The following is a 69,573-nucleotide window of genomic DNA, read 5'->3' as shown; positions in this document are numbered from 1 at the left end:
TATATGTATTTATGTGTTTAAAACATCAGAGAGAATAATCAAGAAACTTAACACTGAGGTTTGGAAAGAGAGAGACAATTTTCATTCTTGTCCTTCTTTTTGAACTTATTTACCCTATATATATATTACATGAAAACATTATATTATATATTTAGTGAGAAAAATAAATCAATTTTTAAATTTAAGTAAGCAAAAACCTCTTATTATTTTTACTTTTTTTAATTAAAGAAGGAATTGTCACAATAGTGTCATGTCCATATATAGGTGGATTAAATATACATGAATCTTTGAGTAATTTGCAAAGTTCACATGCTCTGACATTATTTGAAAATTTATCCAAGCAAAACCGCAATTCCAATATGTATTGTATTCTTATTCTAAGTACCAAATTTTATACTTCAGTTTCTGAATTATTTTTTATTTTTAAATAATAGGTTGGTGTTTGAACATATTTGCTTTCAAGGAAAGTGGTATGTCTTCCCTGAGAGATTTACATTCATATATTTACATTTTTATGTACTCATGCATCGACCTCTGGATATTACAACCGAGCATCCTTTTGCATTTGTGAAATAGTGCTCTCTTACATAAGATATGCTATTTGTTGATCAATTAATAAAAGCTTAAAAGTAAACTTTAAATTAATTAAATTTTTCAATGAAAATTCATTCTACAGTGATCAAGAAGTGAACATTACAATACCCTTCAGTACTCAGAGCCTCAGAGAGCTCTATCAGTCACACTAAAAGTCACTTGGGAGAATTCCTTAGTAGCTTAGAGAAAAAAATTAAGGCAAGAAAATACACACATACTAACAGTAAGGTACCCTTTCCAACAAATCCAAATGGTGTCTCCTTTTACCACCCAAATGGCTAGTGCTTCTAAAAATTAAAACAAAAATCCCCATTAATGTTCTTTTTAATGCCCCATCTCATACTCTTGGAATTTGCTTGACAAATCAGCATTGGCTTGTGGTAGGAGAAATTTGTAAACCCCTCCATAGGGCCTCTGTCCTTTCCATTGCTTGGTTGTATTCCCCCAAGATTCTCAAAGCCAATTTAGTATCCCTCAAAAATTCCCATCTTCTAAGCAGTGTATTCCTGCTATTCCCAAGGATGGCTGTTGACAGTGAGTCTCACTCTAGCCAGCTGTTACAAAAATCTTTCATTCAGAAGAAGGCAAGAGGCTTCAGTGATGATGCACGGCCCTCTCATTCACACACTTCATAAACAACAGGACTTTGCCCAAGCCTCCCCTCTAGGCAGGAATCCCGACTTTTTAGAAATCAATTTGCAACATCAGTATCATTCCCTTCCAAAAGACCTTGCAGAAAAATTAGGAATTTCACAGCATAGGAGAAGAGCTGGAAAGGACCAATGTCATCGCATGGACTCATGAATTCAGTCCACATTTCAAAACAGCAGCTAATGCTTTCTTAAAACACAGACCACAAAATCCCTTTAGGATTGAGAGCAATTAAAAGGGAAAACATAACACGGGTCGGTCCCCATAAGATTCTGACAGATCTGAAAAATCGAACTGAGTCGGAGATACAGAGGCTGGGCTGCTGGGGTAAGAAAATGGCTTGTCTCCTCCAGGCCCAATTCTCTCCTCCGAAACAGTTCCCGTTAAATTCAAGAAGCCATGCAGAGATGCCTTCCTGCGGGTTTTCATTTTTTTTTTAAAGGAAAGCCTGTCTGCCTTTCACTCGCCCCCATAATACTCACGGCAGCTGCCTTAGCTGGAATAAGTCCTCCTCCATGTCCGCGCTGCGCCAGGACGAGCCCTTTTCATGGCCCTTACATGGTGGTGGTGGAAGACGAGCTCTGGGGGTTTCAGCACCGGGGTGCTGGACAGCTCCCGCGCCGCGTCCTCCCTCCGGCGGCAGCTGCTCGGGGGAGGCAGCCGCCAGGGACCAGCCCACGAGACAAAGCCGCCGCCGCCAGGAGACCGCGGCGAGAGTGGGCGGAGAGGAGGAGGCGGAGGGCAGAGCAAGCTGCGCGGGAGAGGGGGCGGGGAGAGCCCTTCTGGTTAGAGGAACTCACAGGCTCTCTGTGGCTGGTGGTGTTTTACTGGGACGCCTGTAAGGGCACACCAGCCTGTGAAATGGCTGTCGAGGTACCAATGAGCGCTCTTGGCTTGAAGATGCCTCTCTAAATGCTTATCTGTAGGGACTCATTAATGTTGTTATGGGTATAATAGTCTTGAAACCCAGGCTGCTCTAACAAATGCAGGGAATGAAAAATTTAAGAATGTATTCATGCACTAAAGTACTGTTTACAGAGTACCTACTGTGTGCCAGGCACTGTCACAGGCATTGGGCATAGGACAGAGAACAAGTCAGACATGTCATTGTCATCACAGAGCTGAAGGTCTAGTGGAATGAATCAAGAAAAAATGTAAGTGTGAGAAAGCCAAAGATCAGTCAGTCATTCATTCAGCAAGCATTACTGACTGATTTCTACAGCTCCGATGCTGGGGAATCAAGGATTAGTAAAACCACATATCCCTGCCTTCAAAATCCTCCTCATCTAGTTCAACAGTTCCCCCATCCACCTCCCACTAGAATGTCTGCCCCCCTTACAACTTAAGCTCCACAAAGGTTTGTGGATGTGCCCTCAGGGCCTAGAACAATAAAACTTTGTTTACAGACACTGAAATTGGAGTCTAACGTCTCTCACTATACTCATCGCCAGGGCTTTGCATTGTGGGCACTCCATAAATGCTTGTTAGACTGAAAACAAACTGATCTTCCATTCACGTGAGGAGAGATTCGATATCTATTTTAAATGGAGAGCGGAGACAATGGTTTATATCAGAAGTGGCAGGTTGGAGGTCTGTTGGTAGGATGTCCAGCTCATCCTGATTTGCCCAGGACTTTGAGTTTTAGCACTGAAAGTTCCATGCCCTGGGAAGCCATGAGTCCCAAGCAAGACTTGACAGTTGATTACTCTACAACCATAAGCCAGACCCAACACAGAGATGTGTTTTGAGTAGCCTGAAGGGTTAAAAAGAATACTTTAAAGAGTAACATTTAAAACTATAAAACTCTTAGAACAAAGTGTAGGAGTAAATCTTCATGACAGCCTTGAGGCAATGGTTTCTTAGACATGACATCAAAAGCTCAAGTGACAAAAGAAAAAAATACATACATTGGACTGTATCAAAGTTAAAAGCTTCTATGTTGCAAATGATACTATCAAGAAAGCGAAAAGTCAAGGCCCACTGAATGGGAGAAAATATTTGCAAATCATATATCTAATAAGAGACTTACATTCAAAAAATATAAAGAGCTCTTACAACTCAATAATACAAAGACAACCCAATTTTAAAATAGTCAAAGGATATGAATAGACATTTCTTCAAAGAAGACATATAAATAGCCAATAAGTACTTGAAAAGATGCTCAACATCACTAGCTGTTAGGGAAATGCAAAGCAAAACTACAACGAGGTACCATTTCACACCCACCAGAAGGGCTAGAATCAAAAAGATGCAATAACTAGTGTTGGCGAGGATGTGGAGAAATTGGAACCCTCATGCAATGTTGGTGGGAATGTAAAATGGTGCAGCCACTGTGGGAAACTTTTTGGCAGTTCCTTAAAAATTTAAACAGAGTTACCACATGACCCAGCAATACTATTCCGAGATATCCACCCAAGAGAACTGAAAATATACATGCACACAAAAACTTGTGCATCAGTATTCATAGCAACGTTATTCGTAATAGCTCAAAAGTGGAAACAACCTGAAAGTCCATCAACTGATGAGTAGATAAGCAAAATGTGGTCTATCCATACGATGGAATAATATTCAGCAACAAAAAGAAATGAAGTGCTGATTCATATATAATATGAAAGAACTTTGAAAACTTATGCTGACTGAAACAATCCAGACACAAAAGGCCACATACTGTATAACTTCATTTATATGAAATATCCGGAATAGGTAAATCTATAGAGACAGAGAGGAGATCAGTGGTTGTCTAGGAGTAAGAGTGGGGAGCAAGGACTGGGGATTGACTACACGTGAGCTTTCTTTTAGGGAGGACAAAAATGTTCTAAAATTAGATGTGATAGTTACCCAACCCTGTGAATACACTAAAAAACATTGAATTGTATACTTTAAAAGGGCAAATTGTGTGGTATGTGAATTATATCTCAAAGTTCTTTTTTAAAAAATAATTACTTTAAAATTGGTTTCCAATTTTTTCCAACATTTAAATAGAGAGATTTCACATAATAGGATTATCAGCTTGGGAAGAGGAAGGGGCAGTGTGCCTCCATTAGGTCTAACTTTCTCTCCCGCCACCAGCAAGTGGGGTCACAAAGCAGTCTGCTTGGTGCTGTCCGGGACGCAGCCAGGCCATAGCATGCTTCACACATTTCTATTCCCTGGCTGCTTTCTTGAGACTTTTGAGGTGCACCCCCTAAAAACTAGGAGAACAGTACTTAGTACATAACAGGCATTGAAAAAAAATCTTAGAGAATTAATTAATTGCTCTCATGCTTTCTCTTCTTTCTTAGAAATATGGATATCTTTTTCTAAAGCAGTGGTTTTCACCTTTGTGTGATGGTCACCATCCCCCAGGAGGCTCTTTAACACACAGATGGCTGGGCCCCACCCCCAGTGTTTCTAATTCAGCAGATCTGGGGTGATGCTTGACCGTTTGCATTTCTAACAGGTTCCCAGGTGATGCTGATCCTGCTGGTATGGGGACCACACTGAGAATCCCTGTTATGAAGTTGTATCTGGATGAGATTATCAGCCAAGACAAATATGGCTCATATGTGTTTCTACCTCTGATCTTTGAGACATCCTTGGGCAGTTAGGAATATTATAAAGGCAGTTGCCTCCAGCTAACCACATTATCCATCTGTCTGGGAAATGGGGGCATGCCAAAAGCCACATGGGTTGTATTTCACATCACAGTAATACATCATGATTTCCTTCCACAGATTATTAAAACAAAAGTGCTTATTTTAAAATAGACGCTGTAATAGGGACTGACAAGCTGCCCGTTAGCCTGAATATAAAAGGAATGTGCTATATATGAGTGGTTCTCTAATCAACTGTGTTCTAAACTCTATTTTTATCAAGACGATATTCTACTAGTTATAAAAATGGCACTTAATTTAAAAAAGGAAGTCCATGGGTTTAAATTCACAAAGATATTTGTCTTTTTTTTTTTCTTGGAAACTGAAATTGGATAAAAAACTGAAAGAGGAAAATAAACCTTTGATGGTAGACCCCTGCTCTGCCTACCATGCCTGTGGGATGGCACCTTCACCTGGAGTCACTCCCAGGTCCCTGGCATCATGCTGGGAGGCACTAAGTACCTCCTGCCTTTGTCATAGGAGTCATCAGAAAGGGGAGGGTTGGCTAGGAAGTTAAGCCCTTGTTAAAAAATATAAAGGTTTGCAACTTCAAAGAGTTCCTTGGTCACATGTCCCATTCTGCCATGAAATACAAGGTAGTCTAATCTAGGATTAGAGAGGTCTGAAGAGCGCAGAGAGAACATCTGTGCAGCTGGCTCGAAACGCAAACTCTGAAACTCTCCTAATACAACCGGCAGTCCTCAGATGATGTGTTTCCAGAGGGATGTAAGATAAACTAGAGGGAGAGGTGAATCAGCAGCCAAAACACCGTCCACACCTAGGGCAGAGGTTATCAAGCAGAAGCAGTTCAAGGCGTCTGAGTAGTCACCGAAGAAATGGTGGTCTTCTCTCCAGAATATTATGACTCATGGCTGCGTTTTCACTTTCGTTCGTTCAAAGCCTTTCCCAATTTCCCTCCTTAATTTTCCTTTTACCCTTGACTCTTTCAGAATGTGTTAATTTCCACATATTTACGAATTCTGCAAAATTGCTTCTGTTATTGGTTTCTAATTTTATTCTATTGTGGTTGGAGAGCATACTTGATATGACTTCAATCTTTTAACATTTTCTGAGATTTGTTTGATGGCCTGACGTGTGGTCTATCTTGGAGAAGGTTCCATGTGCCCTTGAGAAGAAAGTGTGTTCCGCTGTCGTTGGGTAGAGCGCTCTGCGGACGTCTGTTACACCTAGTTGGTTTGCAGAGTCGCTCAAGTCTTCTCCATCTTTGCTGATCTTCTGTCTGGTTGTTCCATCCACTAATGAAAGTGGCGTATTGAAGTCTCCAACACTATTCTCGAATTGTCTATTTCTCTCTTCACTTCTGTCCTACTTTTCTTTATGTATTTTGGGGCTCTCTTGTTAAGTGCATGTGTGCTTACAATTGTTATGTCTTCTTGATGGCTCGACTCTTTGTCTTTATAAAATGCCCTTCCTTGTCTCTTGTAACAGTTTTTGTCTTAAAGTCTATTTTGTCTGATATTAGCATAGTTACTCTAGCTTTCTTTCAGTTACTGTTTGCCTGGCAGGGCTTTTTCCATCCTTTTACTTTCAACCTATTTGTGTCTTTGAATCTAAAATGAGACTCTTGTAGACAGCATATAGTTGGATAATGTTGTTTTTTCCATTTTGCCAATCTCTGACTTTTAATCAAAGAGTTTAATCCATTTAAATTTAGTATAATCACAGATCACGTAGAAAAAAAATTGCTATTTGTTTTCAATATATTTTATGTCTATTTTCTTCCTCAATTCCTCCATTACTGCCTTGTTTGGTGTTAAATATATATTTTCTAGTGTATCATTTTAATTCCCTTCACATTTCTTTTTTCTTATTTATTTTTTTAAGGAAGATTAGCCCTGAGCTAACATGTGCCACCAATCCTCCTCTCTTTTGCTGAGGAAGACTGGCCCTGAGCTAACATCCATGACTATCTTCCTCTATTTTATATGTAGGATGCTTACCAGAGCATGGCTTGACAAGTGGTGCCATGTCTGCACCCAGGATCGGAACTGGCAAACCCCGGGCCACCAAAGCAGAACATGCAAACTTAACCATTGCACTACTGGGGCTTCCCCCCACCACTGCCTTGTCATTTCTTTTACTATTTATTTTTTAGCTATTTTCCTAGTGGTTGCCCTGGAGATTACCATTAATATCTCATTTATAACAATCTAATTTGGATTAATACCAACTTAGTTTCAGTAGTAGACAAAAACTTTACTTCGGTATCTCTCTGTTTTTCCTCTGTTAAGCTGTTATTATCACAAATTACATCTTTATGCATTGTGTGCCCATCCCAACATAGATTTATAATTATTGCTTTATGCAGTTATCTTTTAAATCAGGCAGGAGGCAAAAAGGAGTTACAAACAAAATATGCATTTTTTTCCATCTTTTATATTTACCTATATACACACTTTTACTCATACTCTTCATTTCTTCATGTGGGTATGAGTTACTGTCTAGTGTGCTTTCATCATAATCTGAAGGATTCCCTTTAGTATTTATCGTAGGGCAAGGCTGCCAGGGACAAATCTCAGTTTTTGCTTATCTGGGAGTGGCTTAATTTCTCTTTCATTCTTGAAGGACAGTTTTGCCAGATATAGAATTCTTGGTTGACAGGTTTTTTTCATTTTAGAACTTTGAATATGTCATCCTATTTCCTCTGACCCCTGTGGTTTCTGCTGATGAATCAGCTGTTAGCCTTATTGAGATTTCTTTCCTGTGAGAGTCACCTCTCTCTCTCTGCTTTCAAAATTGTCTTTGTCTTTCAACTATTTAATTATGATGTGTTGGAGTGTGGATCTCTGAATTTATCCTCCTTAGAGTTCACCAAGCTTCTTGGATGTATAGATTATTGTTTCCCATCAAATTTTGGTAGTTTTTAGCCATTACTTTTTCAAATATTCTTTCTGCCTTTTCTTTCTCCTCTCTTCGGGGATTCCTATTATGCATATGTTGGTATGTTTGATGGCATCCCACTGATCTCTGAGGTTCTCCATTCATTCTTCTTTTCCTTTTTTTTTTTTTGACAATTGGTCTTGAGCTAACATCTGTTGCCAATCTTCTTCTTTTTTCTTCTTCTTGCCCCCAAAGTCCCCCAGTGCAAGGTTGTATATCCTAGTTGTGGGTCCTTCTAGTTCTTCTATGTGGGATGCCACCTCAGCGTGGCTTAATGAGTGGTGCTAGGTCCTCACCCAGGATCTGAACCAGCAAACCCTGGGCCACCGAAGCGGAACATGTGAACTTAACCACTTGGCCATGGGGCCAGCCTCTCCATTCATTTTTCTTCATTCCTTTTTCTTTCTGTTCCTTAGATGGATAATCTCAATTGATCTATTTTCACATTCATTGACTGTTTCTTCTGCCTGCTCAGATATGCTGTTGAGTCCCTCTAGTGGATTTTCATTTCAGTTATTCTTTTTAACTCTTGGATTTCTATTTGGCTTCTTTTTATAATTTTTATCTCCTTATTAGCATCCTCTATTTGATGAGATACTGTTCTCATTCTTTCCTTTAGTTCTTTATACTTGGGTATAGGAAAAACCTACCTAGTTTTCCTTATTAGGGAAAAACCCAGTTCTCCATCTGTGTTTCTCTTTTACTTTTACAATACTACCACACTCATAACACTTCCAACATCAGACTTGGGGGGGTTTCCCCCCAACCAAGCAATTCTCTGCAACACCAGCTGGGTGCTCTACAATTCACCTCAGTTCTGACACTATCTACCTGGAGACAGTGTCATGTTACACAGGTTAAAGGCTCACTCTCACAAGAGACTCTACCCCACTTCAGACACCAATCACAAATAATAGGTCTTCAGGTTACCTGCAACTTCTGTCCCATTTGGCTACAAAGTAGAGATCCCCATGACTTCCTCCTCAGGTTTAACTTGCTAGAGTGGCTCACAGAATTCAGGGAAATACTTCTGTACATTTACCAGTTTATTAAAGGATATGGTAAAAGATACAGATGAACAGTCAGATGAAGAGATATATAGGGTGAGGTCTGGGAGGGTCCTGAGCACAGGGGCTTCTGTCTCCACGGAGTTGGGGTGTGTCACCCTCCCACTGTGGATATGTTCACCCACCTGGAAGCAATCTAAACCCCCCACTATTGGGGTTTTATGAGGTTTCTTCACATAGGCATGATCAATTATTAACTCCATTTCCAGCCCTCGTTCCCGCTCTGGAGGATGGGGGTAAAGCTGAAGATTCCAAGCTTCTAATCACGGCTTGGTCTTTCTGGTGACCAGCCCCCACCCAGGAGCCATCCAGGAGCCCACCCAGAGTCACCTCATTAGAACAAAAGATGCTCCTAGTGCTCTTATCACTTAAGGGTTTCCAAGGATTTGAGGAGCCCTGTGTCAGGGACAGGGTCAAAGATTAATGTTAAAACAAGAGATGCTCCTAGTGCTCTCACACTCAGGAAATTACAAGGGTGTCAGGAGCTCTGTGCTGGGAACCTGGGGCAGATACATTTTGGAAAACTGTTTGGCAGTTTCCTGAAGCAACGTGCTAAATGCTTACAGTGCTTCTGTTTGAACAGGGGAAAATGGCTTTGAAGCTAATGCCATTTTTACAGGGCAAAACAAAGGAATCCAGGCACTGTTTGACAACCCATAAATTAGCATAAAAAAAAAAAGAGGAAACATGCACAATTAGCCACATCCAAGCTCTTGAAAGCTGGCATGGGCTTGCTGATTTAAGAAAGTGAATATGTGTGAAGTAGGAGCTGATCAATCAGACAAATTAGGTCATGATTACTGCAATGACATTGCAAATTAATTATTTTAATAAAAGATTTATATTGAAGAGCTACCTAGGAAGGCTTAAATATCGGTTTATTGCTGTAAGAATCTGAGGTAAGACGAGCTTAAAAGCTGGGTTTTAGGATCTCTGTGTCAATTGGAGATCAACCAGAAGAGGATTTGAGTTACAAAGGTTACAAGAGTTCAGAACTACTACATAGAGAAAAACATATAATCTTCTCCTAAAATTGTTTTTCTAATTATAAAAGAAATAAATGATCGTTGTAGAAATTCAGATAATACAGAAAAGCATTCAGAAGAAAATAAAAATTACTAATAATCTACCACTAACAGATAATCAGAGTTATCACTTCGGGCGTATATCCTTCCAACCATTTTTCGATGCAGGAACACTTAGATATCTTCTTACAAATTTGAGCTCACATTTGCCCTATTAGGTGGCCTGCTTTTTCACTTTTAATCAGCTACTAATGAGCATTTTTGACCAGAAGGAATGCCAATTTTGAGGCCGTGTTTCCTCTATGTTTTTCAAGTTTTAAATTTTTAATTATTTTTTGAATAAATAATGCATGCACATGCAACAAAATTCACAAAGGACAAAAGGATGTCTTGCCCTGTCCTCAGTCATGCAGTTCCTTTGCTGGCACTAAGAAGTGTTCTCAGTTTCTTGATTATCTCTACATTTACAGACACTTAATTTTCTACTCTCTCACACAAGTGACAGCATTCTATTCCACTGTCCTGCACTTTACTGTTTTCTCTTAATAATATACCTTAGAATCTTTCTTATCAGTACACAAGGAGATGGTTCATTATTTTTATAGCACATAGTTCTCTGCTGTGTGGGATTACCATAATTTTGCTGCGTATTTAGATTGCTTCCAATCTTTTCGTATTAGCAACAATGCTGCAACAGATGCCTTTATTCTTATGTGTGTATGATAAATTCTTAGGTCATAGAGGATGCAGATTTGTAATTTTTGTAAACAGTCCAATAGGACGTAGATGGTACCCATTTATCCTCCCAGAGGGATGCCCAAGAGTGCCTGTTTCCCCATACACTCACCATCACTGAGTGTTATCATATTTTCGTGCTTTGTCAGTCTGATGGGTGGGAAAATAATGTTTTCTCATTGGAGTTTTAATTTGCATTTCTTTCATTACCAAGCAAGGAGGAGCATCTTTTCAAAGGTGTAAGAGCCAGTTATGCTTCCTCTCCTACTGCCCTGTTAGCCTGCTCCCTGGTGTAAATGGAACCTCAGCTGGAAGCAGAGCCAGGTGGTCCTACACGCCCAGGTGGGTACTTGAAACCAACAGAAACGTGGAATGCCGATCACAGTCCGGGGGGCGGTGATAGTCCCATCCCGATGGGCTCAAGTCTGAGGCAGAGGTGTCTGGCTTAAGACAGATGCCTTAGAACCACAGAGACCTGCCTGACATCCTGTCTAATCGCAAACTCATTACGTCACTTTGGCCAAGGCATTTCACTTCTCTGGACTTTAGTTTCCTCTTCTATAAAATACAGATTTTAATAGAACCCACTTGGTGGGGTTGCTGGGAGGATGAAATAGGACAGTGTACACAGACACTTAGCACAGAGTCTAACTGCTGGCAAGTGTTTGGCAAATGGTTATGATTATTATGTTTGCAGGCAAGGATGTTCTAGTCAGGGTTCTCTAGAGAAACAGAATCATAATCATATTCTATGTGTATATGATGTATATATATAGAGAGAGAGACAGAGAGAGAGAGATTATTTTAAGGAATGGCTCACATGATTGTGGAGGCTAGCAAATCCAAAATATGTAGGGTGAGCCATCAAGCCAGAGACCCAGGGAAGAGTCAATGTTGTAGTCAAAGTCTGAAGGCCATTGGCTAGCAGAATTCCCTCTTTCTTGGGGGACATCAGTCTCTTTGCTCAACTCAGACCTTCAACTGATTGGATGAGGCCCACCCACATTAGGGAGAGCAATCTGCTTTACTCAAAGTCTACAGATTTAAATATTAGTCTCATCCAAAGAGACTTTTATGGAAACATCCGGAATAATGTTTGACCAAATATCTGGGCACCATGGCCCAGCCAAGTTGACACATAAAATTAACCATCACATCCAGGGAAAAAGATGAATTACCTGAGTTAGCAGTCAGTCAGCTGGAAATTTTGGTCTCAATCTAGAACGGAGGATTTCTTTATTTCAGCCCTGAGTCTAGGGTGATCACATATTTGAGGACAGTCTCAGTTCATACCTGTAGTCCCAGCAGAATATTAGTAACAACACATTTTTTTTTTTTGAGGAAGATTAGCCCTGAGCTAACTACTGCCAGTCTTCCTCTTTTCGCTGAGGAAGCCTGGCCTGAGCTAACATCCATGCCCATCTTCCTCTACTTTATATGTGGGATGCCTACCACAGCATGGCGTGCCAAGTGGTGCCATGTCCGCACCTGGGATCCGAACCAGCGAACCCCAGGCCGCCGAGAAGTGGAACATGTGAACTTAACCACTGCGCCACTGGGCTGGCCCCGTAACAACACATTTTACTCCCCAAAGGGTCTAGTTTGAGCAATGAAGGTGGTCACTTTTTTCCCCAAGGAAATCCTTCCCACCTCCACACAACATTGAGAAATCTAAGGGCCATCCCTTTCTGGCCCATGGGGTGAACCCACAAACTCATTTAGGAAGGAGGGAGAACCAGCCCCAAGAATGTGCTGCTGACATGATTATGGCCAACTGTGTGGTCAGAGGACCGATGGGAAAAGACAACAATAACAACAGCGGAGTCCAGGAGAGTTCTGGAGTGCTGTGAAAGGCAGAATTTGACCAATTTTTGAGCCATTGTATTGTTATTGTTGTTTTGGTCTCTAAAACAACCAAATAAGGAAAAAATAAACAGTAAAAATTTTGCTAGTGCTCGAATCCTCCTGTTTCTATTTTCTCTGCCTGGAAATAAAAGCAAGTATTTCATACACGTGAAAGGATCTTCTTCTTTATCCAGAACAGTCACTTAGGCCCAAAGCTGAGGACACAAGACACCAAGTGCTCCACAGTCAAAGTTGAGAGAGTTGCCAATCAGAGCCCATTACTGGGGCCAGCCCTCCCCTCAGGGCTTACAGGAAGGTGTTTGGTAAGTGTGGTATTTGAAGAGAGGGGTCCCCAGTTCTCCACTGACAAGACTGTCCCAAGACAAGGGAGAAAAATGTCTCTTGCTTCAAACTCTCCGTCAAGTGCTAAAGACTGTCCCACAGGATGGAATTTAATGTTCTTTTCAGAGTCTAGCTATCTGGCAGGACAAGAATGACTTTTTCAAATATTAAAAAAACATCCAACTGGATGCTAGATCTTTCCCGTGGCTTTGTCTGACAATGTGATCACAGTTGCCGAAGTCTATCTTCTGAGACACAAGAGAGCTGGCAGAGGGAGTGGAGAAGGTGTCCAGGGCTGGACTTCTCTCTCTCCAGGCTGCTCTTGCCTCTGGAGTCAGAGGAATCACGTTTGAGTTTTAAATTAAAAAATAAACAGGCAGTAATTTAAATACTGAAATGGGATGGATCTCTGAAAGTAGCTGCAAAGTTGTACTAAGGGAGCTATCAATGGTGTCTGACCATGAGGGGGAGGTGTGATTTCGTATAGGTCGGGGCAGTTGGAAAAATACCACTTCAGGTTTTTATCCCAAGGAGTTGGGGGTCCTGAGTAAACCATTTACCTGCAGAATAATCCCAGCAGCTGAAAGATCTCGAAGGATCTGACCAGTGACCCTGTGATCTCCCAACGTGCCACAAACCCTTGATCTGCCTGATGGATGTTAGAGCAGACCCTGCTGGTTGCTGGCTGCAGCATTATCATTATAAGTCAGTAATATCTCTTTATTTATAGGAACATCTATTAGTCAATGACAGCCACAGCCCTACTGGGTAGAGGAGTAGCAACAGCCAGGTTTCAGGAGACCTGGTTAACTTCTTGAAACGTGGAGTTCTGTTATTACTCACGTGGTCATTGCGAGAATTAAACGAGGTAAGGCATGTAAACTCCTCAGAAATATTTGTGAATCGATTGACTACGGACACTCTGTAAGTGCCAATTATTATCACTATTTTTTTCTTCTCCCCAAAGCCCCCCAGTACATAGTTGTATATTCTAGTTGTAGGTCCTTCTAGTTGTGGAATGTGGGACACTGCCTCAGCATGGCCTGATGAGTGGTGCCATGTCCACACCCAGGATCTGAAACTGCGAAAACCCGGGCCACCGAAGCAGAGCACATGATCTTAACCACTCGGCCATGGGGCCGGCCCCAGTGCCAATTATTCAAAATAGCCTGGAATGCAGAGTCCTGAGCGGATTTACCTATTGGGTGGCAGGATATGCACCTGGCAGGCTAAAATCTTGGTTCTCAAAGTGTATTTGCAGGACCCCTGGGCTCCTCAATCATCCCCTGGGTGATTGAGGTCAAAACTATTTTCATAATAACACTAAGACATTGTTTGCCTTCCCCACTCTCATTCACTCGTGAGAGTCCCCTGGAATTTTCCAGATGCAACACAACATGTCGTGAAGTCATGGTTCTGAGATCTAATGGAATGTGTGCTTTGGTATTCTTGGGTTTTAAAATTTTCTGTTTTGATCAGTGGTTTCCAGGGGTTGGGGGTGGGTGGAGGAGTTGATTACAAAGGGACAGGGGGTAATTTTTGGGGGGGGAGTGCTGATTCTGTCTTGATTGTGTGATAGTGGTTACATGACTATGCATTTGCAAAACTCATAGAACTGTACGCGAAAAATGGGTGAATTTTACTGTAGAAATTATATCTCAATTAAAAAAAAATTATTTCTCAATTTTAATTTCTAATAGCATAACTACAGTTTGATGTAGCTCACATAAATGAAATCTCTCAATAAACCAAAATCTAAAACTTTGAGAATCGCTGAGCAAAAGCATTGATTTCTTTACTAAAGCAGCTGCAATTCCTTGCTTTGGAGTTGGGGAAAGTGATTAAAAGGGAGGGCAAATTCTCTCTGGCTCTAATACTCTATCAGCTGTGCTGTCCAATATGGCAGCCCCAGGCCACATACGGCCATTGAGCACATGAAAGCAGCTGGTTCAAATTGAGATATAGTTAGTACGAAAAAAACCCTGTAAATTATCTAATAATTTTTGTGTAGCAATGACAATAGTCTGAATATATTGGATCAAGCAAAAGATTTTGTTAAAATTGCTTTCACCTGTTGTTTTTTACTTTCATGTGGCTGCTAGAGGATTTTAAATGTGTCTCTCCTTACATTTTTATTGGACAGCGCTATTCTGGAGACACAGACTTGACTGCCAATCTTGTTTCCACCGCTTGCAAGCTGTGTCAAAAGACTTCTTATTTCTCTCAACTTCTTGGGTTTCCCGGGATGTAAAAGGTGAGTAATGTCAGGGTTGGTGCGTAGACTGAATGGGAATAATGCATGTGACGTACTTACCAATGCACCTAAGGAAACTAAGTTTGGTGGCTATCACGAAAGGCCTCTGTTTCTCTATTGATGTCGTCGGAGATGGGCACATGCGCATTAAAGGCACTTTCTCTGCGACCTATCTCCACACTGACGACAATAATAACTAGTTGTGGCCCAGGCCTGATCCCGCGTCCGTGCGGAGGCTGCCCTCCTCCCACTGAAAAATTAAAATGACACAGGGTCCCTCGTGGAAGTGGGGTATCTGCATTTACGAACGCAGCCCTGGCAAAACCTGACAACAAAGCAGCCCCTGGCCGCAGGGCCTCCCTTAGCAACCGACGCCAGCGCCGGTTGCTAAGGTGAAAAAGGATAACAAGGATGTGGTCCGTCGGCTCTTGCTCTCCGGCAGCGGCAGCTTCCGGTCCCCTGGGGAGCCAGTCCTTCGGCCTACTTTCCCCCGAGGAGCTGGGGGTCTGGCTGCGCGTTCCACCGCCTCGGGAGCCTGCGGAGCCGTGGGTCCGGCCACGGCGGGGGCGGCCGGCCTTCCGCGGGGCCGCGATGCTGAGCTCCCGGGCCGAGGCGGCGGTGACCGCGGCCGACAGGGCCATCCAGCGCTTCCTGCGGACCGGGGCGGCCGTCAGGTGAGCTTGGGGGGCGGGGCGGCCGGGCCAGAGTCCCCCGCCGGGGCCTGTGGTGGCCGTGTCGCGCCCTGACCGGGTCCCCGGGTCCCCGGAGCGTTCTGGAGGCTTCTGCGTCCGGCAGGGCGGGCCTCTTGGGCCTCCGGTCCTCCGGCCGCGCCAGTTCCGTCCGCGCGCCCCATGTCTGCCGGCGCCCCCAATTCTCGCAGGGCCCCCACCCCGCGCGCCATAGGCTCCTCCGGCCCCGTCCTTGTCCTCGGAACCTCCAGGGAGGCCTGTCCAGGTCTCGGATTCTGTCAGCGCCCTTTGGACGTCTCCGTGCCTCGCAGGCCTTCCAGGACCCCCTCCTCCTTTCAGGGTGCCCCCGATCCCTGCAGGCTCCCCCGTCGTGTCAGTTCCCGGCCTGTCGCGCTGCCCCAGCCTTACCACGCTTCCCGTCCTGCCGTGGTTCTCACAATCCTGTAAAGTGCCTGGCATCTGACCCCCCCACCTCATTTTGTCAGGACCTCTGTTCCTGTCACCACCGCCCCCCTCCCGGGATGCCCTGTTCTGTGTGGGTCCCCCATCTTATTAGTGACTCCTTAGCTTACAAGGGTCCCTAAACCAATCAGGACTCCTTAACCTGTTAAGGCTTCCAGTCCTGTTAAGGTCGCTTATTCCTGGGAGGACCCCCAAGAGATGGGTCCCCCATCCTGTTAGGGCCCCTATGTCCCTCCTCTTGTCCATCCTCCTGTGGGCTCCAGGCTTCAGAGCTGAGCACTCACCCCCGTTACTGACCCTAAATGACTCAGACCTGTTGCTCAGGTCGGCTTCCTTCTCTGGAACTGGGGCAGGTGTAAAGAGCTTATTATCCCAGGGCTGGAAAAGCTCAGTTGCTATCCTGTCCAGTGCCCCTATTTTGTAGATGGGAAACAGGCCTTGGGACGGCCTTGTCTGTGGTCCTACAGCTGACCTGCCAGCAGAGCTGGGGGGGAGGCCAGATCTTTTCACTCCCAGGCCCCACTACTCTCCTTGTGTTGTCATTTTGCAGAGGAATGAGATTTCCACAGTCACCGCTTGCCCCTGGTCCTTTGTGCATGCCCTGCGAAGGACCTTTGCACGTCCTCTCTCCTGCTTGTAAAGTGCTTTAGAATTTCAGTAATGGTCCTTTTTAACCTTTCTGGCCGGGCACTTTTGTGCACACACCTATTGTGTAAAAGTCAGCACATGATGCAGTAAGAAACTTCAAGAATAACTTTCATGAATGAGACTGAGATGATAATACTTAATAATCATAGCAGCCAGCACTTAGGAAGCTCTTCCCATGCACCCTATGCCAGCGCTTATTTAATCCCCACAACTCTGGGACGTAGGTCTTGTGATCGTCCCCATTGCACAGACGGGGAAGCTCAGGCTTAGCAGGTGAAATGATGCCCTAGGGAATAGCAGAGGCAGAGTTGAGCCAGAGTAATGCAGTTGCACAGTCTGTTGACTCTGTCTCAAGAGAACAAGGACTTATTTGGAATTCAGTTATCAGTTATGAATCGTATCGGTTATGACATTAGGAAAATGTCGTTGGTCATTGTGGACAGAGTTACTGGTATTACCAGTGATTCTTCACTGAGTTAACGTTGACTGAGCCGAGATCAAAACAATATTCACGTGATCCACACGTTGGGATAGCAGTATATTACACACACATACACACATATATATACACACACGTGTCTAGCACATATATACAGGTATGTATTGCACATAGATATATACACACGTATTGTTTTCCTTATTTAGTGGAAATACATTGTATAAAAACAGTGTTTTAAATTGCTGGTGAAGTTTCTTCATTTGTAGTAAAAGAATAACTTCAGTATTCAAGTCAAGCCTAAAAGTAAGAAATCTTTAATAAATATTTAGAAGGTCTTTTATACTATTGTATACCCCCTCCCTGTTTACTAATCTGAAAGAGAAATCCATTTCTGTATCTTTGTGCCAGTACTCAATCTTCCGGTAAATATTATTGACAACATACTGGGTGCCAGGTGTGACATAGACACTTGGGATATGTCATGAGGAAAACCGACAAAGACCCCGCCCTCTGGACTTTGCATTGAGGGAGACAGACGACAAATGTAGTGAATACGCGGATGTTATGTTAGAAGGTGGTAGGTGCTCTGATAAAAACAAAGAGCAGAACTGGGTCAAAGGGACGAGGAGTGCAGGTTCTAATAGTCTGTTCAGGGGAGGCCTTGTTGAGAATGGAGGTGAGGGAGTGAGCCAAGCACTGATCTGGAGGAAGAGCATCCCAGGCAGAGGGAGCTGCGGTGCAAAGGCCCTGAGGTGGGAGCAGGGCTGGGATGGCGGCAGAGTGAGAAGCAGAGCAGGAGGAGAACCCTGGCTTCCCCTCTGAGTGTGACGGGACTTCTGGAAGGTTGTGCTCTGACTTGGGTTTTCAATCCTAACGTCTAAATGTGCTGATTTTCAAGATACAACCGTATACTGTATGTTACTTTAACTTGAAAAGTTAGCTCTGTGACAGGCCACTGGGTTATTTGACAAAATGTTATTTCCACGTCCCTGTATCTGTATATGGACGTATTGTGTTTGTGATGAGGGAAGACGGTAAATTTATTTTCTCTTTTAGATATAAAGTCATGAAGAACTGGGGTGTTATAGGTGGAATTGCAGCTGCTCTTGCAGCAGGAATATATGTTATTTGGGGTCCCATTACGGAAAGAAAGAAGCGTAGAAAAGGTAAGAAGGAGGCCATGGCTTTGGGGGCTGCAGACTTGACCCCAGCCCTTATGAAAGAGTGCGAAAGGGGAGGGCCTTGGTTCTTCTGTATCTTCAGTTTTTGAACAGTACTTTCTTTTAAGCAGGAGTCCATTTAAGGATTCATTATTTTATACCCTGCAGTAAAAAGACTTACATTTCACCCTCTGAAGTCTTGAGTTTGAGGCATGCTTTGTAATGAAAACTTTCAAGTGGCTTAATTGTCTGTGTTCTCATTAATATGGCTGTTGTGTTTTTCACTAGTACAACTGGCTAATTGTGTGATGATTTGTGGTTTCACTGACTAGCTGCTAGTCACCAGGAATAGTTCCAAGTTAGTTTCTTTAATACGAAATTCTATTTATTTTTTTTAAGTGCCCCATTTTGTAAATGTTACTCTTCTTATATTGACTTAAATTCAGCAAAAACAAACAAACAAAAAAGGGATAGATGTAGCAAAACGTTGATCATTTTTAAGTCTGGGGATGCTTATGATTGGGGTTCATTATATATCCTCTCTTCTTTTGTGCATGTTTGAGAACTTTTCATAGTAAAAAGAATTTTTAAAGAAATTTCAGCAGAAGAGGGAAATATGTCATATTTTGTTGATCTCTTTGCAGAAAGACTGATCAGAATTGCTACAGTAGTGTCTTCCCCGCTGATTTTAAGAACAAGATCATTGTCCTGGGGAGCAACAACAGAACAATTGTTTTTTTCTGTTCTGAGAAACATTGCTTTCTTATCAAAGGAGAGAGAGAGAAAGAGGGAGCAAAAGAGTGAGAGAGAGAGAGAGAGAGAGAGAGGGAGAGATGTCACTAAGTGTTTTTGTACCTTCAATATAAGCCAAGCTGTACCAGACACCATGGTGGGTTTCAAAAGTAACGCACGACGGGCCCTGTCCTTCTGTCGCTTACAGTCTCCTGAAAGAGCAGTGCTCAGACTGGGCCTCGGGTGTCTGCGGATAAGGCCTTTTTCAGATTGGGATTTCAAATGCAAGGCCACAGTGCAGAAACTCTGGGTCCTGAGTAGGAGAGAGAAAAAGAGCTGGGCCAATGTGACGTGCTGTTCTCCTCCCACCCCCCTTTCAGGGCTGGTGCCTGGCCTCGTCAACCTCGGGAACACCTGCTTCATGAACTCCCTGCTGCAGGGCCTGTCGGCCTGCCCCGCCTTCATCAGGTGGCTGGAGGAGTTCACCAGCCAGTACGCCAGGGATCAGATGGAGCCCCCGCCGCACCAGTATCTCTCGCTCACACTGCTGCACCTCCTGAAAGGTATCTGGCTGAGGGTCGTGTGCATTTTCATGGTGGCAGCCCAGAGCACAGGCACAGGGTTAATAGAGAGATCATACAGATCGTTAGGAAAAAAAACACCGAGAGCCCAATAGATACTTACAGGTATTTTTTTTTTAATCAAAGATGTAACCACTTATTTAAAAAATTGTCAGTTTAGTAATAGTTTTTTAGGGAAGAAAAAAATCCACTGCCACATAAGCGTTTTGATTTTAAGAAGTACTCTGGTTTCCAAAACATTAAAGTTAAAAAAAAAAAAAAGTGTCTTAGCCTAGGAAAGATGGTAATTTGCAAAAAGAAATAATACACATGGTATTTAGATAGATACAGAACGTACCTAACAAACTCGCAGATATTTAACTTGGCAGTCATCAGAGAGAGATAAATAACATAATAGTAAGGCGACATTTTTTTGCCTATCAGCAAAGATTGAAAAGCAAATCCACAATCCTGACCAGCTGTTGGACACCGTGTTCATGCACTGTGTGGTGGGATAACTCGGGGCAACCTCTCTGGAAAGCCGTTGGGAACTACACAGTAATAACTTGCAAGATGTCCAGCATCGTTTGACATATCGTTCTGTGGACCGTGATTCACATTAGCCTAAATTGGAGTTCTAAGAGCAAACCAGTCTGAGAATGGCTGAGCACTGGCCTCCGAGCCTGGAGAGTCACAGTATACGTGGGCTGGGAAAGGATTTAAGAAGTCACTCAGGGGCCGGCTCCGTGGCTGGGTGGTTAAGTTCGCGTTCCGCTGCGGCGGCCCAGGGTTCGGATCCTGGGCGCGGACATGACACTGCTCGTCAGGCCAGGTTGAGGCGGCGTCCCACATCCCACAACTAGAAGGACGTGCAACTAAGATATTCAACTGTGTACGGGGGCCGGTTTGGGGAGTTAAAAGCAGAAAAAAAAAAAGTCACTCATTTTTAAACTACCTTTTTTCACTGAAGAACTATTTTCTCCCCCCACAACATCTGTTAACCTCCCAAAGACATTCCACAGAACACAAAGATCTCCAACTAGTTATAATGTATAATGGGGAAAAAAGGAAAGAATTTGGTTGTCTGACAGTAGAATCATTAATCAATGGAATATTACACAGTTGTTAATAATCATCTTTATTAAGTGTTTTTTTTTTAGATTTGGGAGAGGTTGTAGGCTATAATATTAAGTTTAAGGGAGCAGGATATGAAATATGATATAATTTGACTTCAGCAAAGCAAAGACTTCCACAAATAAAGGCTGGACAGAAAAAGACCAAAATGTTAGCAGTGGCCATTTTGGTGTTGTGCAATTGATGGTTTAAAAACTTTTAAAAAACTCCAAAAAACAAAACTATACTTCTAAAACTTTCAACAAGAATCATTCTCACAGTTAGAAAAAAATTGGATTTAAAAAACACTCAGCTAATGATTGCTTCACGGAGGTATTTTCCCATGCAACCTCAGCTTGACACAGAAATCTTTATGAAGCACGTTCTGCTCTTCTGTGTTTAAGAGGCAATTTGAAACTAATTCTTTTACTACCCTATTAAAAAAAAAAACCGTCATTCCAGAGACCATGTAAGCTGACATGTCCCCACAGGTGTAACACAGGTTCTGGCATTGTCCTAACCGTGACCTCAGCACGCCCCTCTCTCTTGCCACACGTGTGACCCAGTGTTGGCGACCAGAGCCATCCTGGGCAGCTGCGCCTCGGCTCTTCGCTCGCTTCTCTGCTCCTGCTTTTCGATGTCTTTTATTTTGGTTTTTAGAAATAATTTTTAATTATACAAGTAATACATGAATAAATTCTCCTTGTAAAAAATTAAAGCATTACAGAAAAGGCTAGAGTCCCCTTTATCACTACCCCAATCCCGCTCCCCTCCTTCCTTCCCCAAGTAAAATAGAACTGTCTCCTTCCAGACCATCGTCTGTGCATTTAAACATATTTCTGAATGCCCAGAGAAGTGATATATTGCTTATGTTTCTTCATAACCACATTGAAAAAATATGCATTGGAGAAATGGCTCCACCTCACTTTTTTTTCCTTTTGTGAGTTTATTGGTTTTTTGGATTTTGTCATCTGTGAATTGCTTGCCCATATCCTTTGCTCATCTTTTAAATTGTGGTACAGATTCACAATATCAAATTTGCCATCATAACCATTTCTAAGCATACAGTTCTGTAGCTTTAGGTACATTCCCCTTGTTGTGTAACCGTCACCACCGTTTGTCTCCAGAACTTTTGCGTCATCCCGTATTAAACTCTGTCCCCAGTAAACAACCGCTCGCATTCTCCACGGCTGCCAGCCCCTGCCAGCCACCATTCCACTTTGTCTCCATGAAGTTGACTATGTGCTTCATTTAAGTGGAATCATACACTATGCGTCCTTTTGTGTCTGGCTTACTTCACTTTGCATAATGACCTCAAGGCTCATCCATGATGTAGCATTTGTCAGAATTTCATTCCTTTTTGAAGCTTAATATGAATATTCCATTGTACATATACACTACATTTTGTTTATCCATTCATAAGTCAGTGGACATTTGGGTTGTTTTTATCTTTTGGCTATTGTGAACAATGCTGCTATGAACATTGGTATACAGATAGCTATTCAAGGGTCTGCTTTTAACTGTTTTGGGCATATACACAGAAGTAGAATTGCTGGATCAAATGGTAATTCTGTTTAATTTTTTGAGGAGCTGCCATACTGTTTTCCATAATAGCTGCATCATTTTACATTCCCACCAGCAGTGCACAGAGTTCCCCCACGTCCTCACATACTTGTTATTGTCTTGATAATAGCCACCCTGATGGGTGTGAAGTGATTTGTGGTTTCAATTTGCATTTCCCTAATGATAAGTGATATTAAGCATCTTTCCATGTGTTTATTGGCCATTTGTATGTCTTTTTTTGAGAAATGTCTATTCAAATCCTGTGTCCATTTTTGAATTGGATTGTCTGTATTTTTGTTGTTGTGGAGTTGTAGCAGTTCTTTATATATTCTGGATAGCAGTCCCTTATCAGATATGTGATTTGCAAACTTCATTCCCTTTTACAGTTGCCCAGTATCTGTAGAATCAAGACACCCCAGTTTATCTAGCCATTTGCTTTCCGGGCCTTGGTGTTTCCCTAGGATAAATGCTGACAAAGTCAAATTGCTGGATTGTAGGATATGAAAATTAGTAGACATCACCAAATTGCCCCACAGTGTTTTAGGCAAAATTGAGCTAAAGGGGATATTCAAATTTTCCTGGGGAGGGAAAGCGCTAACAAAAGGGCTGTGCCCGAGGGGTGCAGGAGGACGAGGGAAGACACCCTGCCTTTCCTAATGGGCTACCTTTGTCCTGGAGGGTAGAGGTCTGACCTCAGGGTGTGTTTGCACTGGTGAGACCAGCCGCGGGACTTCACAGCACTGGCTGCCAGCCCTGCTGCTTCTCCACAGGTCACACTCAAGTCACTAACCACGTTCACACGGGGGTGGGGGTGGCAGTGTTCAGAACCTCCAGGGTCAGGGCCTGAACTATTCAAAGGAATCTCTCAAGTTCACTGACTGCAAATCAAAGGGAAGAGACAGGTTGGCTTAGTGTATTGAACTTGCAGAAACCGCGCTGAGATGGCAGGCCCCGGTATTTTTCTCTCCCACGCTCCAGCAGTGCTGGGCCAGTGTAATATACTGGTCCATCGTAATATACTGTGGGAACAGGGACGGTTGAGATCAGGAGTCAGCCAACTATGGCCCCTGGGCCAAATCGGGCCTTGGGGCCACAGGTTTTTGTAAAGTTTTATTGAAACATGACCATGCCCATTTGTTTATGTATTGTCTGTGGCTGTGTTTGTGCTACAGTGGCAGGGTTGAGTATTGCTTCAGAGACCCGCAAAGCCTAAAATACTTACCTTCTGACCTTTTACAGAGAAAGTTTGCCAACCTGTGATCTAGATATAATTACAATATAAATTCATAAGCCCATCAACCTTTTATTGTTATTTATTAGGCTCAATTCTACTTATGACTGAAAAGTAAGCCACTCAGCAGATCCGTTCAGGCTGCCACATATAGCTTGATGCTTTGCCATAATAATCAGAAATGCAAACGTAAGCAAATAGAAGCGAAGGCCTTATAGCCATGGGAGAGACTCCCTGGAGAGGAGTGAAGCACTGGGTGTGGACTTGGACTAGATGAGTGTTTAAGGGCCCTCCCACCCCTGAGCGTGTGAGTTAAAATCATTTTTGTTCAGGGACCAGCCCGGTGGCGCAGCCCTTAAGTTAGCACGTTCCGCTTCTCAGCGGCCCTGGATTCGCCGGTTCAGATCTGGGGTGCGGACATGGTGCTGCTTGGCAAAAAGCCATGCTGTGGTAGGCGTCCCACGTATAATGTAGAGGAAGATGGGCATGGGTCTTAGCTCAGGGCCAGTCTTCCTCAGCAAAAAGAGGAAGATTGGCAGCAGTTAGCTCAGGGCTAATCTTCCTCAAAAAAATAAATAAATAAAATCATTTTGTCCAGTAAGAATCTTGTAATAATAAATTTATTTTCATGGTGGTAATTCAGATACTTAAAAATCAATTACTTCATTTAAATGCTGCAGCCTCATGAAACATTACTTTCAATTAGTAAACATGACTTGCCTAATAGTGTACTCAGCATTGGGTACGGCTACAAGGAAGGATGATGAAAGATGTAATTCAAGGTAATTTTACAGTCCTTAAAGTTTTAGTTTGCTTTGATACGTTGCGCTGTGCAGATTTTCTGGCTGGTCGTTATACTGGCGAACGTAATATTTGTGTACCTTCTTTGTTTCCAGCTTTATCCTGCCAAGAAGTTACTGATGATGAGGTCTTGGATGCAAGCTGCTTGCTGGATGTCTTAAGAATGTACAGATGGCAGATCTCTTCATTTGAAGAGCAGGTGAACGCAACATTTAGAGCAGGTTTACTTTGAGAATCCTTCCCGCTAGTGGGCTGGGGCCTGAGTTTGCAGTGCTTGCTGAAGAACAGCTGTGTTGCTGCAGCGGGAAGAAGAAATGCCAGCATGAACCTTGCAGTGGCCTGGCCCGAGTGTACATTTCTGTGGCATTTTAGACAGCCGCAGTGTTCTGGGACCAGATCATGAACTTTATTCCTGCTCTCATGATCAGAGGAGTTGGGAGGTTAGGGTATAAACACACAGTTACCAAAAAGAGAAAATCTCTTCCATTCTTGAGTGACGTTGCATTTCAGTGGATGATAGCAACATCCGGGTCCTTTAGAGAGAGGCAGGTGGCTTCACCTTAGAGGCCCAGAGGTTTAGGTGAGACCCTATTTTGAACCACATCTTCATTTTTTTTTTAAAAAAATCAGTCTTCAGGGGCTGGCTTCAAGTGGCCCCAAATCTGGAGCATCTGTCATAGGCAACCCCAGGGCCTTATTCCAGCCACTCCCACCCCGCTTTGCACAGCTACAGCTTCACTGTCGTCTTTGGTCCTGGCCACGTCCTCCTCCCCAGATCGCTATTACTGATGTCAGGGCTGAGGCTGAGGCTGAGAGAGTGAAGCTCTAGGGACAAAAAATGTGCTTTCAGTGGTGTACGAGGACACCCTCGCTGGCCACATGTCCAGGAGGGCCCTGTCCAGCTTTGTGTTGGCTGTTTCTGCCTCCACTGTCCAGACACTGGATCAGAGAAATGGGACAGCCTTCAGGCTCCCAGAACTGTGGGGCTGAAGTGAGAGGCATTTGAAACTCTGCCAAGTGAGGTGGGAAGGCTTTCTCGCTCCTCTTCTCTGTAAAGATGGTCTCTTGTTTCCACTTGAAAGCCATGTTTGTGTTACTTTCTCAGCGTGATGTTGATGATATCTTTACTTCCTTAAAATGCATCCTGATTAATCTATTTATGTTTAAATGTTTTTCTGTTTAGAAAGTACTTTTTTAATCCTTCTCTGGTAGCTGGAATTATTTAGCTACATTTGACATTTCTCTAAACTGAGAGCGTGACTCAGATTTAGTCCTTAAGGACGTCAGGTGCCTTTTCTAAGTCCTGTCCTCCATTAAGGACCCACTTAAGTACCAGTTACTCCTTGGAAGTACTTCCGACATCTTCAGCCCACAGCAGTCACGGAGCCACGTAGTGCCATAGTGTGTGTGCCTGGAGAAGAGGAGCGTGTCTGTCTGTTGGTCTCCCTCTTTGAAGGCACGCAGAGCCCCTAGCATGAGGCATTGTCCATGTCTTCATTAACAGTGATCTAGTCAATCACCAGCAAACTTCTACTATCAGTTCCTAAAGCTAGAGCTCTCGGGGATGCACAGGGCTAAGTGCTTGCTTCGTGTACATTACCTGATGTAATCTTTACAACAACCCAGTGAGGAGTTACTGTTATTATCCCCACTTTACAGATGAGAACACTAAGGTTCAGAGAAGTTTAGTGACTTGCCCAAAGTCACACAGCTATTTAAGTGGCAGAGCCAGGATTCAAGCCAGTCTGGCACTACAGCGCATGCTCTCCAGCTCCACTCTCTTCTGCGATGCTGTTCTTTTCTCAAAGCCGAGTAGTTACATGGCTGACTGTGACGGAGTAGGCTTCGGATCCAACTCCATCCTGTCTTGGGATTTTGCTCTCTGGTGACCCTCTCCTCATGCTTCAAGGATTGGCCTGGACGCCTTGTCTGTGCGGCCTCCCAGGAAGAGCTGGTCCTCCCTCAGGCTCCGAGGGCTCATTGGTCACGACAGGGCCGTAGCACTGTGCTGCTGGATAATAGCTAGGCTGCCACATCTGCCCTGGGTTGTGAGTCTCTCGAGGACAAGAGCCTTGCCTTATTTATCTTTGACTCTCCGTCACTCTCTTGCTCACCGCTCTTCGTAGCCTAGGAGGGGATTCATCCATACGTGCAACAACTCTTTACTGACTGCCGCCTCGGGCAGGGCCTATCGAGGGCCTGGGGTGGTAGCAGCAAGCCTGGCTGGTAGGGTCCTGCTCTCACGGAGCGCATGTTCTGGTGGGCGCTAGGGAGTAAGAGAAGTGACGGGACTACTTTAGGTGGGGAAGGCTCTTCCGGAGACCTCAGCTTTCACCTGAGACCTGCAGTCTAACACAAAGTGAGGCCTGTGAAGGTCTGCGTGCAGCGTGTTCCAGACAGGGGAACAAGCCAGGGCCAGGCCTTGGGAGAGCTGTAAGGATGCGGTGTCTGGAGAACGGCCAGAAGGCCGGTGTGGCCGGGCTGGGGGCTGGGAGAGCAGTGGGGGAGAGGGTCGCAGAGGTTGGCAGGGAGCAGGTTGTGCAGGGCACGGAGGCCATGGCAGGAGCTGGCCTCTGCTCCGTGTGCAGTGCGGAGGCGGGAGAGGCCTTGAACAGGGGGCTGGTTTGATCTGATTTAGGTTTGAACAGGCCCGTGCTGGCGGCTGCGTCCAGGAGGGACCATTTGCGGGGCAAGAGGGGAGCAGAAAGGAAAGTTGGGAGGCTGTTGCAGATAGCCAGGCCGGGGATGGCATGGCTGAGGCTGGGGTTGAGGCAGAGGGGGTGGAGAATCCTCAGGGACTAGGGGCTGTTTTGGAGGTCAAGCCTGCAGGACGCCTGCTGAATTGGCCTGAGGTAGGGTTAAGTCAGGGAGGCTTGGGGAGGGAGGGTTTCCCCGAGGAGCTGCCCTTTGAGCAGAGACCTGGAGGGTGAGAAGGGAGCAGCTCTGTGAAGATCTGGACAAAGCTCCTTGGGCGAGAGTGCGTGAAAGACCCAGGCCCTGAGGCGGGAATTGGCCTGGTGCTTCAAGGCGCTAAAAGGAGCCAGGAGCTGGGCCTAGGGAGGGAGCGAGAGGGTTCTAGGGGCCGGTCAGCCTTTGTGGGCCGGCTACAACGGGTTCATTCTAGCAGTGAAGGCCTTTGGAAAGTTGAAAGCAGATGAGTAACGTCATTTGCCTTTCAAAAGATCACTCTGGTGACTGGAGGGAGGGTGAGAGTGGAGGCTGAGACAGCTGAGTGAGGACCAGCAGCTGCCGAGAGAGGGAGCCGTGGCTTTGGCCTTTTGGGAGGCAGCGGTTGAGTTGACCCTTAAAGAGTGCACCTCTGCCATCTTTGCAGTCGTTCCACTGCTGGGCGTGCACCCAAAGAACTGCAGGACGGGCTCAGACAGACATTTGTGCACCGTGTTCAGAGCAGGGTTATTGGCAATAGCCAAAAGGTGGGCGTAACCCTTGTCCACAGGGATGAATGGATCAACAAAATGTGTGTGTGTGTATACACACAATGGAATATTATTCAGCTTTGAAAAGGAAGGAAATTCCAACACACACCACAGCATGGATTGAGGATGTTATGCTGAGTGAAATAAGCCAGTCACACAGAGACAAATCCTGTATGATTCCACTTAGATGAGGTCCCTAGAGGACTCAGATCCGTAGAGACAGAAAGTAGAATGGTGGTCGCCAGGGCCTGGGGGTGGGGGATGGGGGAGTTAGTGTTAATGAGTACGAAGTTTCAGTTTGGGAAGAACAGAAAGTTCTGGAGATGGATGGTGGTGATGGTTGCACAACAATGTGAAAGGACTTAACAGTACAGAATGGTACACTTAAAAATGGATAAAATGGTCAATTCTATGTTATGTGCATTTTATCGCAATAAAAACAAGAAAAAGTGTAGTCAGGTGGAGGGGAAGTCAGGGCCATCTAGATAAAGCTAAAACAGGTTCCAGAGAGCTGGCGTGGAGGCAGCCCACCCACCTTTCTTTCCTTCTCTCCCCTTGGGCCTCTCGGTTGAGGGTCTTTATTGTGAAAAGTCTAGAATGTAACTGTCTCTGTGTAATGAGCTGGGCTTTGAGAAGGTGGAAAGGAAATTCTGCCCACGTTAGCCATAGGGGGTCTGCCCGGCAGTCCATGTAGGGGTGGTTCTGGTGCTGCCCCACCTCCTCGGGCCTCTCTGAAGAATGCTTTGCCCTTGACAGGATGCTCATGAGTTATTCCACGTCATTACCTCGTCATTGGAGGATGAGCGGGACCGCCAGCCCCGGGTCACACATTTGTTTGATGTTCACTCCCTGGAGGTAAACCAGTAATATTTTCAGTACATTTAATGGGGTTTGTGCATGTTTAATAGGTGTAGGAACTTAAGTGTAAATCTTTGTACAACTTTACACTCAAAAGTAAGATTCAGTAAAAATCAGTAGTGGGAGTGGGGCTGGGGGCCGGTCATACACTGTGAACTTTGCAGTTGGTGACTTTCATTAGGGATGTCAGGTCTCTTTAAAATGATGCATTTTGGGTGGTTAAGTTCGCGCTCCGCTTGGGTGGTCCAGGGTTCACCGATTCGGATCCTGGGCGTGGACATGGCACCGCTCATCAGGCCATGCTGAGGCGGCGTCCCACACAGCACAACCAGAAGGACCTACAACTAGAATATACAACTATGTACTGGGGGGCTTTGGGGAGAAGAAGAAGAAAAACAGAAGATTGGCAACAGATGTTAGGTCAGCTGACAGTCTTTAAAGAAAACAAAATGATGCGTTGCTGTAATTTGTGTTGGCTTTGAGAAAAAAGAATGCTTTTTTCCCCCTCTGTTTAATGCAGGGGAACAAGGAGCCATAGGAATGCCAAATGAACCCTCATTTCCCCAGAACAGTATAAAAGTTAGGGAGTTGGTAAAAGTTAACTAGTAAAGGGGGAGATACCCTGGAGAGGAAATGTGTTCCAGTTGCATTTGGTGAAGGAATAGGAACAGTAACCAACAGAGTGGGTACGTAGGCTGCTTTCAGAAACCTTTGTTTGCAGTTGACTTGTGACGGTGCGGTCAGCACAGAAACTGTAAGAAGTGGGAGTGGGGTGAGGGGCTGAAGGGCATGGCAGGAGGGTTTTCAGCCTTCCTTTTTTCTCCCTACAGCAGCAGTCAGAAGCAACTCCCAAGCAGATAACCTGCCGCACGAGAGGTACGCGTTTGCCATGGAACCGTAACACGCAAGGCGGGTGCTTGTTAGATAGGACAGTCATTTGGTTTATGTTTAGAAAAAGTTTTTTTCTGGTGACATCTGTTCCGGCTTGCAGTGTGTGTACTCACAGAGGAACTCGCGTTGTGGAAAACAGCTTCAAGTTGTTCCCTCTGTGCCTATCTTACATTGTTCCCTCACACCGCAGCCCTGCTCAGTTTCCTCTAAACAGACTTATTTCTACTCCAAACAAGGGGCTTCTTTTTACCTTCTTGAATCGATCTCGTGCGGAACTTAATAAGCTGCAACTGGCGTGTCCTCAGTATTTGCATTTGGGCCAACTTTTACTGCAAATTATCACTGTCCTCTTTAGAAGGAAATCATTGTTTTCTTAAGACTTAAATCTGGGAAAAAAAAAAAAAGACACATCAGTTCCTGTGTGTAATATGTACGGTTGTACTAAGCAGGAATAAGAATGGTTGTCTTCTGAGCCCACCCTGTCTGCCAGGCTCTGTAATATCTCATTTAAGCCTGACAACTCAATGGAATTAATGGTGGTGGGGATAAGGGAATAATACTTCTCTCCATTTCCAGCAAACAGGCTTACAGAGATGAAGGGACTTCTCAGGTCACATAGCTGATAAAAAGCAAAGCCAGGACCCAGCCCAGGAGCCTGTGTTTCTAACTCGCATACCACTCTGTGTTTATTCCACTAACCCCCATGCTAGCCAGAGAAAATCCTAGTTTTTCAGAACTTACTTATTCTGATGATTTCAGAAGTTTATGTCACTTTATACAATATTCACCTGTGGTATCCTTTTTTTGACACCGCAAACATTTTAAGTATGTGTTTGTAAAAAGACATTAGTGAACACAAATTCCTTTCTTAAATGTAGCTGTACCCATTATGCAGAAACCATATTTAAGGACCTGTGTAAATTCTCCCGTGAAAGGACTAGGCTGTCATTTTTGGGGGGAAGTCAATAAGGAAAGCTATTTCAGTTTACTTTTCAGGAACGTTTTTTTTCTAAAGAGGGAGTTTCTACCACATAGTAAAAAGGAGGGTGAATTTCGAGGTTGACGCCAAAGGGCTAAAGTTGGCACATCAAAGGATGCTCTGTATTCCAGGGTCACTGCATCCCACGTTCACTCACTGGAAGTCTCAGCATCCTTTCCACGGGAGACTTACTAGTAATATGGTCTGCAAGCACTGTGAACACCAGGTAAAGACGTTATCAATACTTGATGTTTTCTGGTGAGGTTTTCTTTGAAGTTAAGATTCATGGAGGATCTAGAAGGAGTAGATGGACATTGCTGTGTTGCATTTGCGAATGCCTGGGCTGTGTACACGTAGTAGACCGACTGCCCCCTTTCGGTCAGTGCTGACACGTCAGTTGATCCTCAGGTGGCATCTTCTGCGCCAAGAGCAGCGGATCCATTGTGGATTGGCAGGATTTGGAGTCCTGAGGTTGGGTCTATACTCATGGCACACAGCAGATTCTAGGGCTGGTGTTTTGTTTTGTTTTGTTTTTGCCTTTGAGGTTTTCAAGTAATTTTTTGTTAGGGAAAATTTTCAACATAATACAAAAATAGAGAATTGTGCAACTGTCTCCTCAATCAATTTTCATCACCACCCCCCCCCCCCCCCATGCCCCTTCTTTCTTATTATCAAATAATATTCCATTGTATGGATAGACCACATTTTGTTTATCCATTCATCAGTTGATGGATATTTGGGTTGTTTCCACTTTTTGGCTATAATGAATAATGCTGCCATGAACATTTGTGTACAAGTTTTTGTGTGGATATATGTTTTCATTTCTCTTGGGTAGATACCTGGGAATACACGTGCTAGCTCATATGGCAACTCTATATTTAACCTTTGAGGAACTGCCAGGTTGTTTTCCGAAGTGGCTGTACCATTTTATGTTCCTACCAGCAGTAAATGAGGGTTCCAACGTTTTTACATCCTCACAAACACTTGTTATCTGACTTTTTAAGTTTTAGCCATCCTAGTGTGTGTGAAGTGGTATCTCATTGTGGTTTTAATTGGCATTACCCTGATGACTAATGATGTTGAATCTTTTTTTTAAAATAAGGTCCATACATTGCAAGTCACTGATCGAGCTTAAATATCTTCTGGTCTATAAGTTACCCATTCATCTTTTTTTTTTATTTGTGTTTTGATGCTGTTGTAAATGGAATTTTAAAATTATTTTCCAATGGTTTGCCACTAGTATATAGAAATACTGTTGTTTGTATGTTGACCTTATATCTTGGATCTTGCAAAGATTTATTGGTTCTAGAAGTCTTGTATATTCTTTAGAATTTTCTGTGTGTGTAAACAATCATTTGTCTGTGAATAGAAGTTTTACATCTTCCTTTCCAATCTTTATGCTTTTTATTTGTTTTTCTTGCCTTATTTTCATGGTGAGGTCCTCCAGTACAAAGATGAATAGGAGTGGTGATAGCAGACATCCTTGCCTTGTTTCAGATGTTAAGAAGCAAGTATTTGCTGTATCCTAATTATGATATTAGCTTTGGGTTTTAATATGCCCCTTTTATCACCCTGAGAAAGTTCTGTTCCTGGTGTGCTGAGAGTTTTTTTATCATGCTGAATTTTGTCATGTTTTTCCTGCATATATTGAGATGATCATAATTTTTTCTTTTATTTCGTTAATATAGTGAATTGCAGTGATTGATTTTTCTTTTGTTTCTTTTGATTTTTCTAATGTTAAACTAGCCTTGTGTTTCTAGGATAAACTCCACTTTATTGTGACGTATTATTGTTTTGATTTATTACTGGATTTGATCTGCTAATATTTTCTAAAGGATATTAGTGTCTGTGTTTATGAGGAATGTTGGCCTTACAGTTTTCTTGTAATGTCTTTGTCAGGTTTTGTTGTAAGGATTACTCTGGCCTCATAAAATAAGCTGGGAAGTGTTCCCTCCTCCTCTGTTTGCTGAAGGACTTTGGTTAACATTCATATTGGTTCTTCCTTAAATGTTTGCTAGAATTTGTGTATTTCTTTTTCTTTCTTTAGTTCTATTTTTGCTGAATTTCTTTTGAGACTTTCTATTAGCACATACACATAAATTAGTTATGATGAGTTGACTTATATTGTCATCATAAAGTGTCCCTCTGTCTCTGGTGAGACTCCTTGTCTTGAAGTCTGTTTCGTCTGAGTCGTTTCCGCCTATCTTGTGTTTCTATGGTGCGTCTGTTTCTGCTCTCTTACTTTTGACCTATCTTTGTCTTTGTATTTAAAGTGTGGCTCTTGTGGACAGCATATAATTGGTCTTGCTTTTTTATCCAGTGTGATAATCTGCCTTTTAATTGGCATGTTTAGTCCATTTACATTTAATGTAAGTATTTATATTGTTGGATTTAGGTCTGCTATTTTACCATTTGTTTTCTATTTGTCTCATATATTTATTGTTCCTCTGTTCCTTCTTTCTTTCTTTTTTTTTGGGTTAATTGAATGCTTTTTAGTATTTTGTTGTAATTCCTCTGTTGGCTTTTTAGCTATACTATTTTACATTTGTATGTGTGTGTGATTACATCATGCAGTTTTAACTTAGGGTTTCTTTAGAGTTAATGTCACACTCCTTTGTGTAAAATATAAGAACCTTACAAAAGTATAGTTCTGTTACCCTTTGCTTTTGCTATTTGTGTCATATATATTATATCTATACAAATTATAAACCTCACAATACTGTCATAATTTTTGCTTTAAACAGTTATGTATGTTTAAAAGAAATTAAAAGAAAAAAAAGTTTTCTATTTGCCATTTTCAGTGTTCAGTCTTTTCTGTGGGCCCCAGTCCATTTGATGTTTTTCCCTTCAGCCTACGAAGATTCCTTCAACGTTTCTTGCAGGTCTATTGGCAACAAATTCACTTAGATTTTATTTATATGAAGATGTTTTTGTTTTGCCTTTTTTTTGAAGAATAGTTTTGCTGGATATAGAATTCTGGGTTGACAGTGTTGCTGTTGTTTTGGTTTGGTTTATTTTAAATTCATCGCTTTAAAGGCATTGTTCTCTTGTCCTCTGGCCTCATGTTTTCTAATGTGAAGTTAGTATCATTTATATCTTCTGGATGTAAAGTGTCATTTTTTTCTCTGGCCGCTTACAAGATTTTCTCTTTAGTTTTGGGTTTCAGCAGTTTGTCCTTGCTGCGCATAGGTATGGTTTTCTTTGTATTTGCTTGAAGTTTGCTGAATTTCTTAAATCTGTAAACTTACATTTTTTACCAAATTTGCACAATTTTTTGGCCATTATTTTTTCAAAAAATTTTATGCCCCATTCTCTACTTGTCAGTCTGCTTGATGTTGTCCCACAGGTCATTGAGGCTTGGTTCCTTTTTCTTCAACCTCTTTCCTCCATGTCCTTCACATTAGATCATTTCTATTGTCTTCAAGTTCACTGACTCTCTTTTCCATCTTCAGTCTCTGCCTGTCCAGTGAATGTTTCATTTTAGTTATTGTTCTTCTTAGTTGTATAATTTCCATTGTGTTCTTTATCGTTTCCCTTTCTCTGCTGAGATTCTCTATTTGTCCTCCACTAGAACTAAATAACCTCCATCTTCCTTTGTGTCCTGGAGCATCTTTATGGTGGTTAAACCTATAAATGCCCTTGTGCTAATTTCACCATCCAAGTCACCTCCGTTTCCCTTCACCATGGGTCACATTTTCTACTTTCTTTGTATTGAGTGTCTAGTAATTTTTTATTGCATATTTAACATTGTAGTAGAGACTTGGGATTCTGTTACATTTCTCTGAAAAATAATGAATTCTACCCTGACGGGCAGCTAAGTTGGCTAAGCTCAAACTCCAAACTCTGTCTTCCCTACATTGGGCAGCAGAGTCTCGGCTCAGTTTTTTCAGCTTCCTGCTGCTGCTTTTTGCCAGGCCCCCGTGTATGTGTGGTTCAGGGGTCAGCCGTGGAATTGGGCAGGGTTGATGCATGGATTTGGGGGCGGAACCTCTCTGTGGAAAAGAGAGAAATCCTCTCTGTGGGATTTTCTCAGCCTCTACACCAGCCCTGAACTCTGTCCTCTGATACCTCGATCCTGTAAGACTGCTGCTTTCTTGCCACCCAACCCTGAACTGCGTAGACTGGGGAGGACCCTCAAGCAAAAAGCCACACATGCAGATCTCGTCCATGGAGTTCCTGTTCCCCACGAGTTGACCTCTTTTCAATTCCTTACTGCTTTTGACAGCTCTCCAGTCATTCAAATGGTTTTGTTTTGGTCCAAATTTTACAGTTGTGACCTTAAGGAGAGATCGTCTAGCTGCTCTGCCATCACCAAAGGCAGGAATTCCTACCCTATTTTATCATCTGTTTTTTGCAGTTAATAACGTAACATGTACATCTTTCCATGTAATCATGCATTCGTCTACTACACTGTTTTTAATACAGTATTCCATTCTGTGCACGATATAATTTATTTCATCATTCCCTAGAAATTTCAACTGTTCACATTTTGCTGTTGTAAATAATGCTGATGAATATCCTTGAGTTATGTCTATGGTTATTTCCTTAGGATAAAATCCCCAAATTTCTGGGTCAGGTATGTTATCTTAGAGTTTTTCCAAACCACCCTTCAGTGTTATTGTATCTCTTATGTTTACAAGGCTGTTTTTAGTAGAATTGGCTTCTAGGTAAGTGCATTATGTTTCATTAGGTTAATCTTGAGCATCTAAATAGTAAACTGTTTTGTAGGCATATATCTTCCCATCCATAAAGCTTTGAATTGAACCTAACTCCTTTCTGGCTTTTCTGCACTGTTTCAGAGTCCTGTTCGATTTGATACCTTTGATAGCCTTTCGCTAAGTATTCCAGCTGCCACGTGGGTATGTACTGTCTATGGCTTATTTTGGGTCTGTTTTGGAGACATTTAAATCTGAAAGGGCTTTGAGGCATTTTGTGTAGCTCATGTACCTTGTGTTACTCAGACATGTAGTTGGTTGGTTGAACCTGTCTTAGTTTTAACACGTGGAACCATGTCCTGATTTTGGGGAGAGAAAAAGGTGGGCAGTTTTTCTCTTGCTGCAGAAATTTTGGCTTTTTTAATACACACACACACGAATCTCAAATTCAAAGATAACTAAAACAGCGTGGAAGTCCGTAACTTTCTGCGATGTTATGTCCTCATACCCTTGAATCTATCTGTAACAGCAGGTCTAGTGCTTTGAGCTCCACGCTTGTTCAGGAAACATCCAGTTGTGACTGTGAAGCTTTATTGTCTATATAAGCAAAAATAAAGCTCTGGGATTCACATTGCCATCTGTTAATAGTTTCAGTATGGCTGTCCTTTGAATTATAATAATGAGTTTTCTTCTTTTTGTGCTGTAGGGTCATCCATTGACCCTGGACCACTGCCTTCACCACTTCATCTCATCAGAATCAGTGCGAGATGTTGTATGTGACAACTGTACGAAGGTATGCCTCGAACCCCAAATGTCATCTCCCCAGCTGGCCCTGATATAGTGCCTGTCACACCGTTGGCCCTGAGCTCTGCTGACATACCCAGAGGATCTTTTTAGCCACAGCCATTTCTACCTAACTTGCTTAGGAAATTGGCAGCCCGAGGACCAAATCTCTTTCTCAGATGAGTTTTGTTTCATTCACAGAATGTTTAAAAATTTGAACGCCATCCTTGAGATGGGACATGTCCTCTCCAGTTTGCTACAGTCCCCTCCATTCCCTCTTGTCTCACACCCCACCTTACCTACACTACCTGCCTGACTCCCCTAAGCGAGTGAACGTCATCCTCTGAATGAGGAGGAACTGTGTGGAAGAGAATTCTTAAAGACACAGAACAAAAGAGATTATATGCCACTGTCAGAGTTTAGAGTTCCTTCTTCATTTCTCTTGCCTCCACTGTCACTGTTACTTAATGACTACAACAGTGAAAACAACTCACACGTAGCTGGGCAGCTGAGTTCTTTCCCAGAGAGAAGTCAAGCACCAGCTGAACACATTCTAACGCCTGCCTGACCTACAGCCCTCCACAGAGGTCCTGCGTCACAGATTTCTGCACAGAGACGTTTCTTTTATTTCAGATCGAAGCCAAAGGGACGTTGAACGGGGAGAAGGTGGAGCACCAGAGGACCACTTTTGTTAAACAATTAAAGCTGGGGAAGGTGAGCGCACACCATCCCCCTCGGCGGCTTTGCTCTCGAGGACTCCCTGGGTCCCGCTCCGACACTCGGCTCCTCCTGGTTTCTCTCCCCGCAGCTCCCTCAGTGCTTGTGCATCCACCTCCAGCGGCTGAGCTGGTCCAGCCACGGCACCCCCCTGAAGCGGCACGAGCACGTGCAGTTTAACGAGTTCCTGATGATGGACATCTACAAGTACCACCTCCTCGGACATAAACCTGGTCAGCGTGGCCCGAAACTGAAGGAGAACCCGGGGCCTGCGGTGGAACTGCAGGACGGGCCGGCAGCCCCCAGATCAGGTGTGTGCCCGAGGACGCGAGGCAGCAGGACCCTGCAGCACACAGACAAGGACACCGGCATCCCCACCTCCTGGTCTCTTGTGCCGTGAGGGCGAAGCGTGTACAGCGTTTGCTTAAATTCTTGAGAACAGCAGATTGAGGGTGGGAGAGGGAAGATTTCTTAAAAGAGGTTAAAGCTATATAGTCATGAGATGTGTAGTTTTAAAACCTCTATTACAGATGAAAAAATATAGGCAGGAAAGCTTAAGATCGCAGTCTTGCTTTCTGGTCTCTTGACCAAACAAGCATCGGCTCACGTCATTGCAGTGAACTTCTCCTCTTCCTTTTGCTCCCCCAGCACAGTCACCTCGTTTATACGGGAAATGTGGGGAGGACACGTCCTGTTAAAGATCTCTGAACGTCTTATTTGCGCTGATCCTTCCTCTTTACTGAGTTACTTATCTGATTCCATCACCGTCCTCACCTGAGGTTCCTCGTTGAATCACGTCCCGGGGAAGCAAGGGGGCCATTCTTACCCTCAGTCTTTCTGAGGAGAAAGTCGAGGCTCCAAGAGGCTGAATGACTGGTCCAAGGGCAAACAGCAGGTGGGAGCACTGGCCCTAGATGGTGGTGTTGGGGCAGTTTGTGAAGTACCTTGCATAATGTATTGGGTTCTTTACAGTTACAGATGAGGAAACCCACCGACCTCGGGCGCCAAGCCCAAACTCACTGTCCGCGTGCTGCCCCCGCACGTCAGGACTGTCTTCCCTGCCCCCTGCTCCCCTTGCTACTTTTATTCTTCTCTGCATCCACAATTGCATGCCTGGCAGGATGTCACTCCTAGGGAGCCTGTTTTGCCCTTTCTCCACGGGTCAAGGGATCAGCGTCAGGGACAGCTCGGGCAGGAAGAGGGCTCAGTCCTTGGCCCGTTTTAAACCCAGGATCTCTTCACCCTAGCTTCCTCCTCTCCTGGGTCAGGTGCAGCTCTGCTCGTGTTCAAAGCATGGTGGCTGGGGCTAAAGAGGCCATCAGCGAACTACTTGGTGCTTAAAGGCCCCAAATATGACACGTGAAAGGAAGAGAAATGAAGATGTCTCCTTAATTACTTTATCTACACCCACAAACATAGATTAACGTGCTTACATGTTGGTATTCCTCAGAAGCTAACAATTAAAGAAGAGAGAAGGTTTAGATCAGTGGTTCTCAACAGGGACTTTTGCCCCCCAGGGGAATTGGGCAATGGCGGGTGACATATTTGGTTGTCACAACTGGAAGAAGGGTGTTACTGGTATCTAGTGGGTGGAGGCCAGGGATGCTGTTAAACATCCTACAATGCACAGGACAGCCCCTCACAACAAAGAATTATCCAGCGCCAAATGTCAATAGTGTCAAGGTTGAGAAACCTTGGTTTAGGTCAGAATGCCAGTCAATTAGCTGCTGCTTAACTGACACGTGTCTGGCAAACAGGGATAGAGGCCTCACAGATGCACAGAGCTGTCAGCGTGAGCGGTAGACCAGGAGCTCAGTGCACTCTTCCTGCTGAGGATTAAAGCAGTCGGATAAAAAGGGAGGAAATTTTATGAATCAGTGTAATACAAAATCAAACACTTGTTTTTTCTTTGTAGCATTATTAGGCAATTAAATTTCAAGGTAATCAAAACCATGTTTTATTTACCCAAAGCCACCGCTGACTTTAATTGCCTCGGGCCTTTTTCTCTTGCAGTTCTGAATCAGCCTGGGGGCCCCAAAACACAAATTTTTATGAATGGCGCCTGCTCCCCATCTTTACTGCCTACGCTGCCAACCCCGATGCCCTTCCCCCTCCCAGTTCTTCCTGACTACAGGTGAGCCTCTCTTTAGGAGCACATTCTTCATTCACTGTAGGCTGTTTCTCTTGGTTTCCAAAATTAGCTTCTACAGAAATGAATAAAAATGCAGAGATTAATTTTTTCTTTCGTTTTTAAGGTAGACTTTCACTATTACACATTCACCCATTTGTTTTTGTCCAAAATGGAAATCACTTTAAAAATAAGAATTATAAAAGTACATACAATTTAAATATATGTGTATGTCTGTCTAGATGTATGAATGTTTGTATAAACAAGAAAACTTTAAATTTCTTGGGATACCACCTATAGATCACCAGTTAAATCTTTAAGGTCGTCCGCTCTGGAAAGCTGAGTGTATGTGTGTACATACACACAATATCAGAGACACACAGTACACACACTCATAGGATGGACGTCTCCCCATGCCGGGAAAGCCGGTCCGTACTTGAGTGGTTGGATAGTGTTCAGTTGTCTGGATGGACCGTTGTCTCAGTCCCCTGTCATCTAGGATTCTTTTACTTTTTGTTTCTGCCCGTAAACCTCCTTTGCTGTGTTTGTAAAGCACTGGCATTTGTTCCTACCATCCAGCTCCTCCTCGTACCTCTTCCGGCTGATGGCAGTCGTCGTCCACCATGGAGACATGCACTCTGGACACTTTGTGACTTACCGACGGTCCCCACCTTCCGCCAAGAACCCTCTCTCCACCAGCAGCCAGTGGCTGTGGATTTCTGATGACAGCGTCCGCAAGGCGAGCCTGCAGGAGGTCCTGTCCTCCAGCGCCTACCTGCTGTTCTACGAGCGTGTTCTGTCCAGGACGCAGCAGCAGAGTCCGGAGTACAAGTCTGAGGAGTGACCCAGCCCGGCCCCAGAGCTGAGCTGATGGCGCTGTCCACATGCGCCAGGAGAAAGGCGGACTCAGACTGTGTGTGTGTGTCTGTGTGTGTGCAACAGCCCCACTAGTGTCCGTTAGCCTTCTGGTGTGTTCTAAGAGCAGGCTCCACACAGGACCCAGTGGCCCCAATTCAAACCAAATCAGGCTCCCTGAACAGCTCTGCTAGCCTGCACTGAAGGTGTCGTGTTAGGAAAGCATTCATTGTGTCTACAGCGTCTTTTTACTCGCCCGATACAGGTAATTAAAAGAAATCAGACTCCGGAAGCCACCTTTTTTATATTCTAACATGGTAGGTGTTCTCAGAGGAGAGTTAACTTTGTCTGATCCTCTGATGTTTCAGCATAGATCTTTTATTTTTAATAAGCAGGCCCATAAAAATGGTTGATAAGAATTAGTGAAATTATTAAAGGCAACAATTTAGAAGAAAAAGTGCCTTTCACTTTTGATTGCTTTTGTAGCACGTCCATTCTGGAAAATATTCCTTATCAAAGAGTCATATAAACAATTTTTGAAAAGCTCTGTTTCTTCCAAGTTACTCAACGGACAGCAGAAGAACAGTTAGACGCCTAAAGAACAGCTGCCTTCCCTTTTTGTATGTCTTTTTCTAATCTTCCAATTCTTTCTATGTGCTGAAAGTTCATCTGCCAAACCTGCCCCTCGGCGAGACCCATCCCTTCTGTCAGTTATCAACAAACCGCTTCCCGCTGCGCTTGCCTTTCATATACTGGACTCAGAGGTGAGATCACAGCACCCCAAAACTGAGCGGCACCCGTGCGACGCTCCAACTCCTCTGCTCCGGAGAAACCCTTTCCTACAGAGATCACTGGACGGTCATCCTCATCTGTTGGTTTATTGCCACGCAGAGAGAGCGCTCCAGGTTGACAGGTGGAGCTGGGGCTGTGTGAAAAGACAATCCCTGCCTTGCCCGAGGGCTGGAGTGGGCAGGAAGGGGCCGGCCACGGGCTGCGGTCTGTCTGGACCTGTTTCCTTGTTTCTAAAGCGAATGGTTAGATTTGATTACCATCAAAGGCCAGCAAAAGAAGACAGAAGTTTCTCTTTTTTTAAACATATAACCACAGCTGACATCTAGTACTGTCATTTTGTTAGAGGTCCATGTTCTAAGTGTGTTCGTTTCCGGTAGTCTAATAACAAGCACTGTCGGCCACATGCTGCTCCCTCTTCAGCTAAGACTCATGAATGCAGCCCAGGCCCGAAGGAATTTTTTTTATTTTTTTGGAAGAGTGGCCCTGAGCTAACATCGTGCCCATCTTCCTCTACTTTCTATGTGGGACGCCTGCCACAGCACGGCTTGTCAAGCGGTGCCATGTCCACACCCGGGATCCGAACACACGGACCCCAGGCCGCCGAAGCAGAACGTGTGAACTTAACCGCTACGCCACCGGGCCGGCCCCAGGGCTGCAGGAATTTTGATGACACAAAAGCATCTATGTTTTAGCTAGATTTTTTTATTTAAAAATAATAAAAGGATATCACTTTCAAACTGACTCTTCAGAAATAAGATTTGGAATCAGACCTGCCCAAAAGGTCGCCTGAGATAAAGCTAAGAACTGTGCTTTCTCTGGTGGAGGCGAGCCGGCAGACACTTCTAGACAATGCCTCGGTGTCAGCCAACAGCGCCAGAGGCCCAGGCGCCCACCATCCCGCAGGGCCTGCGGTGCATCCTGAGGACTCGGAACCCTCACTTTTGACAGGACATACTGGGAAGGTCCTCAGGCCGCGAACACGAGGGGGAAAGGAGCAGCTTGATGCGTCTGAGGGGTTCACGGCTGCCCCCGGCTCTGATGTTGAAGCGAGCGTGCCGGGTCTACCTGAGCCTGGTGGAGCAAGTGCCCTTACGCTGCGTCGCAAGGTTGAGGCTTTGAGTGACTGCTGTTTGGCCACTGCCGCCTCGCCACTGCCGCCTCTTGGAAATCTGCCATAAGAGAGAGGGCGGCAGAAAGGGGCTAATCCTTTGAACGGCTCGTTGTAAGCGGATCTTTGGTCAGAGGCCAGGGTTTGAACCAGGCTCGTAAATGTGAATGGCACCTGTGCAAAGTCTCTTACCTGACTTACAGCTGACTTCCTCATTTTGTAAATTATTAGGCATTAAGGAGCAGCCAAATAATCTGATCTTTAGTTTTAAGTTATTTACAAAGTAGCATCATTTTGCAAAAACTTAAGTTAAACTAGTAGTTTATGCTATAACAACTGCTGATTTCTGTATTTGCTAAAGGTACTTTTTGTATCTGCTGTGTATTATAGCAATAAAAGAATCATTTTTTAGGAAAAAATCAACTGATATTCCTTCATAATTTTCCAATTTGATACAAACATTATCTTTCTGAATTCTGCATTGTTATGTAATAAGCCCGACACTCTGGTTAAACCCTTTCTTTCCGTGTTGGTAAAGGAAATGCCAGCTCCCTGAGTAGAGGAAAGGAGAAAACAGAAGTACTAACTGTTAACAAGAAGTTTACTTTTTAGTCGGCACAATTTTACGAAATGTCAGATTGACCCGTGGAGCCAGAACCTTCTTCCGGACGGGGAGGCTGTGGTACCAGTGAGTGTTGGTGGGGGGGTTCATCATAAGTAAGCTCCCGTGGGCCAGCGGAAGCCTGACTGCCTCCACCCGCCGGGAAGGGTTTTTCCCTCGAGCATCCTTGTGCCGAAAGAAGAAGTCTCTGCAGGCCCCAAAGGACACGGAGGCGATAGGGCTCCCAGGAGCCAGCTCTCTCTCGTCATCTCGGTGCTCGCCAATGTGGTCTCGGCCATCTTTATACCTGCAACGGGAGAGCGAGCCCGTCCACGGAACAGCACCCCCCAAGGCGTGCCAGCAACTGCAGGGTCCTCGTTTCCTCATGATGCAGAACCGGGCTCCGAGCATGCTGTCCCCCCCAGGGCCGGAGGGCCGCCTCTGCTGCTACAGAGCAGCCGAGCCTGGAGCAGTTTCACTCGGTTACCTAGTCCTATTTGATCATACGCTTTACAACCTCACACACCCAAAGACTCTCCTTGTTGATCCACGTAAACCTTTATCGCATAAAATGGTTTCTCCCTCCACCTAGAGTGAAATCTGTGTTCCTCGCAGTCTGAGCCCGGCCCATACCCCCTGCCCCGAACCACTGCTTTCTGGCAGTATCCATGGGGTTTCCACTCCACAGACCCTCCGAGCTCCACGGCTCTTGCTCCACATTCTGTGTGGCTCACGCTCTGTCTCCATTCAGTTATCAGCTCAAATGTCACCACCTGACTGAGCCCTCCTCTGACCGCCTTCCCCTAAACCCGAGGTTGTCAACCAGGGCGGGTCTGCCCCCACCTTAGGGGACTGGGCAATGTCTGGAGAGCCTTCCGGTGCTATGACTGGGGAGGGGGCGCTACTGGCATCTAGTGGGTGGAGGCCACATCCTACGATGCCCAGGACGGCCCCCACCTCAGAATTATCTGGCGCAAAACAATAGCACTGCTGTTGAGAAACCCTCCCTAAACCCAGACCCCTTCCTCCTGGCCATTCTTAGTCAAATCAGCCTGGTTCATTTTCTTCAAGATACTTGTAAATGTCTGCAATGATCGTGTTTAACTGTGTGCTCATCAATCCTCTCTCACTCCCCACTGTGGCGTGAGCTCCACGCCTGCTCACGACTGACTGCTGGTGCGGTTCCTCTCCCACCTCCCTCGTACACTAAAGCATTATTTGTGGTACAAACGAATAAAATATGGTGGAATCCTAACCTCTTCCTTTTGGGAGAAATGGAAGATTTATAAAATTCAGTCCACTGGTCTAAAAACTACAAAATAGGCAGGGTGTCACCTGTTGACGAGCACAAAGTTGAAGGTCTTTCCAGTCACCAAAGAAACACGATCCCGGATGCGCTCCAGCACTGGGATCCAGGGCTTCGGGGACAGAGTGAGGCCCGAAAAGGTGTAGGTCAGCCCAGTGTCGCCGTACGTCGCCTGCTTCCTTGGCACGTTGTGCCACTTCCCAAACACCTGCACCCTGGCCAGTGCACCTGCACAAATGAAACATGGCAGCTCAGGAAACCAGGCAGGCGGGCGCCCCACACTCGTTCCCTAAGTATTCAGGATGGAAAGGGAAGAAAAACAGGAGTAACACTGAATGCCCTAACCCAGGACCCCCTTCTCGAAAATCATTACGGCTCAGCCAAGATGTTCACGTAAGAACAGCGATTCTCGTCCTAGGCTTAGAGAAACATGGTCTTGTCCGATTTCTTTAAAAGCACTAACTTAATTGCCTTACCTACAGGACAGGCAGAATAAAGAGGCTGAAATGCAAGTATGATGAAGTCAGGTCACACACAAGGGTGATTTTGCCAACTGTGGGGCCTAAGGTTGTGGGGCCCATGAAAGATGGAGCTAACGCAGCTCAGGCTGTAGGCTGGGGTCTCCTGTGGGCTCCTCTATGCCTCTAAGTGCCTGCCACATTGCACTGCCTCTCTGTGTGTGGTCCCCAGACCTGCAGCATCACCTGGAAACTCAGATGCTAGACTGCGGGGTGTGCCCAGCAATCTGAGTTCCCACAAGCAACAAAGTCCTCCAGGTGGTGCTGGGAACGCCTGTGCGCACGGATTACCTGGTTATTTGCCATCTCTCCTGTTTGACCAGGGGTTCTCAGCCTTGGCTGCACATTAGAATCACCAGGAAGCTTTCTAAAGACGCTGATGCCCGGGCTGCACCTCGAGCTACTCTGATTCAGTGGGTCTTGGGTAGAACCCAGCATCCTTTTTTCCTCCAATTTTCCCAGATGATTCTAATCAGTAGCCAGGCAGAGACTGGCTCTGGTCATGTCAGCTCCTAGTGGGCAGGCAATCCTGTTTTTTTCCAGTTTATATCCCAAGTGCCTAGCGAGGAGCTTGGCCCAGAGGTGCCCAGGGAATATGTGTTGAATCAGTTAACAAACTCATCAGTAACCAATGGCCCCCGAGTTCAGATTTCTCTAAATGCAGACCCCCAGTTCTATCCAACAAGCCTTCAGCACACGCCATGCAGTCCTCTGCTTACCTGTGAAATATTCCACTTCTTTCTCCAACTCCTGGAAAATCTCGTCTGCTTCGGCTTTGCCAAACAGGACTGTGTAATCGCAGTCCAGGCCCTCGGCTCGAATGCGCTGCCAGCTGAGCCCTGCCATGTCCACTCCGTTCTCCGGAGTTTCTCTCCTGGGCCTTTTCCTGCTGCTTTCCTCCCCGTCTCCCAATGCTGCTGGGCCTCCTCCGGTCTGCGCTGGCTGCCTCTTTCCCAAAAGGCCCCGGGGAGCGCTTTTCACCAGGAATCTGTCCATCCTGTCTCCACAAAGCAAAGACTTGGGAGCTGGTGCAGGGCAAAGACAGAGATTGCCCAGGGTCTCACCCAGATGCAAAAATCTGCTCGGTGGCAAAGTGGTGCCACAGCGGCACACCTCACTGTGTCTAAGTTTCCATGTTTAACACCATGTCCTAGAGAGGAAGTAGAGGACGTTAAAGCTGGAAGGGTCCCCGGGATGGTCCGGGGGCCCCCCACTCCTCTCCTGGCAATGCATCAGAATCAGCTGGCTATATTGCAAAAGCCCAATTGCCTGCATCCCACCCCCAGGAATCTGTTTTTAAAGAAACCACCCCTGGGAATTCACATGCCACCGGCAAATTTGGAAACTGTGTGATCCAAACGGTCACTTTTATAGATGGGGAAACTGACACCGGGAGAGGAGAAGGGGTTTGCTCCACGTCACCCAGAAAAGCAGTGTCGCTAATTCCTTCCCACCCGTAACTGACCGGCCCTCCCACGCCAGGATTAAAATAGGTAAGTACGGTGATCCTCAAATCGATGATTCTGAATCTAAATGGAAACCAGTTAAACGTGGTCAAACAGGCGCACGCCGAATTCTGATAGAAAAGAAGAATTTTGACTCGTGCGCGGGGTGGGGGAGGGGGTGGGGTTGGGGGGGGATGGCAGGGGTTCTCTTTAAAACCGCGGACAGCACCCGCGCAGCTCCCAGTCCTGCAAACGCTGCAGGGAGGGCGCGCAGGAGAGAGAAAGCACTCACCCGGCCCGCAGTACTGCTTCCGGGTCGATTTCCGACGCAAACCGAGAGGCGGGCGAATTTGCAAAACGAGGTGGTGGGCGGCCTCCTGGCGCCACCTGTTGGCCTTCCCGGCGCAGTGCAAGCACTGCTTGTTTCTATGTAACTGCTTGTTCTGCATCTCTTAAGGAACATCTGGGGTTTGGGAGCTGTTGTTCGGCGTCACCTCTCCCTAAGGATTAATTTGGCATTCTGACAGGGAGTTGGGTCACCGGCCTATTGTCGCAGATAGGAGCATGAGTTCTTGCAGTCCGACCCCGGCTTCCATTTCTGTCTCCTCCACTCCAACTGTGTGGCTCCTACAGGTCACTTAACCTCTCTGGGCTTGAATTGCCTCATCTGTACAATGGGGACTATAAAACATATGCCATGAGAGCCCCATGAGGATTAATTGAGAGGACGTGTGAGAAGTGCTTCCATGCTCTGAATAAATGTTCGTTTCTATTATTGCTCCTAGTTTTTGTTTACTGTCTTCCCGGATGGAATGGAAAGCTCCGTGAGGCTGGGGGCTTTGTTCTGAATCTCCTTAGTGTACAGTTCTGCAAGTCTTAACAGAGGTACACAGTTGGGTGACCACCACCACAGTCAAGATCCAGAACAGTTCTGTCACCCCACAAAATTCCCCCAAGCCTCTTAGTCATCAGCTGTCCCCCACTCACCCAGCCCTGGCAACCGATGATGTGTTTCCTGTTCCGATAGTTTTGTCTTTCTCAGAACTTCTTATAAATGCAATCATACAATATATAGGCTTTTGTGTCTGGCCTTTTCCACTTAGCATAATGCTCTTAAGATATTATCCATGTTGCTTGGATCAGTTGTTTGTTCTTTTTATTACAGAGGAGGCATCCCTTGTATGAATGTCCCCCAGTTTATTTACCCACTCGCCCAGTGAGGGGCATTTGGGTTGTTTCCTGTTTGGTGCAATTACGAGTAAAGTCACTATATCCCTTCAGGTACAAGCTTTAGTGTGGATATAGATATTAATTTCACTTGGGTAATTGCCTAGGAGTAAATAGACCTATACAGAAGCTACACATAGAGTCACTGGCTGGAAAATGAGGAAGGAGAAAGCCTTTCAGAGCAAGGGCACTGAGCTGAGACCTGCAGCTTTCCGAGCAGGAGACAGCGGTTGCAACGAGTAAAGGCCCGGCCAGGGACCAGCAAATGTGCTGAGAGCCAGATTCAGTTAACACCACAGTAGCGGGGGCTTCTGTCAGAGAGGGAAGCAGCCTTGCTGGCAGGGCCAGAAGCTGGGTTTTTTCCCCAAGCATATTTAGAAATGATCAGAGATTTTCACACTGAGGTATATGGGGTAACCAAGTTTGAAACGGATTCAGCTTGAACTAAAAAGCCTGACTTATGGCCTATCAAACATATGTTGATGAAAATAATCCATAACCAATCTATAAACGAAAATTTGGGTGAGTTTATTCTGAGCTTAAATCTTAGGATTATAACCCGGAAGAGTCTTTCCACAAAGGAACAGAGCACTCCAAAGAAGTGGGGGTATACAGGATGGTTATATACCCTCAAAGAGGGTGTTTCACATATGATTGAAATGTCCCTCCCACAATAGTCACAAGATTGCCCTGTCGGCACAGCACTTGACAGACACAACAGGTAGTGGGTCTGCTATCTTGCTGGGCGTAGCGGGAGGCAAGTCTATTGTCTCGAGCTGGGCGGTCACAGGTGAGCTCAGCAATCAGCTTCTAGCCTAAGGAAAGATGCTTAATCCTTAAGGAGACGCCTACGTTGGGAGAGGCAGGGAAGTTGCACCTTTATCTCAAGGGCCTTTGCTCTTGCCATAGGGAATCTCTAAAGCAGGTATACAATGCATGCTCAACGGCCTCGGTCAGGCCCTTTTGGAAAGACAAGGTCAGGCCGAATTAGGTTTACACCAAATAGCTTCCTCATATATTCCAATATATCCTATTACTTGCCATTTTTATTTGTCACATACGTTGTACATCTGCTTACCCATTAAAATAAAGACTGCACTCTCTTCAGACAAGAATGCTACTTCCCCTCTGACGCCCTATTGGTAACGCCCACAGTAGTCCCTTTCCTGACATGGAGGTCACGTGGACCTGCTAATTTGCAACTGAGTACCTCTTTGAAATTTTGATGAAAATGTATCCTGGGGGCGTTTAATATATGCTCTTTGTTCCAAGACGGTATATAACCACTCTGTACGCCCCACTTCCTCCAGGAAGGAAGGCCCCGGGCTAGTCCTCAGATCGGGCTCACAATAAACTCACCCCAATTTTGATTTATGGATTGGTTGCGAATTATTTGCGTCGACACAAACTATAGGAAGATTTTAACCTGGGGATTCTGGTGATGTAACTTACATTTCAAAAAGATCACTCTCTTAAGGAAAGAGGAGACCAGCTGGGGTTGTAGCCGGAAGGTGGAGAGCCGCGGTTGAATTCGGGCTTTATCTTGGAGGTAGAACCAAGAGGACCTGTTGATGGTTTGGATGTGGGGAGGGAGGGAAAGAGAAAAGTCCCGGGTGTATGGGGGGGTGACGGAGGTGGGGGAGGATATAGTGGTGACTTTTGGAGGATGACTACTTTAGACTTTGACATCCACGACCTCAACTAAAGTCTCCCTCAAACCTTACAGGTTAGCCACATGTCGGACCGCTCTTGGCATTAATTACTCGTCAGGAAAATAGGTAGCGGAAATTGAATGAGATAATAGATGTAAGAGCTCAATAAATACTATTTCAATGCCAATTTCCCACCCAGATAGCCTCCCAGGCAGGCACTTTTTACCGCGGAGAGACGCAAGGATTTGCCCCAAGGCAGACGGACGAGGAAAGAGCCTATGGTAATAAATGAAACAGTAAACACGGGAACCGAACAAAAGCACCCCGCCCGCCCGAACGACTGGTCCATGCCCCGCCTCCCCTAGGGGCGTCCTGGGCAGCCCCTCCCGCACATGCGCATTAGGCCCCTCGCCGCCCCCCGCCCAGACCCCGGTCGGAGCATGCGCGGGCCGCTTGGCGCCAACTGCAGACCGCCTCAGCAGCTCGAGTCTTGCGGGTCCCCGGTCGGCGCGCGTTCGCTCCCTCCTCGGCTCCAGGATGATCGGCCAGAAGACGCTCTACTCCTTCTTTTCCACGAACCCCACCAGGAGGCGACCTGCCCGCAGCCCCGAGCCGGCCGACCCGGGGACTGGCGTGGCGGCGGTGGCTGAGGAGAGCGGGGATGCGACGGTGAGGCGCGGAGGTTCCTCCCGTGGGGCCGGGGGAAAGGAGCGGGGAGAGGGCGGCGGGCCCCGCGCGACCGAGGGGTTGCGGGAACGCGCCGTGGACTCGGGACTCGGGCCTCGGCGGCCTCGGCTTCAGAACACCCTCTCCGCGTTCAAAACACCCGCCCCGGCGCCTGTCGGCGGCCATGCTGAGGGGCCAGCCAATGGGAGCGAGCCTCGGGGCCCGCGGCGTCAATCAGAGGCGAGGGGCCCGCCCTGCTCGGTGCGCCGTCCAATCAGAGGAGGGAGGGGGCGGGACTCCCGGGGAAGGGTTTTTGCCGCGAAAAGGCCACGTTGGGACGCCAGTGGCGGGCTCCGCGGGGCGGGGCGGCGGGGTGCAGGGCCCGCCTTCCCGCGAGCGCCTTGCTCGCAGCCCTTCTGCCCGCCGCGTTTTAGTACCAAATTCGAAATTCCGGGCAGCGGCCCGTTAGTCCCAACTGGGTTCAGCTCTGGATTCCCGGAGTCTGGTTTTGCTGCGACCTGCCCGGTGGGCCTGAAACCCCACAAATGGGCGTCTTCTGGAAAGGCCTGTTGGGGTGGGGGCGGAAGCTGCAGACGCCTGGGAGAGGCCCGCTGCAGCTGGTGACCCGCCTGTGCGGGTTCCACTTGCAGGCCAGCCCCGCCAAGAAGGCCCGAGCCGGGCAGGAGGACCCCGGCACGCCGCCCTCCTCGCCGCTGAGCCCCGAGCAGCTGGACCGCATCCAGAGGAACAAGGCCGCGGCCCTGCTCAGACTCGCGGCGCGCAACGTTCCCGTGGGTTTCGGCGAGAGTTGGAAGAAGCACCTCAGCGGAGAGTTCGGCAAACCGTATTTTATAAAGGTGAACGTGGGGCCTGCGGGCCTTTTGTCTTGTTAGTATAGCAGGCCAAGGCCACGTGTATACAATATTCCTTTGTAATCTCCCGTTTTGTCTCCATCAACGTCCTTTGCACGCTAAAGCGGTAAACTAAAGGCATGGTGTTTTGATGCGTGCATTTACAGGAGTTACTGTCTTCAAAAGGCTGTAAGATGATATCACGGCTTATTTTAATTCGTTTAGGTAGTCTGCTCTCCAGGAAAGCGTGGAATGGTCAAACCACAAACCGAACTGAATGAAACCTGGCTCAGGGAGGGAAAAAGGAAATCAGAGCAGCCGGGCCAATCAACTCTGACCCAGCCCAAAGAAAGGGGGAGGGAACCGAGTGAGTGAACAACATGGGTGGGGAGCAGGTACTGTATTTGTTTTTCCAGAGAATTTGGGTGTCAAACACGGCAAAGAGCTAGATAATATTTCTTCAAATAGCTTGCATTAGAAGCTTTCTTGTTGAATTTTCATGCTTCCCAGTGAGATCTGATTTTAAATCTGGTTTATCTTTAAATCAGCTAATGGGGTTTGTTGCAGAAGAAAGAAGACATCACACTGTTTATCCACCCCCACACCAAGTCTTCACGTGGACCCAAATGTGTGACATAAGAGATGTAAGTACAAGTTGCGAGTGAATTTTGGGAAGAGAGGGATGAGAATCCAATAGTATTTTTTAATTAGGGACACTGGAGTTAAGTCACTGCTCATAATTCAGTAATAAGTAAAATACTGAAATTGTGAGATTTGGTAGGCTATGTTTTAGCCTATATTTACTCTTCTTAACTTTTACAGTGTGCTGTTTATGCAGCAAAAAAGAAAAATACGTACATAAACCCTGTATCTATATGTTCTCTCTGAGGTTTTTTTGGTGAGGAAGATTGGCCCTGAGCTAACACCTGTGCCACCCTTCCTCTATCTTGTGTGTGGGACACCACCACAGCGTGGCATGAAGTTAAATGAACTAAGTCCTATTAAACTCAGCACTAGTTTGCTTCTCGCTGGGATAGTGTGTCCTGTTTCGAATACTGGTGATCACTGTAAATAGGAAGAATAAGAAAAGAGCGTGAAACTTCAGAGGATCAGATGGCCCACAGGGCCTCTTTGCAGACGAGCATGTGGAGGGTCAGGGAGGTTACACGGTTTGTCCAAGGTCGTCCTTCATCGAGGACCAGAACCCTGAACCCAGAAGCTTCCCTGCAGGGACAGGGAGCCTCACAATGGGAAATAGGCTGGGGACAGCGTGAGCACCAGCAGTAAGAACGGAGAGGTCCACAAAGGTTCCTGATCATGGGAGCTCCTGAAGCTGGATTTTAAAGGGCATATTGTATGTTGGCTTTGGAAGAAGATTCTGAGAAGGAAACCCATGAGCAGAAGCATGAAAATGAAGAGGCAGGCAGGCACTAGGTGGGAAGGACTCGCTGTGTTTCAATACCACTGTGACAATGACCTAATTTTCATTGCATCTTGCCACCTGCTCCCGCTGCCTTTTGACCTGACTTTATTCTTTTCTGGTTTCATCCCTTAGAGGATATAGGGGTACAGGCACCTTCGTATGCTGCTGCTGAGGAATTTAACTTGCTTCAACTCATTGAAGAGCAATTTGGCATATGTCTATGGAAATTTTAAATACACTTATCCTTTGACCAGCAACTCCACTATTTTGAATCTATCCCATAGAAATAAGAGCAACAGTATGTAAGGAGGTCTGTACTGGGATGTTTGCTGCATTGTTTTTTGTCATGGAGAATATAGAGAAACACGCTGACGGCCTGTCAGTGATAGAGCTCTCCGTTGACTTGAAGGAGGCCCAGCATGTATGACGTGAGAAATGCAAAAATGTAGGGCAGTGAGTACAAGAACCCCACTTCTATAGGTGATTAAAAATAGGTTGAATCAGGACAGGGTAGGGCTGAGCGGAGGGTGACAAACCATTTCGTATGTTTCTGGATGGTTCTAATTGTAACAAAGACATATCTGCTTTTGTAATTTGACAAATGAAACCCGTGAAGCAAAGTTGAGCCCAAAGTGCCTCAAACACGGATGTCAGAGAAGGGGCGAGGCAGTGCAGCAGGGCGATTGCGTGCAGGATGATTGGGTAATGGAGAGTGCTGCTGCCAGGTCGCCTCCTCCCTCGGGTTCTTGGCTGGGGCAGGAAGGGGGCTGCCCTTCTCATTGTGTCCCTTTGTCTAGGTTCCAGTCGGCCAGGTGTTGGTTTAAACTACCTACACTCTAGTACTTAACTTCTTGCCTCCTATTATCGACAGGTGAAGGTCGTCATCCTGGGGCAGGATCCGTATCACGGACCCAATCAAGCTCACGGGCTCTGCTTCAGTGTTCAAAGACCGGTTCCACCTCCCCCTAGGTACGATTGCTTTGCAGATGGCTCAGGGCCAATCACGATTACTTTGAGATAGGTACTTTGCAAATTACAGGGACACCTGTTTGGGGGGTTTTCACTAGCCTTTGGAGCAAAATTTCTCAAGCTTAGCACTGTTGACGTTTGGCGCTGGGTCTCAGGGGGAAAACTTTGTCCTGTGCACTGTAGGATGTTTAGCAGCACCCCGGGCCTCTGCCCACTAGATGCCAGTAGCACTGCCCCCCTGGTTCTGATGATGAAAGCTGTCTTCAGATGATGCCAGAAGTCCCCTGGGGACAAAATCACCCCTGATTACTAAAAACCGCTGCTTTGGAGGATTTTACATAATATGTACGAATACAATAAACACATAAAGATGTAACATTGTAACCAAGCATCAATTGGGAGGGGCTTCGTAACTCCTGGAGTCATTTACTCAGGTTTTCCAAAGTGCAACTCCCTAAATCCAAGCGCAGACCGAGGTAAAGGTCTCTGGCTGACTGAGCTGTCAGGAAATGGAGTTCACGTCCAGAATCAGTGCAGGTGTTCCCTTGTCCTCTCCAGGGGCTGGCTTTACGGGCTAATGCACATAACGCTGAGGGGACAGAACTTTCAGGACTATGCTTAAGATGCTGTTTTGTGTTTTTCTTCCGGCTTGCTTCTAGCTTGGAAAACATTTATAAGGAGCTGTCCACAGACATAGACGGTTTTGTTCATCCTGGTCATGGAGATTTATCTGGGTGGGCCAAACAAGGTAAACCAGCCGCTGTGGAAGTGTCCTGGAGGGTTTCAGCAGTCTTCTCCTTTCTGTCCGTCTTGCTCATGTTTGTGAAAGATTAGCCGTAAGGAACTAGAGCGCTCCAACAAAACGGCCAAATTTATATACATCAGAAAATGGGTATAAGTTTTACCCTGCAACCGATCGATTCTTTCATGTTTAACAGTCTGTTCCTCCTGGGTATTTTGAGTTTATCCACTTGACTGAACTTTGACCATCAGAAGGTGGCCTGACTTCTAATTTCACCACAAAGGCTGTGTTGTGTGTGTTTAATACCTATCTACAGAACTCCATTTTCTTCTTTCTTTTTTAACACGCTAACCAGGATAAGGAAAGACTGTTGACTCTTTGGTTTCTTGCAGTTACATTTTTGTTTCAGTGAAATGTCTTGGCCTCCTTTTGTTATTTTCTGGGGTTATTTAAGGTCGCTTAGGATGTATTTTTGAAACAATTCGTTCTGGTGATACAAACAAGGCGTGTTGACTGTTGGAAACCTGGAACAGGTTGAAAGTACAGAGCTGAAAGTAGAATGCCCTCCACTCTCGCCCAGAGGTAGACACCAGTCACATGGGGATGATTTCTCTATGACCTGACTCCCGCCAGCTGCCAGATTCCATCCAGAATTGGCTTCATCCTGTGTGAGCCCCTATTGTAGGCTGTGGGGTTGGTCGTCTTAGCCCACCTTTCACATAGTTCCCTGGTATGTCTTCGTAGGTGTTCTCCTACTCAATGCTGTCCTCACAGTCCGGGCGCATCAGGCCAATTCTCACAAGGAGAGAGGCTGGGAGGAGTTCACTGACGCGGTCGTGTCCTGGCTAAATCACAACTCAAAAGGCCTCGTGTTCCTGCTCTGGGGCTCTTATGCTCAGAAGAAGGGCATTGCCATCGACAGGGTATGTGTGTGTGTGCTTTTTTTTCTTTTAAGTAGTTTAAGCCTGTTTAGAGAATTCTAGGACTCCCTGCTCTGTGGTCTTGGAAAATCCATGACGTGGAATGAAGCTTATTTTCCCTTAAGACTATTATACTCAGGGTTAGGTTTCCCACTGGAAATTGAGCAGAACTCAGACAAGTGATACGAATGCCTGGTTGTGTATGAAGAAAGCCACTGGCCAACTCTGGTGTATGCAGTTAGTAATATTGGCGTAAACTTGCCATATACATAGAAAGATACGCAGGTCCCGGGAACCATTCATTTAAGAAACAGTGGAATAAGTGCTGAATAAGACGAGTTTCACGATTCCAAGAAATCTGAGAGTATACAGAACACACGAAGAATTCCCCTTAAACACAAATGTCACTTCGCCCATGAAAAGGCTCCCAGTGATAACCATTAACCCTGAGGTCTGATGGCCAGTGCGCGGCACCACCAACCAGCTCTTGCATCGCTGCCCTCTCTGCATCCTGGCCCCACTCGTTCCTTCTCGATCTTCTCCGTTTACTTACGGAGCACCTCCACACCCGCTTGCTGAGGTGAAAAGCCAGAAGTCTCCTGGAATCCTCTCCTTTCCCTCATGCCTTAAATCCAGTGCCTCCGAGAGTCCTCAAACATCCCAGGCCCACTGCTTCTCACAGGGACGCTGCTGCCACCCTGGGCTGAGCCCTCGTTTCTCTCCAGGGTCCCTGACAGACGGGAGATGAAGGGGGTTTGATAAACAGCAGAGTGGAGGAGGACAGACGGGGTGTAGGGGGCGTAGAAGAGTCAAGAAGGAGTGCTTAGCTTGGGCAGTGGGGAGAGACTGAATTGGGGCATGAGAGTGGGGAAGAAATACAGGGTAAATCCTACAGTAAGTGAAGCAGAGGGGCTAAGTGAGGTGACCGACAGTAGGGTCAGAGATGTGCAGATAACGGTCAGCTCCCTGCCCTGTGTCAGCACCAAGTCTGGCACTTTCTGTGCAGAATCACTTCATCCTCTCACAAGGGCTATGGGGAGAGGGATGTACGGACCCTATTTTGCATTGGGACTCGGAGAGATGAAGTCACTGCCTAGGATTGCAGTGAATTCGGAGCCAAGATGTAGCCTGTGCGGCAGCTTCAGGCTCTTCCTGAGCAGCCCGCTCAGCCGGGTGGGCTGTGGCATGAGCCCAGGGTGGGCCGCGGGTGAGTGGGGATGCTAAGCCAGTGACCGAGGTCCCGTCTGCAGACTGCACGCATGTGTCGGTCATCACCTCTGTTCTTCTTAGATGGAGATTGGTCTTTAGTTCAGAATTCAGGGTTTTTGTAGGTGGTAGATTCACAATAAAAAAGGAAAAAGGAGATGAAGGTATGTGGTGAGAAGTCTCCCATCCTCGTCCCCAGCTGGTCAGTTTCTTCCTGACTTGCCGGAGCACTGGATTCTCGTTTCTCGCGGCCCCTTCCAGTGTCGTCTTATGCACATGCCAGCAGCTAGCAGTGGACTGTGTAAGTCAGATTAAAAGGCCTCGTTTTCATAAAGGTTTGAGTGAAAGAAGATGATGCTGTTGGGTTTTTTCTTTTAAGGGACGGGAACAGTAGGAATGAATCTGGTGTGAATGACCAGCTGCTAAGATCTTATGGTCTGGGTGAGCCAGGAGTGTGCATAGGGGTGATTTCCAGGCTCTGCCTTGGGGAGGACAGTGGTCAGTCTCCCTCCTACTCAGTGTATTTGTCCTCTTTATTATTGTTAAATATAGTTCGGGTTGAAAGTAAACAGTTGTTAAGGGATTTTGATCCTGAAAACCAAGTTGTGGATCTCCAGCCCAGTGTGTCTCCGGGCCCTGGATCTGTATGCTCACCTGCCTCCGTGCTAGTGCCGCATGAGCACGCCAGATTCAACAGGTTCCAGAGAAATTGTCCTTTCCTCTTGCGTCCCTCACCAGACTTGCTCCTCTGTAGTAGCCAAGGCTCAAAAGGGCCACCATACACCCAGTTGCCCAACGAGAAATCAGGTGGCATTCTTGACACCTCCCTCGCTCCCTCTGTCTCTCCCCCTTCTCCCTCTCCCCTGCACCCTTTCTCCTCTTTCCCTCCTTGTCCCTCCAGTCAGTCATAGCCTCTCTTCTCTCTCTCCTGTCTCTGTCAAACCCACCCCTGCCTGACCACCATTGCCTTGGTTCAGCCCCTATCTGATCTTGCCTGGAGTGTTCCAGGGCTTTCGCTGTGGAAGGACGGCCTTGACTGGGGCTGACGCCCTCGGGTCCTGGGATGGCCCCGCTGCCTCTCAGCCACAGCGCCCCTCTCTCTGCTCTGAACTCCAGGCTGACTGAAGCGCCTGGACTTCTTGCTCTGGCCCCCGTCCCCGCCTGCCTTTGAGCATCCTGCTGCCTCTGTCCAGGATGAAGGACTTTTCCTTCCCCAGATGCTGGCTAACTGGCCCTCAGCACTCAGTGCCCCTCACGTTTCAGGGCCTGTACGCGTGCCGGTTGTCGTGCTAAGACCTTGACCTGCGTTACTTCTCAAGCTCTGTGCGCACGATCGTTGGTTTGTCCTTACACGGTACCTGTGTAAGCTGCATGCTGCTGTTCCCAACTTACAGTGAAAAGCGGAGTGCAGCTGAGGGAGGTTCAGAGACTTCCCCGTGGCCACACAGCCAAGGGGCAGAGCCGGGACTTGACCCAGGCCTTCTCCAGCTGGCCTCCTGGCTCTTGACCATGCTGGGCAGCCTGCCTGTAATTATGCCCCTCCTGGACCAAGCTCCTTGAAGGCGGGGATGTTTTAATACAATGATTTGTTAGGTGGTGTTTACTTAAAGACAGAAAAGGATAAAGAAGGAAACAGAAGTGGTCCATATGGCCCTGCTGAGTTAACTACAGTCAACATTTAGAAGAGCAAAGTATTCCATTTTTGTGGGGAGACAATTCAGACAGTATAGAACGGTACACGATGGAAAGGATGCCTTCCGCTGTTTCTTTCCCCTAAAGGAACCGCTGTAAATAACATCTGGCTATTCCCCCCCCCCCACCCCCGCTCCCCCGATTTTTTTTTTTTTAAAGATTGACAGCTGAGCTGACATTTGTTACGAATCTTTCATTTTTCATCTTCTCCCTAAAGCCCCCCAGTACATAGTTGTATGTTCTAGTTGCAGGTCCTTCTGGCTCTGCTATGTGGGCTGCCGCCTCAGCATGGCCTAGTGAGCACTGCTGGGTCTGCCCAGGATCTGAATCCGCGAAACCCTGGGCCACCAAGGCAGACCATGCGAACTTAACCACTCGGTCTGAAGGCTGGCCCCCCCCCAAATTTTTTGATGCAGTTAGTTGTCACTCTCCTTGCTTTTTCACCTGACATACTTTGGAGGTCTTCCCCTATCAGCATATGGAGCTCCGCCTTGTTCTTCTAGTGGCCACGTAGTGTTCCATTGTAAGAAATTTAGAAACATTTTTAGTTGGTTGCATGACACTGGATTTACATTGGGTGTTCCAGCTGTCAGCAGTGCTGCGGGAAGCTCCTCATTCCTGCATCTCTGTAGTTCTGTGCATCGTGCTGTCCTGTAGCACATATGATCTTAGCAGTGGAGTTGCTGGCTCACAGGATCCGGGCACTTAGACTCCCATAGGTGGTGCCTGACTGAAGGCTGAGACCGTCTGCTTTGCAGCCTCAGAGCCTAGCAAAGGCAGTGGCTTCTCGAATGAAGGAGTGAACGCGCTGATGCTCCAGTGTGGGTGCCAAGGGTGAGGACGTCCACTTCGGCACGTGGGGCGATTAAAGTCCCAAATGTGCCACTGTGTGTTCTTTCTCTTATTATCTTTCAGAAGCGGCACCACGTGCTGCAGACTGCTCACCCCTCCCCATTCTCCGTGAACAGAGGCTTCTTTGGGTGTAGACATTTCTCTAAGACCAACGAGCTGCTGCAGAAGTCTGGCAAGGAGCCCATCGACTGGAAGGAGCTGTGACCCTGCACCAGGGGCCTCCGGGCAGTTTTCTCTTTGCTACTGTTGAAGTACCTGTCGGTTGCAAAGTTGAATTGAGAAGATAATTTCCCTAGTTCTTAGTCTGCGTAAGGGGACAGTTTGAGTAAAGCGGCCGTGAGCCCAGCTGCCGAGCTTATCCAGCAGAAGTGGCCGAGGCTGTCCCATGGCCACATGTCTGCCTTTGCAACATGGCTTTGGCCTGACACGAGCCGTCAGCCAGAGCTCCTGGGAGAGAGATGAGGCCGTGTGCTCTCGCCTCGCTCCCTCTGCTGCCTGGTTCAGGAAGGCCGTGAGATAAGCGCCTCTTTGGACGGCCAGCTGCTGCTTGTTTTACCTGGTAGGTTAGACTTTAGCTTATAAGGTGTTGGGTGTGTTTATTTAGAAGGGCCCCTTTGCCCAGCTGGCCTTCCAGTCCTGCCAGGTACACTGCCCCTGATCCTCACAGAGCCTCAGGCCCCTCCTTGAAGGAAGCATGAGGACGACCTGCAAGTTTCCAGAAATTAGGCCTCACTTTCCTGAGTGTGGGAAGGAGAAAGTGGCTAAGGAATAATTCTTGGTGTGAGCCTTCACGGCCAGGCAGAGGCCGAGACTGGGGAGCTGGGTCTGGTTTATAGCTTCGACCTGCGGCTCTTCTAGGAGTAAGCAATGTGAGCTGAACAGCGAGGAGGACAAAGGGGGGTTTTGATTTTTTTTTTTTTTTTTAAGAGGAAGTGCTTTTCTCCTAGATGTGTCGTGAGTTGGGGTTCTTAAGGCAGCACAGACTGCCAAAAGCTTTTTTTATAACTAAAATCACTTTGGGATCTCTCTTCTGCAACACTGCCGGATTTTGCTTTGTAAAAATACGTCGCAGATTTGTATATATATTTTACTGTTCGTTTAACGATCTTTATTAGGTCGTCACCTCCATCCTAGATCCTGTTAGAGATGCGGCTTTGCTTTGAGTTGGGTTAAAAGAGTTAACCCTGCTGAGTTTCCTAATAAAAGATGGTTGAAGTTTCACTTTGTGCCAGTGCTCTAAGTCAGCCTCGTCTGGGCCCTGGGCGTCTGTGGACTCTTGGGCGCCCTTGGGCTGGGGAACAGCTTGGTCACCACGGAACTGTTGTAGGCATGAAGGGCTGTCTGTCTCTTCAGCCCTCACCTCTTCCTGCCTCTGCCCTCCGTCAGGCCTCGGTAAGCCCTGGGCCAGGTCCCAGGGAGGGGCGAGAACAGGACAGCAGCCAGCGGGCTCCGAGCTGGGTCCCACCCCAGTGAGGAGCTGCTCCCCTGCCCCAAGCTCTGTGGGGGCTAGACAGGGTCGAGGTCAGCTGAGACCCTAAAGGGGCCGTTTCCGGCTGGAAGAAAGCGTTTCTCTGGGCATCTTGGCTAGCCCTTCATGGCTGCGTGTCCTGCCAAGCCCTGGACAGTGCAAGGGGAGTTTTGCCCATCCTCCCTCTGCGTGTGTCTCCAGACTTTTCCCCAGGCATCTGGACTTGAGGTGTGAGGCCAGGGCACGGGGAAGACGCCCCGTTGGCCCGCTGACCTGCCAGCACTTGGCTGTAGTGGCAGGCGGACATCCCCATGAAAGGGTGGACTCCCAGATGTCAGAGGAAGGAAGCCGAAGGCTTGGGGGGCTTGCTCACAGTGCCTTTTGTTCAAGTGGGCCAGAAAGATGGTGTCCAGAGAGCGCATCTAGACCAGCAAACACCTTTCTCAGGAGGGTGGGACTCAGACCCTTTCGTCTTGCTTGAGAATGTTGCTTCCCCTGCGTCCCCAGTTTTCTGATGTCTGAAGGGCAGGGTTCATGATGCCCTCTGTCATCAGCGCCCTGGCCTCCACGAGGGGAGATGCAGCACAGACATTCTCGGCGCCCCGCCTTCCCCCGGTAGCTGTGGGGTCCTCCCCGGAGCCTCACCAGGGGCTCCTCATCCCTGGGAGAGAGGGGATGCTGTTTCTCTTTCTTAGGTGTTGCCACTTCTAGGAGACAGTCAGCTCTGAGTTACTGTAAGTGTTCAAAAAGCAAACGATGGTTTAAAATACATTGAACCCTAGAGGTGTCGTGACACTTTAAACAGAACACAGCAGCGTCTTTGTCATCAGTGACCCTCCCGCAAGAAGAAATATAAGTTTCATCATTGATCTTTAAGAAACAAGACTGAGGCTGATGACCCTTCAGTCCTGTCGTTGCACTTGTCTTACCGTGTTTTCGAGTTGGCTGTGCTTCCAGCGCTGGGTGGGCCAAAGTGAGGAAAAGGCAACGACTGGCCTTTGGGGGCTGGGCTCGGCACAGTTTATCTGTCAAGGGTCACATAGGAACTATTTTAGGCTGCAGCCATGCTGTCTCTGGCAACTACTCGACTCGTCAGACAGCTGCCACGTGCCCAATGTCAGAGGACGGTGGCTGTGGTCCAGTACAACTTTATGGACACTGAAATGGAGTTTAATATGGCTTGAACGTGTCATGAAATGGTTTTCCAGGCGTTTACCAGATGTACAATCCGGTGTTAGTTGGAGAGCCGTGGGGACACACGTGGTGGGGCTGTAATTTGTGGACCCCTGTTTTAGGTGCTCTCGCTCAGATGCCAGCAGTGACAGCCTCTGTCGTGTCCTCCCGCTGTCTGGGCACTTCTGCGTGGCTCACGGTGGGAGCACGTGAGAGCCCAGCCAGAAAGCACTCCTGTGTCCCCTTCTCAGGCCAGGAAAGCTGGGCTTTCGGAAGTGGAGACACAAGGAAGTCTGTAATTAAACAAAATGTCCTGGGAACCCCTCGGTATACACAGTCCTGTGGAAGGCACTCTCATTGTGATCTGAGTCCTCGGGGAAAGGTTGGGGAATGTGAACACAATTTAAATATTAGACTTTAGCCTGTTGTTAGCATGCTTCCAGTATTAGATAGTACATTCTCTCCCTCTTACATTCCCTTTCTGCTTCAGTGTGGTCCCGGTGTAAAAAGTCATAGAAAGAGTTTTGGATTGGAGAAAGTAACTTTTTGGTGTGTATGTGTGGCAGTGGCCTTTCATTCTTGTCAGACCCTAGAAATGTGCCAGGAGAAACAGGCAGTGGGCTCTGGGTTGCTTTGGAGGGTCCTGGCGTGGTGACTGGTGGTGACTCCATCTGTGGAAAGAGGAGCGTACACCTGCTGGACGCGGCCTCTTTGGCTATGCAGAGTCCTTCTGACACTTTTAATCCGGTTCTCACCACCTAAATTTACTTTGTTGATTGTCTCGGTTTTTACCTTTTTGCAATATTGGAAATGCAGATATTGTGAAGTGGGGCCAACCAGGAGATCAATACTTTGCGCTCGTTGCTACTCAGCTCTGTATTTCCTGTGTCCTTGTGTCCCTCTCAGTTAGCGGCATTTGGAGTGACAGAGAGCAGAGTCCACAGGCTTCAAACAAGCCATGGGTACTCCTCAAGGCTCAGCACAGGGTCACGTGGGGAGACTTCAGAGATCCGAATGCCAAGCTCACTCCCAGAGACTCTGATTTACCGGTCCTCGGGGGAGGAGGACAATGGGCATTTTTATTCAGTGTCCGGTCTGCAGCAGGACTGGCAGCTTTCCAGAGGCCCTGTTCCCTCAGGCCATGCAGTTACTTCAACTGTTTTTTTTTTTTTCTTTTTGGCAAATAACAGAATGTATGACTATCTGAATCTAAGATGTATTTGAAGAAATGTATTTTTCTATTAATGTTTTTGTGTTTGGCGAGAAAAATTTATGAATAACTTTGGTTTCAAGCCTTTCATTTGGCTTCTAGAAAATAGCTATGCCTTAAATAGAGAGTGTCAATGGAGAGCTGAGCCCCCAGAAGTGTTCTTCATCTGTGTGTGTGTGTGTGTGTATGCGTGTGTGTAGGGGGAGGGTGGGTGTTTCTAGTCTTTTTGAAAGTAAGGAGTTTCATTAGAAAGATCTTAAGTGCCTCTTACGAGCCAGCCACTATGCTGGAAGCTCAGTGTATGTCATTTCATTGAATTTTCTCAACCATATGGTGACGTGGTTGGGTGAGGGAACAGCCTCAGCCATTTGCCCAAAGCCACAGCTGACAGCGCTAGGTCTGAACCCACGCCAACCTGATTTTAAAGCCCACTGTTGACACGCTGCCCAGATCATAATTATTTGGAGTCATAATTATTTGGATCATAATTATTTGGGGAGGAATTTTAAATGGAGTTTAAAAAAATTTTCTTGAGTCACAGATGGCCGTGCCAGGAAAGTCGGAAGGACGTTGTCTACGGCTGGAGAGGCGCCTCTTTCCAAGGCTTGTGCACGCCGCTCTAGAATGAGGTAGTCTCGATAAATGATCTAAGCACCGTCCGGGGCGGCAGGTTTGGAGAGCCTAAGGTGTGCACATGTCCCGCTGAGCGCTTGAGCTGCATGCTTTCATCCCCGACTCCCGTGAAATGGACGTGGCGCGGTCCCAGGTTCCAGCTGATGATGCCGGGGCTTCACGGGCACTCGAATAGCAGGCAGGGAGTGTGCTTCCTGCTTACGAGTCCACTGGAGAAAATTCTACGAAGTCCAGTATTTGATCACTTTTCCTCCTCGGACAAGAAGCCCACAGGTGAAGTCGCTCTGGCAGGGAGAAGGCTGCACGTGTCACCACCGCTGTTTAAACTGTTCCACATCAGGTCGGTGGTCTTGAGGGTTTTTCCACTTGCTGTTTAGTGAGGCGCATCCTGCTTTACTGAAATCTGGGCCACTAAACTGCTGCTCCCCCTCCCTTTGTCGGAGCACAATGCCCTTTTGTGTGGCCTCTGCTTTCCTGCCACCTGCACTGGTTTGGACCTGGAGGCGACCTTTGTCCCACAGGCCTCCAGCTCTCCCCACGTTAAAGAACATTCTATAACTGCAGCTTCTGCTAGGTTTCCGTCTTCTTTGCCCAGCCCTAGCAAGAGCAGGCTGACTCTGAATGGGAACGGGGCTGTTTTGGGGTTTTTTCCCAAGTCACGAGAAATAGGAAGCATTTCTTCGAGTGGCGTTTTCCTTGAGAGAGTTTTACCAAACCATTTCTGGGGAGAGAAGCCAGGTGATCTTTCTGATAGTGAGCACCTGAGCCTGTTCAAGTTTTCACTGTGGGCTCGTTCCAGAAGCCGTTTCTTAAACAAGCAACAACCCATCTGCAGTTAACTTTCAGCATGTTATAGGAGGGCCAAAATGACTGTGTTCATATTGCCTATGACAGCTTGGACTTTAGATTCCTCGTGGCTTAGATATCTAAGGGGCAGGGGCCAGTTGATCTAAAAGTGACATTTACAGTAACGGCAGTGGACAGTTAGCGGCTTCAATCAGGCCCTCAGCAAACAAGGAACCTAGAAAATGTAACCCTGAGTACACAGGTGAGCGGAAACGGGAAAAGAAAAGGTGGAGAGAGAAGGTGGTAAGTGAGCTCGCCCCTCCCTGCGGTCACTGACCCTGAAACCAACGTGCAAGTGAGGGAGAATTTAATGCGTGAGGGCAGCCCCTGTGCAGAAGCATGCACGTGGGGTTTCCAGGGGACAATTCCTGTTGTGTTTGCAGGAGCTGATCTGAAGGGCCGGAAAGGTGATGTGGATGAAGAAGGGCCTGTCTTTGCTTCTATAAATGGTTATGTTACTGGGAATCCTTGCACAAACTCTCCTCAGTTCACACCAAAGTGGCAGCTCTAGGTTGCAGTTTAGCTAAAAGTTCTGTTATTTTTACTTTTGGGTTTTTTTGCCCCCAAAGTTTCTGTCTTCAGGAAAAGAATTCTGTTTCTTAGAGATGTCCAATCTCTCAACCTGTTGCTCATTTTTTTCAAAAGCAGATTCTAAGAGTAAAGCATTTATAGTGGTCCTGTGTGGCTAGAAAGACACGATTTGCCTTAATTTTTAAAAAGCGTCTTCCAAAGTAAAAGACTGAAGCGCACAGAGTAAAACGGGGCATCTCCTGCCACCATCCGTCCGTCTGTCCGTCCTCCTGCTGTGCACGGTTTAGTGTAAAACTTGGCAGACCTTTTATTCTGTGCGTTCACCGAGTGCACAGCCGTATCTCTCAACCTATCGTCGTCATTATTATTTTAATGTAAACGGGCTTCCACATAGGTGGGGTGACCAAACATCCAAGTTTGCCCAGGAGTGAGGGGAGTTCCCAGGAAGTGGGGTCTTTCCATTTAAAAGCAGAGGTATAGACGTGGTTTGATCAGTCGTTTTTTCCTTCTCACAGTGTCTTGGGATATCGTTACGAAACGTGGTTTGTTGACTGCCCTCTACGAGTTTTAAATGGAAAGACCCAGCCCGTCCCAAGTCCTGTGACCTGGAGGGGCAAACACCCCCAATTTGTGACGTTACTTGAGGAGCCCTGGGAAGGCGTTTTATGTTTATGAAGGGGGTTTTCTTTGCCCCTGCTCAGGTGTTGTGTAAACTTTCCGGTACTTTTATCACCTGTGCATCCGAGACAGAAATTGGTATAAAACGTTTCAGGAGATAGTCAATCTTTCTGGGGAAATAAACATTTCAGACTTTTCAAATGCAGGTTTCCTCAAAGTCTTACCCCTGTAGAAACTTTAGATACCTTCTCCTAAAGCTTCCTCCGACGTTTGACTCCGGGGGTCCTTACTTCAGAGGAGGGCGCGTCTGTACCTGGGGAGGCCTGGAAGCATGGTCAGAAATCTTGCATTTTATCTGAAGATTTCATGCACGTTTCACATTCGAGTCTAGCAGACCTCTCTGTTTGTGATAATGATAGTAAACTTCCTGCCACAGAGTGAGACGGTTCTCCAGGAACAGGCTGTGGGCGTGTATTCTGGGGATCCAGGCCTCCCGGTACTGGACAGGCCAGGCACAGTGGGGAACCTGAGGTATCGATTACTGCGTGGTTGGCATGCGCCAGGCTTTCAGTCATGCAGTGGCACAGTCCCAGGAGGGAGGTGTCATTTACTCCATTTCACAGACCAGGAAACCAAGGTTCGGAGAATTTCCATGACTGGTTCAGGTCAGTCAGGTGACAAATGGTACAGTGTCCACTAGGGTCACCCCATGCCTGAAGTGCTGCTCTCTGGACCTTTCTGGGCCACCCAGCACACCTCCGCATCCTTGCCTGTGGTGGGGCCCCAGAAAACCACCACCCTCTTCAGTTAGCCTGGGTCCTGTGCCACTCCTGTTGGGCTCACTAAAGCTCTGCTTTTTGAAATCAAATTAAATCATGCGTGGGAGTGGTATTACAGGACAGCCCTGAACACACTCTCCTTTCTATTCGGAAGTCAATTGGTCACGGGCTCTAGCAGTGACTGGAATAAGCAGCTGTTGGAAATGCCCCTCCTAGCAGAACTTCCCTAGTCGGTTCTAAGGAAGGCTCTTAGTTCCGTACTCCCAGCAGAGTGGGCCTTTCGGAGCCCTCCTGTCTGCAGTGATAACCCGTGACAGGTGGAAGAGGAGCACTGGTTGCTGTCCCTTTGGGAAACACGGGGCTGCCTGTGGGCAGTCCCGACACTTTCCAGCAGAACTTCTCAGAGCCTTTCCTGTGCTGCCGTGCTTTGCTTGTGTGGAGAGTGGGCCTCTGCAAGCTGTCACTGGGATTTGGCAGGGAAGGCGGCCATCTCTCAGGGCTGGGATCCCACAGCCACCTCTTGAGAAACATTGAACGCTTCCATTTCCTGCCTCTTCATTTCCCATCAGAATCCTGGGAGGCAGGATTGTGAAATAGATAAAGTTCACAGGCTTGAGCTCTTGAGTAGGCTTCAGAGGCTGTGTGCGCGCGTGTGTGTAAACGGAGTGCAGGCTCCCGGGGTTCTGGATGGATTGGAATGGAGAGAGGCTGGAGTGGAGGCAGGGGGATCTGCTAAGAGGTCATTGCCCTGACTCAGCCTTGGGGCGAGTGGGTGTGAGGCAAGGGATGAAGAAAACACGCATGTACACATATGCCCCACACATGCAGCACAGCTGGACTGCCCAGCCCTGCCTCTTAATGATCACGTGACCTCGGACGACAGGCTCGCCTCTGTGCCTCAGCTCTTCACTTGCCAAACAGGAGCACATACTTCATCGAGTTTTTGTGGACATTCAAAGGGATAATGAACTCGCCGTACCCAGCGTAGAGCCTGGCGGGTAGTAAGTGCTTAACACGTATTAGCCTTGATGATCACTCAGCAATTTCGTGGGTTTGTGGAAGGACTACTCCATGCCTCCCCCCGTGTCTGTACTGGATTTACCCAGGAGCCCTGTCCCCAGAGTCATTTTTTCAAATGCCTGCTTGCTAGGAAGTGGGTCGGGGAGACTGGATCTGGGCAGACCTGGGTTTCAGGCCCTGTCTGCCCTCATGGCGTTTACCACCCCATGGGGGAGATGGGTGTGCTTGTAGTGGTGACCTCGCATGTGACTGCACCCTGCGACGAGCACCGGGAGGGAGAGGACAGGGGCCATGAGGGCGGAGAACAGGAGCCTGGGCGTTCTGGGCAGCATCTCCAGTGGCCCGTACGTCACAGGAAGGGAGCGCAGGGTGGTGGTGGGGTTCAGGTGGTTGCCCAGTGCCTCCCCTTGACACTCACCCTGTTGGGGCTCAGTGAGGCACGAAGGACGGGCTGGCCTGCAGGTACACCTGAGCGAGGTGCAGGCTTTGATGCATCCGGGGTCAGGTGTTTACTGACCCTGCTGTGTGCTGGGCACTGCACTGCGGGGCCGAGAGCAAAATAGCCAGTCCTTGCTCTCTAGAAGCTCACGTTCCACTGAGGGAGATGAGCGAGCCCGTCGGTGAAAACACAGTGTCGGGTCAGCATGTGATCAGTGACCTGAAGGAAAAGGACGTGTCGTAGAGAACAAGACAGACCCATTGGGTGTCAGGGCGGGTCTGAGATGGGAACAGTGAAGCCAAAGACAAAAAAAGGAGCAAGGGATAACCATACTAGGGCGCGGGAAAGGGGCAGGGAGGGGAAGAACATTCCGGAACATGGGCCAACAAGTGCAGAGGAACTGAAGAGGACAGTGTGGCCAGAGAGTGGGCAGGGGCCACGCCACCGGGGCCCTGTGGCCCACAGGAAGGAGAAGCCACTGGGAAGTTGCAGTTCACTGCTCACTGCCAGGGTGACTTGGGGCAGCTTGCACTTCTCACTCCCCAAGTTTCCTCTTCAGCAAAGGAAGCTTCTGATCTGCCCCCCCCCCCGGGGCGGCGTGAGGCCGTGATTATAAAAGGCTTTGTACAGAGCCTGGCACACCGTAAGTACTAAGCAGTATTAACAGTTAGTATTCAGCTTTTAATCAGCAGGCAGGTTGCCTCACATTTTGTTCCACATATTTTTAAACCTTTTAGTATAGAAAAAAGTTACCTTTTTTTCCTCAACACATTTGGAGGTGGAGTCAATGGCACACGAGCCCCTACACATCCCCACCCACCTTTAGTATCCGCTTTCTGCTCTTCTAGCTTCGTCTGCTCTCACGTCCACCTCTTTTCCATGTATTTTCCCCCAACATTTTATTATGAAAATTTCCGAAGTTCAACGAAGGTGAAAGAATTTTACGGCGAGCATCCGTACACCCACCACTTTCATTCTGCCGTGAACATTTTACTGTGTTTGCTCTATCACATGTCTGTCCCTCTATCTAAATTTTGTACGCATTTTGCATAAATTGCAGGTGTTGGTACCTTTCCCACAAATGCTTCAGCATACATATCACTATCTAGAGTTCTGGGGTTTTTGGAGTATTTTCAAGCAAATCTCAGAGCCAGGTAAATATTTTAGAACATTTCTCTAAGAGAGATGAGGACTTGTTTATGAAACCATCTCATGGTTGTTTCCAGCACAGTTAAGGATGCTTCCTTCTATGGTACCCAGGTCGTGCTCAGTGTCCTCCAGTGGTCTGACCAATGTCTTTGAACAGTTTTTTTGGTTCCAATCAGGACCCACAAAAGGTCCTATTAAGTCTTTTCTCATCTATAATAATCGCCACCGTCCTTTATTAAATGCCAGTTACTTGAAGAAACCTAAGTCGTTTGTCCTGTAGAATTTTCCACATTCTGGATTTGCCTTATTAAGCATCTTTCATGTGTCTTTTAACCTGTTCCTCTGTCCCTATGGATAAGTGCTTAGGCCTAAAGGTTTGAATCAGCTCAGGTCCAAATCCTTGGCAAGAATACCTTAAAGGTGTTGCTGTGTGCTTTCTGCTGCATCACGTCAAGAGCAACATAATGTCGGGTTATCCTGCTTTTAGTGAGTCTCTTAGAGGGGAGGATGGCAGTTCCTTTGCTCTGCCTGAGCATTTGTTCCTCTGGAGTAGGGAAGCGTGACATCGTACCAGCACCCTCGGTCACAATCGCAGGGAAAGGCGAGGTTCTTGGGTGCCTTCACAAGGGTGCATTCCTTCTCAAAACCCCACAATTGTAGGGAGGGTCCCACCACTGTCACCTGATGATTGTCACATCTTCTTCAACACAAAAATATTAAAGAAAACAAGTGATTATTTACCATAGAGCCAATTTGCTAGTCACTGCTCTTGGTTTAGTAGCTTTGGCAGAGTCCCCATCTTTAGCCTGTAGAGTTATTAAATCACCATCTGGCATAGTCACAAGAGCAAATTCTGCTTGAGATGCCCTGCCCCCTTAGCTACCTGGTGAACTCCTATTCAGCCTTCAAAGGCCCGGAGCAGATGTCTCCTTCTCTTAGCTCTCCCTCCTGCCCATCTCTACCCTGGATGCATTCGCACTGAGCTGCCTTCCAGATGTGGCTTTTCCTGATTCTGTGACTCTAGCAACTAGACCTTGATTTGAAAGGCTTTTTCTTTATTTTGGCAGAACTCTTCCATCTCCCCAAAAGCCTTTCCCAGGAGAAGAACCTCAAGTCTAGAGAAGTCGTTTTGTTTATTTCTTGGTTGCATCTTAGTTTCTTAGGAGTGGCCACAGAGACTTAAAAAACAAGCTCACAGCCCTAAGAAACCAGGCAGTGCATCCTGACAGTCTCTTCTCAGGTCCACTGCCTTAAGACCTCTTCCCGGCTTAGGGACAGGACTTCCGCACATAGAGCAAGAGACCCTGAGGATTAGGAGCATGGGCTTCCAAGTGAGGCCACCTGGGTTCTAAAAGTGAGTGTGGGGAGTGACTGAGCCTGTCTCAGCTCCTGTGAAAGGGGGGTGAGGGGGTACCTGTTGCGGAGCGTTGCAGGCAGGTGTTGACGCCTCACGCACGTGAGGCTCTTAGCACAGTGGGGTGATGGACTGCGCGCGCAGTGAGTGCTCCTGACAGAAAACACTCCCTATGATTTGGTGGGATTCACTTCCTACTCCCTGCAATGCCCCCTCACGTTTCCTTTCTTCCCTTTTGAAACCACTGTGTTGGCATTTTAAAAGATCCTCTCTGTGAATAATATCAAAAGTGACACCCTCCTACCCCCACCCCATCCCCTGCCCCAAACACACACAGTCCTTGGGAACAGCCCCACTGGATCAGGGAACAGATGGGAAGTTGATTCAGCCTGGCCCGGGCTGCTGAGGCCCAGAGACTTCTCCCCTTTGGGAGAGTGCCTGCCCTTTGGTCCCCTCTCTCAGCTGGAGGCCTGAGAAGCTGAAGCGAATCCTGGAGTTGTCCCTGATGGGGGGATCTGCCTGTCCCATCAGGGCTGCTTGATCCTTAGGGAGTGGCTCTGACGCCTGACCAGTGGCAGACTGGTTGGTGCCCACTAACCAAATGTGAGTTCATTCCTGTCCGTTTGTGGAGGAGGA

At 46.7% G+C, this 69,573-nt stretch overlaps 3 protein-coding genes across 6 annotated transcripts; 2 read left to right on the top strand and 1 right to left on the bottom strand.

Annotated features, from left to right (window-relative positions):
* The first annotated feature begins 15,532 nt into the window (after window positions 1-15,532).
* Window positions 15,533-42,218, top strand: USP30 (ubiquitin specific peptidase 30). 2 transcript variants are annotated; one of them, XM_046640539.1, is made up of 13 exons: window positions 15,533-15,720; window positions 18,341-18,450; window positions 19,557-19,739; window positions 24,540-24,643; window positions 28,638-28,736; window positions 29,570-29,615; window positions 30,741-30,835; window positions 35,409-35,468; window positions 35,971-36,057; window positions 36,681-36,761; window positions 36,856-37,075; window positions 38,778-38,898; window positions 39,472-42,218. In XM_046640539.1, the coding sequence occupies exons 1-13, from the start codon at window positions 15,638-15,640 to the stop codon at window positions 39,734-39,736; spliced, it is 1,554 nt and encodes a 517-aa protein (XP_046496495.1). In that variant the 5' UTR covers window positions 15,533-15,637; the 3' UTR covers window positions 39,737-42,218. The 2 variants fall into 2 exon arrangements, with proteins under 2 accessions (XP_046496495.1, XP_046496496.1); XM_046640540.1 differs by lacking the exon at window positions 18,341-18,450 and having other exon boundaries at window positions 15,583-15,720.
* A 12-nt stretch (window positions 42,219-42,230) lies between these two features.
* On the bottom strand, window positions 42,231-45,859 carry ALKBH2 (alkB homolog 2, alpha-ketoglutarate dependent dioxygenase). Of its 3 annotated transcripts, none has more exons than XM_046640545.1 (4): window positions 45,810-45,859; window positions 44,792-45,222; window positions 43,584-43,782; window positions 42,231-42,555 (listed from the first exon to the last, which is right to left on the bottom strand). In XM_046640545.1, the coding sequence occupies exons 2-4, from the start codon at window positions 45,066-45,068 to the stop codon at window positions 42,249-42,251; spliced, it is 783 nt and encodes a 260-aa protein (XP_046496501.1). In that variant the 5' UTR covers window positions 45,069-45,222; window positions 45,810-45,859; the 3' UTR covers window positions 42,231-42,248. The 3 variants fall into 3 exon arrangements, with proteins under 3 accessions (XP_046496501.1, XP_046496497.1, XP_046496498.1); XM_046640541.1 differs by lacking the exon at window positions 45,810-45,859 and adding an exon at window positions 45,538-45,718; XM_046640542.1 differs by lacking the exon at window positions 45,810-45,859 and adding an exon at window positions 45,574-45,714.
* Window positions 45,860-49,443: 3,584 nt separating this feature from the next.
* Window positions 49,444-58,938, top strand: UNG (uracil DNA glycosylase). The gene is made up of 6 exons (XM_046638714.1): window positions 49,444-49,919; window positions 50,462-50,557; window positions 52,208-52,305; window positions 52,965-53,053; window positions 53,792-53,970; window positions 57,781-58,938. Exons 1-6 carry the CDS (start codon window positions 49,608-49,610, stop codon window positions 57,919-57,921), a joined length of 915 nt encoding a protein of 304 aa, XP_046494670.1. The 5' UTR covers window positions 49,444-49,607; the 3' UTR covers window positions 57,922-58,938.
* The last annotated feature ends 10,635 nt before the right edge of the window (window positions 58,939-69,573 follow it).

Source organism: Equus quagga, chromosome 15 (assembly GCF_021613505.1).
Source record: "Equus quagga isolate Etosha38 chromosome 15, UCLA_HA_Equagga_1.0, whole genome shotgun sequence".
Classification (NCBI taxonomy): domain Eukaryota; kingdom Metazoa; phylum Chordata; class Mammalia; order Perissodactyla; family Equidae; genus Equus; species Equus quagga.
The sequence above is the reverse complement of the archived record's forward strand: the minus strand, read 5'-3'. Positions and strand labels throughout refer to the sequence as shown.

Excerpts from the sequence above, each read along its gene's own strand:
- USP30 (XM_046640539.1), top strand. The coding sequence starts at position 15,638 with ATGCTGAGCTCCCGGGCCGAGGCGGCGGTGACCGCGGCCGACAGGGCC. Across the intron at positions 30,836-35,408 it reads GCAAGCACTGTGAACACCAG|AGTCCTGTTCGATTTGATAC; the intron begins GTAAAGACGTTA and ends GCACTGTTTCAG. Across the intron at positions 36,058-36,680 it reads TATGTGACAACTGTACGAAG|ATCGAAGCCAAAGGGACGTT; the intron begins GTATGCCTCGAA and ends CTTTTATTTCAG.
- UNG (XM_046638714.1), top strand. The coding sequence starts at position 49,608 with ATGGGCGTCTTCTGGAAAGGCCTGTTGGGGTGGGGGCGGAAGCTGCAG. Across the intron at positions 49,920-50,461 it reads GCAAACCGTATTTTATAAAG|CTAATGGGGTTTGTTGCAGA; the intron begins GTGAACGTGGGG and ends TCTTTAAATCAG. Across the intron at positions 52,306-52,964 it reads CCGGTTCCACCTCCCCCTAG|CTTGGAAAACATTTATAAGG; the intron begins GTACGATTGCTT and ends GCTTGCTTCTAG.
- ALKBH2 (XM_046640545.1), bottom strand. The coding sequence starts at position 45,068 with ATGGACAGATTCCTGGTGAAAAGCGCTCCCCGGGGCCTTTTGGGAAAG. Across the intron at positions 43,783-44,791 it reads AGAAGTGGAATATTTCACAG|GTGCACTGGCCAGGGTGCAG; the intron begins GTAAGCAGAGGA and ends TCATTTGTGCAG. Across the intron at positions 42,556-43,583 it reads AACTTTGTGCTCGTCAACAG|GTATAAAGATGGCCGAGACC; the intron begins GTGACACCCTGC and ends CTCCCGTTGCAG.